Source organism: Pezoporus flaviventris, unplaced genomic scaffold (genome assembly GCF_033815535.1).
Source record: "Pezoporus flaviventris isolate CSIRO_AGI_PZ_B2104156 unplaced genomic scaffold, CSIRO_AGI_Pfla_v1 ptg000097l, whole genome shotgun sequence".
In the NCBI taxonomy this organism is placed as follows: domain Eukaryota; kingdom Metazoa; phylum Chordata; class Aves; order Psittaciformes; family Psittacidae; genus Pezoporus; species Pezoporus flaviventris.
This window is the reverse complement of record NW_026892645.1, coordinates 3,794,947-3,866,787: the sequence shown is the minus strand read 5'-3', so window position 1 is coordinate 3,866,787 and position 71,841 is coordinate 3,794,947. Positions and strand designations below refer to the sequence as shown.

The window sequence follows — 71,841 nt, the reverse complement described above, 5'->3', positions numbered from 1 at the left end:
GTGCCTCCATAAGCTGCTACCTTGAAACCACAATTCCCCTTTTCTCTGCTGCTGCCTACTTTATACAGCATCTGCAAACATCTTTGCTGGACCAGACACAGCTCGCAGGGGCTGGAGCTTGGGGCTTCTCCTGGTGATGGCTTAGTCCTCTCCCCGCTGGGAAGGGAGCATTTAAAGTGTCATCTGTTGCAGGAGCTGACATGGATATGTATTGTTTGTAGAAGCACAGCCTCACCAGGCGAGCTTGAGAGATGCCATCCACAGAAATCCAAACATTAAACATGGCACTGATAGGAAAGACACTTGAATAGGCAGCAGGAAGGATTTGCTTTAAAGCATGCAATCATCTGGTATTTGGGCACTGGAGCTGTTACAAAAACCTTTTCTGTGCCTAAGTAATTGGCACATGAGAAGCAAAGAGCATGCTGCTTTGGGACTGCCCACCCTGCATCCACAGCAGCACTGTACCAAACGCCAGCAGGGAGCTTCCCTGTTTTCCATTACAACTATTTAACAAACAATAACTATTTCTTTGTAAACAAGTCCTTAAGTGTTTATTACTATGTCACTATCAAAACCATGTAGCTTTGTGCTGTGTTCAATGGAACAAAATTAACAGAGTGTTTTAAAACCCACTCCACTAAGAAATGCTAAAGTGGCAAATGGATTTCCCAGGGGCTGGCAGGTTGGGGTTGTCCCTGGGAGCACAGTGGTGCCTCTGCTGACATTGCCAGTGATACAACATCCCCCTTGCCGTGCACGTAAGCAGTAAAGGACCAGCAGCCTTTGCACAAGATGCTTATTGGCAAACCAAGTGTCATTCTTTGCAGGGGGAACAGAGCCCAGTCCCACACTATTTATGTTAATTGAAAATCTTGCATTAACCTTAGTGAGAGCAGAGGCAGACTCATAAATACAAGACCTAAATTAAATGATTGTCATCTAAGACTAGTAGCTTACAGGTCCTTTTTGCAGTGGATGAGCTAGCAACTGCCAATAAAAGGTGTAGCTGGGTTGCGGAGCTGGGAGCAGCAATATTCATTTGGTCAATATCACTGTCAAGATTATCCTTAAAATGCTTTTCCAAAGAGTGAGCAACTGTGTCCATCCACCACGGCAAAGCATCGCCCTCACTGCAGGGAACGGGGCTGCTCAGGGCTGAGCCACGCCAGCGCCAGCATCTGATGACAACGGCCCTGTCGGGCTGCAGGGGCAGCAGCAGCTATTTCATGGTGCACACGCAGCGTGGAGGGAAGTTATCCTTCAGCTCCGAATTTGGAATGGGGAGGGAGGGGGGGAAACCCCTATTCAAGTGAAAAGCGGCTTTGGATCTTTAATTAAAAATCAGGGTTCACAGCACCAGGGCATTGACTTCCACTAGTTAATCTCCATCACTTCATTTCACCACCAACTTCCATACTCTACAAAACTGCTGGAGACAATTTTTATTGATTGCTCTTCAAGCCGTCAAAAGCGTCCCTGGCTGATCATATGTTACCCCCAGACACCTTGTGCATTTCAGATAATAACTTGGTGCTCTAGAGAAGAAATGAATTGGATGTGCAGTCAGTAACTGTCCAAGTGAATCATGTTACTATATGTCAGCAGCCCAGGCTCTGACTATCATTTTAACAGAGAGAAATCCGCTATTTTCATGGCTGTTTGAAATTATTTTCCAGATGAATAAGATATAACAACAACTACTTACAGTAAAGAATAATATGGGGAATCCATTTGCTACTTGGAAGCAAATCTTTCAAGTGTAATCCTGTTAAATATTATTTAATCTGTAACTGCAAACATGAAATTTGGAAACTGGCTTTCATGTAGTACAGAGATCTCGTGATGGGAGAGAGTGGGAAGCTGAAGCTGCTGTGGGTGCTGGGTGGTATTTTGTAGCTCCTAATTGCAAATATAGTAATTCATACAGAAAATGGAACATTACTAAATACTGTCGGCATAGATGTACGCTAATGCCAAACAGCGTCAGTGACAGTTTATTTTGCATAAACAATTACCATGTACCAAGACTATTCCCTTGTATCAGGTGTGTTTGTCAGTGTATGATTTGCTTAGAACTGCTATAAACAGCTGCAAATGGATTTTGTGATGTTAAAAGGAGCAAATAATGTAGAGGCTGTTATCAAACCAGTAACTTTAACTATATAAGCCTTACATTTGTAATAGAGCTGTATTAATGCTGTCTGTTTGGGTTTCAAGCTGCATGGGTGGCTTCCCTTTGTGCCCTGCTGCAGACACTGCTGTGCCCAACTTCTAAAGGATGTTGAAATCAAACCATGAACATCTTCAAGGATGCCATTTGCAAGTGGCCAGGACGTGTAAGGATGTGCCCATGTGCCTGCATCACCACGGGGTACTGCATCTGCATCTGAAGGTGCTGTAAGCATCGACCCTCGCTTGGTGGTGTCTCTTTCAAAGCACTTTTAAGAAAGATGGGAAGAACACATAAAATACCTGCATTAAACAAATGCAGCCTCTAACTGCAGCTCACCCTTGCCCAGTGTTGGCAGGTTGGCTTGTGGGGTTTTCAATGCTCTCCAGGCAGTGCCGGGTGTTAGCACAGAGATGCTGGGCAGGAGCAACTCTCAGCTCATGGGTGTTTGAGCTGCTGGGCATCAGAAGCAGGAGCCAGCACAGGCACTGCCTATGGGGCTGGACTCCAAGCACCCGCTGGCAGCCCGAGTCTCTCCCCGGGGCTCCCTTGGGCCGAACACAGGGTCCTGGGTGCCCTGGTGCAGATGGATGAGCGGTGGGAGCCCTGGGCTCTCACTGCTGCCAATGGAGCTGTACCTGTGCCTGCTGCCAGCACCCTTCCCATGGGAAAGTCCTCTGGCACTGACAAATCTGCTGCAGGAAACCCCCACCCACCGCACAGCCCAAGGAGCAGCTGTCCCTTTCACTGCCTTATCTCCTGCTTTACACAAGACTAATGAGAGGGATTATTTGACTGATACCGGCCTGCTTTCCCCGTCCATCACTTGTGGCTTCCTCTCCAAGGGCTGCAGGCTCTGTGAATGGCTTTACAGCCCCCTTGCAGGCAGCTGCCTGCAGGCTCCTGACTGCCCCATCCCACCCTGGCTTTTTGCAGGAAAAGGGCACAAAAAAAGGATGTTCCCTTCTTTATTATAAGGGTGCTGAGGCGCTGGCACAGGGTGCACAGAGAGGCTGTGGCTGCCCCATCCCTGGCAGTGCTCAAGGCCAGGTTGGACACAGGGGCTTGGAGCAAGCTGCTCTAGTGGAAGGGGTCCCTGCCTGTGGCAAGAGGTTGGAATGGGATGAGCTTTAAGGTCCCTTCCAGCCCAAACTCTCCGTCCACTTCTACAGAGCCCTGAGGGGCTGAGCCCATGGGACCCCATGGATGCTCAACCCCACAGCATCCCATAACCCTGCTTAGCCCCAGGGAAAGCCATCAGACTATCCCTGATCTGGTGTGGCACCATCCTGGGACACGGTGACCGGCTGGAGCTGAGCAACTCTTCATGCACAGATGTTCTCAGAGATGTGTCATACCTGTGTGTCAGAGCAGCAGAAATAAAGCAAAGGATGTTTGGTGACGTGGAGGAGGTCTAGCGATGACTGCAGCTCTGCTATCAGCAGGGACAGAGGTCACAGCCGCTTCGGGTATTAGCTCATCATCTCTATTACTGTTGAGTTATTATACTGAAATGGTTAAGTACGTCATGGGACATAACTGTTGAAAAAGAGCAATTTAGTCCTTTGGTGGATGAAAAATAAGTTGAGGAAAACCATATTTAATCTGAGGAATTCTGGGGGTTTTATGAATCCAGAGACCAGGATTTATTTACATGCAGATTCGCACCCATTACATGAAAGCAGCCATTCCAACTGGATACTGGGAGCAGTTTGACATCCCTTCTTGGGGTAGTCCAAGAGCAGTTCAAGAGATTCAAACCTGGACTGGTTACACCCCCCTGAGCAGCCACGTGGCTGCAGGGTGCTGCCAAAGCGATGAGCTTTCCCAATAAGCCTTCCTTTTCCTTCACTGCCCATCCAGCACACTCTGGGATACACGGCACAGCCCTGCCCAGTGCCAGGGAGGGAGGTGTGGGACCGGCCAGGCATGCACCAGAAGTGCTTTGGATTTGGCATGACGGAATGCCACCACCTTCCCTCCCTCCCTCCCTCCCTCCCTCAATCTGTTCCCTGGCTTCTCAGCTTCCTGCGCCGGTCCCTGATGTTCTGTCACAGGCTCCCAGTGGGAGCTGGAAGCAGTAATGCTGCTGCCACTCGCGACGGCTAAGCCTGCTCGTGTTCCAGCTGGTAAGTCATAAAGAAATGGTAAAACACAACCCCCTCAGGGCTGCTGGGAGCTGGATCGAGTTTTTCCATCTCTCCCCAGGGACGGCTCTTTATGCTCACACTGACAAAACTAATGGCCTCACTGGGTCCGACAGTGACAAAGCAGCCGATGGCATTGGCCCCACCAGTGCGGTATCACACGCGATGGGGCTGGACCCCCATCCTGGCCTGGGGTTGCTTCTCTGCCCGAGTCCCACTTGTGCTGATTGAGGCCCAGGCTTCTCACAGCTAAAGATCATGTTTCCAGATAAATATTTAATTTTAAAGAATTAAATCTTAATTACTACACCAGGTTTCACAGCGAGGCTGTAACACAGGCATCCTCCCCATGCTTGGGCATGCAGTTGGGTGCCCTGCACTCACCACAGCATCCCCACACCGCTCAGTGCTGTGTGTTTGGGGTCTGCAGCGTGGAGGTCCAAGAAGAGCCAAGCATGTGCCTGTTGCTGCTAAGGGAGGCACTGCCACCACCATAACCATTGCCATCGCCACCACCACTGCCTTGCGTGTCACCTCTTGAGGTTTCCTGCACCCATCAGGTTCATGCCAGTGGCACTCAGTGAAGCCGGGCAGGTGGATGCCTGCACACGGAGGCTCCTCCATCATTTAATCTGGAGTGATGCATATAGAAATTTAGATCAGGCAGCTTGACATTCCTGACTGCTGAGGCTGTGAATCGATGGCCTCTCTACTCCCTGCAGGGGAGATCGATTCCCCAAGCACAATGGATTGGTTTCATCACTTTGGTTTCACCTTGTCAAAGTCATGTCTGATTTACTTTAGTCTGGAGGGCAGATTTTAAGTATTTCATTGCATTTTGTAATCTCGCTGCGTGTCTTGCTAATTGCCCTGTCCTCTGTCTGGCCAGAGTGTGCCTGGCACCAGGGATGGACAACAAACACCCCCCAGATGGTGCTTCCAGAGGGTGCTTCCCCCTTTCCCACACAGCACACGCTTTCCCTGCACCTCTGTGATGCTCCTGGCTTTGAGCACTTGGCTGGGCCAGCGCTGTGGCTGCAGGACCTGCCTTACCTGTGGGCAGTGCTGGGGGTGCCCCACAGCTGCCCTACAGCACAGACCCCACTGCTCAGCTGTGAGGGCAGTGTTTGGTCCATGCATGGGTTCTGGCTGTGGTGGGCAGATGCTCTGCTGCAAACTGGGCTTGATCTCAGAGTGCACTTCCCGCACGGATGAGCAAGGAGCAAACATCTCGGTCCAGGTCAGAGCATCCCTGGAAGTCAGAAACGTTACCAGGACTCAGAAGCAGCTGGGAAATGTCCCTGGAACTGGCATGAGGAGTCCTGGGGCTGTCCCGAATGGGAGGATGCTCAGTCCAGCCAGAGTGTTCAATCTGGTCAGAAACCCAAAGGTTCAGATCCTTCACCAGGAGGAATGACAATAAAAGCATTACTGCAGCGAGCGCGGCTGTAAGCTCACCTGGGATGGATGGTGCCAGTCCTGCGAGCTTCCTGATGGCTTGTTGTTAGCAAAATTATTTTCCCAGTGCTCGGTTTGGCCCAAATTCTGCTTTGTCCAATTATACTCCTGGGTGAGTTTCCTGAATGTAAGTATTGATCACTCTTCAGACAGGTTTTCTGCCTGTTCTGTACATTACCTCTGCTCTTCTTCAGGTAATCAATTATATTTTTATAGCTACGGGTATTAGTCAATATACAGTAGCTGTCTTAATTGATTTGTCTAAGGCCTTCAATCTGCAGCCCATCCGTTACCCAGGGCTGCCTGTGCAAGCAGAGTGGGGTGATGTGAAGCGGGTGCAGGAGAGCGCCGGCCCCAGGCCCCTTCCAAACGCCTCCATCACATTCCTCCCGTGGTCCCTGCCGGCCATTGACGCTCTGACTCCTTCCCTGCTGCTCATTATCATTATTTATCTGTTACAGCTGTATCTGGAGGCCACAGGAAGGGTCAGGGAACATCCGTACGGAGAATTAGCAGTAATATTTCAGGGGGGAAATATATATCTCCTGCTTTAAACGGAGCAAGGAGGGGAAAGTGGGCTGGGAGCGGAGCCTGAGCATCCTGATCCTCCCTCCACCTGGTCCATCTGTCACCCTGCGGCTGTCCCTGCACCATGCACTCCAGGTGACATGCACCTCATGCTGCTGGCGCTTGTATTGATGCCAGTGAAATGGATGGCTTAAAGTTTTGGTGCCCACATGGACAGCAGTGAATATTTGTGCTGGGGAATGAGCCTCGTGGTGCTTCCATGTCCCAGGGTGACGGGAGAAGGCACCTTTTGGAAGCGCAGTAGTCCCGGCGCTCTGCCCACAGGGACCCCAGCCCCTAGAGCTGGGCATGAGCCCCATGGCACCGGCCTGGGCAAGCGGTGGGGCTGGACCCCACGGGCATGCGAGGGTTAATTTGGGAAGATCTGTGTTGATAATAAAGCTGCTTTTTTCCTGGCGATGATATGATCGGAGAGGGGTTGCTATGGCAACGGTGGCTCTAGAAACCCCCGACCGATGGCGGCGGCTGCCGGGTGCTCCCAGGCCGGGATGTGCCCATCCCACCATCCCCTGTCCACACCAACATCCCCTGCCTGTCTCACCCAGCCCCTGCCCACTGCTCCATCCTCTGGGTGCTTCCCCATGTCACACCTACCCCCCCATCCTGCACCACTGACCCATCCCCTGCCCACCACCCTGGCCCATACTCACCACCCCAGGCCCATGGGATGGGCTCTGGGACCAAGCCCCGGGATGCTGCCTGGCTGCTCTGGGACAGGCAGCTCTACCCTGCCCCTGTCCCCCAGACTGCTGTCAGGGCATGGCCATTCCCCATCCCCAGAGCATCCGCGTCACTGCGTCACCCACCCCACAGACACTGCAGGCAGGGAGTCCACCGGGTCAGCCCTGGTTACCCTTTGCTTGGCAGATGGGAGCTGGCCATGACCCCTGATGCCACCACAACACGATGCTCCTGCATGTGGATGGTGGCAGTGCCAAACCGCAGGACACCGTGGGCCAGGCTGTCCCCGTGGGGTCTGTGCCCCACTCCTGCCTCAGTGGCTGTGCCCACCCCCGGGTACGGCTGTTGCTGGTGCTGACACGGCACGTGATGCGCTGCTCACTAAATCACTCACCCTCCTCCCTCCCTCCTCTTCCTCCCTCCCTCCCTCGCCCATTAATGAAATGAAATAAATTTTCCGTTTTTAAACATGAAGTTTTATCAAAAGAAAAAAAAAAGCTGCAGTTCTGCGCACAAGCAATTCCCACCGGGAGGGGAGAGCGAGGAGCGCGGGGCCCGTGTGCTAAATACAGAACAAAGCCTTCTGTCTGAAAATACCTACGAGGAGCTAACAAATGCTAATGACAAAATAATGTATGGGGGGTTTAACGCTGGATGCTTTTTATCAGCAAATTAGCGCAGTTATTATGCTGTAAATGCATTTAACAATAATTTGTTTCAATAACTGTAGAACTGGTATTTTAAAAAATATACACCATATTTAGAGCACTTCATCCATGAAGGACCATTATTGTTTTTTTCCTCCCAAGAGAGTTATAAAGGTCTCTCTTACAAGTGAAAGAAATACAATCATCACCCTTCACAGTTCAGTTATTCTCCTTTATTTTATTCAGAGCCATTTAAAGTTTGTGTTTTTAAAGGAAAAAGAGAGAATGTCTTTAAAGGGTCAAGGCTGGAGAGGGCCTGGGGACCCGTGCACTGTGCTTGGGTTTAAATGGCATTGCTGGGGCCAGTGAATGGGGTGAGCCAGCAGTACTGCATGAGCAGGATGCTGGCACAGGGTCTGGGTCAGCCAAACCTCACCAGGTCTCCAGGGCCCTGGAGCAGGACTGGAGCATGCAGAGGTTTCTGAGCAGGGCATATAGATACACACTGCTGCCCACACTTTGACATGCCGGGACTCACTGGCCATGGATTCAAGGCAGGGCTCTAGCAGGACGTGTGGCCAGGTCCCCATTGAGGGGACATGTGCCTGAGGTCACCTCCTGCAGCCCCCAAAGGCAGGAGGCACATCCCCCAGAAGGAGTGCATGGAGGAGCAGAGCAGCTTGACTGAAGACATGAGGTTTTATGAACTCTTTGCTATAAAGAGCACTAAATCACAAAGTCAGCCCCTAGATCCCTTATTCCAGGGGTTGTGCAGGTAGGCAAGTCACCGGGATGATGCATATGGGATGCTGGGATGTTCCCTCTGCCAGCAGAAGAGCAGGATATCCCAGCTAATACAGCCCCTTACAGATCACTGAGGATGAAGAAGTGCCTTTTGTTATTGAGCCAGTGCCGATGGCCCAGCAGCCCTCACCTCAATCAGTGTGTCCCAACACCAGCCCTATCCCAGCGTGGATGCACTCAGCAGTCAGCCGGCCCTGGTACCCTGATGTGCCCTCTGCCCGCAGGGTGGTCCAGCAGTGCTGCTCTGCACTGGAGCTGCTTGTTTACAGCCCAGCTCTTCAGTCACAAGCCATTAAGGAAGAGAAACAGCTACATAGACACTCACGAGAAATAGATTCCTGTGTAAATTAGCTGCTTTTAAAATTTCACTGAGCATGAAAGTTCACCTTTAAAATCTACATAAACCACAGCTGTTCCCAGGGCATCCGAGGCGTAACCCCGCGCGGGAGAGGAAGCATTTACATGCTTAACACAAGAACAGGGTTGTCAGAAAGCTGAGCCTGCATCCACATCTTTAAAACCTTTTCTTGCACCAGGTAGGTCAAGAGCCAGGGCTGGTCACAGCACCCAGCACCCAGCACTGGGCAGCCACTGCTCCACTGCGCTGGCTGGCAGAGCATGGGGAGACTGAACCGTGATATGGAAGCAGGTCAGAAAAGGATGCAGAGTTTGGTTTTGGGGGAGATATGAGCAGCACCCTTGTCTCCGTTGCTGGCACCACTGGCAGAATGAATGCTCATTGAGGCTGTGCTGGGAATTCCCAAGAAACATGACCCTAGATATACATGGCACTTTCTGAGGCCTTGGGCTGAGCTTTGGCTGTGTTTTGGCTGCAGAGCCAGCTCACCCTCACAAACACTGCTGATTTACAAAACCAAACAATAACTTTTAGGACAGTCTACTCACACCATAAACATCTGAAAGAAAATCCATCTCTTCTCCATGCAAAACCACTGATGAGTTCACGAACTGCACTGTGCAATAAATCACTTTTGCTTGTGCAGGAGAGCTGAGGTTTTTTAGGTTCCTAATAGGCACTCTGACAATGTGATTGCTCCATATTTCTTTGTAGCTGTCACCTTTGCAGGCCTGTCAATGCTCCTAATCTTTTTTCATTGCGATGTCAAGTTTTGGTAAGTGAAGAGGTGGGAGGTGGGATGGGATGTGTGATACTGGGACCACTTCCCAGAGTCGCTCCTGAAGCCCTGTCCCTTCTGTCAGGAGCCCATCCATGTGGAAGGGCCTTGGGGCAGCTGTAGCACCCAGACAAAGTGTCATCATGGGTCTGACATGTTGGGATGGACACCGGCTCCAAGCTCCCTTCTGGCTTCCCATCATCTTTCCTTCCTCCCTGTCCTTATCAAACCCATCCTCCTTCTTCTCCCCCTCCCACCAAACCCACAGAAGTGCTGTTCCCGTGATGAGACAGCCAGCACTGAGCTACTAATGCATACAAGAAAACATACTTTTAATATTCAGCATCTGGATAGACAATAAAAACTGGGACAAATAATCTAGTTGAGGCAATTACCTTAGCATAAATGTATATATTATTTATAAATGGCTTTGAATATATAAATAATATTGATCAAATTTGCATGAGTAAAAAAGAGACATAATTACCAAATGACGCCTCAGAGCAGTGGATCCTGCTGGCTGTTTTCTGCCCTGATTCTCACTGTGGGGGACTCTGCCCAACCCTCAGTACACAACATACACATCAAACTGAGCTAAAAAACCAGATCCTAATCCAAGTAAACCAGTTTAGAGGGCTGGGCAGCAGCAGCTATGGGCTCCTACCACTTCCCAGCCTTTGCCAAGACCCACGAGGAGCTTTAGTAAAGTTAAATCCACCAGCAAAGGGAGCACAGGCACGAGCCCAGCCCTTGGCTGCTCTGCGAGCCGCCGCTAGATGAAGTTGTCTGCGCCTGGCGCGTCCCACACACCACACGCAGCTCTTTAATAAAACTGGCTGAGATTTGTTGATAAGCCTGAAGCAAAGTCAATGTGAAGTGTCAATCCCGCGTTCGCGGGAGCCTTCGGGGGTCAAGCTGCTTCCTCGGTATGATCGCCGTATCAAAGATATGTCAGCCGCGTGTTAACTGCTTTCTTATGAATCGCGCGCGGGATCAGACACGAGGCGCAGATAAACCAAAGCAAAGGGGCTGCAGATGAGTTGTGCTTTGCCAGCCAAAGCTCATGGTGGCCTATGGGGTCTCTGCAGTCCCCAGCCTGCACCCACACCGGACAGGCCAGGGCAGCAAGGGGCAGCTGGTGGCACAGGGGCATGCGGGGATGATGAAGCGTGGGGACACAGCCGCTACATCCCATTTAGCCCCATGGGTGCCACTGTGTGTGCCAGGCTGCTCTTTGTGGGATGAGCACCTAATGGCTGTGCAGTCCGCACTAAGTGAAGCTGAAAGACAAGAAATCAAAAGAAGTGGGGTTTAATTAAGTATCAACCAAGATTTATGCAACTTTCTCTCCCCGCCATAAATATTAATAAGGACCAAGCAGTGGCTCCGTGTGGCAGGCACTGTCGAGCCATGAAGGGATGTTAATTCCAAGCTCTTTGAGATGGACTAAGCATGACACAGAGCCTCTTTGATTTGGAATATTCCTTGGGTTTAAAAGTTAAATAACATGAAGGGGGATTTAGTGGGTACTAAACCATTAGTGAGCCCGGGATTTAAACTCCAGCACGCATGTAGTGTATTTCACGAGTGCCAAACTGATTAATGGAAGTGTTGCCGGAGCTCCCTCGCCGATGCCAGGCACATGCTGGTGGCAGGGCCTTCATTTCCAGGCTGGTGGCAGTGGGATATGAGCCACAGGGGTGCCTGTGCCGTGGGGTCAATGGATGGGATGGGGAGCAGGAGCTGAGGCACCCAGGGCCATCCCCATCCTTGTATGCCCTGCAGGCAGGCAGTTATTAAAGGTGACACAGCCAGCCGAAGTGAGGACTCGCAGAGCCCACTAAATCTCTAGCCATCCCTTAAATAAAACTTTATGCTGGCTAATAAATTTTAATGCCACTTGTCAGCACTTGATAACTGCAATCATTTAACGGAGGAGGAGAAACCCCAGTGCTGGAATGAAGCGGCTGTGCCGTGCGCAGTGCCCGTGGTGCTGCCCCTCTGTGCTGCTGCTTGCCGTGTCCATCCTGCCAATCCATCCATCCCAGCAGCATCTCCATTCCTGGTGAGCACTGAGCAACAGGCATCTTCTAGGGCTGGAAAACAGCCACGGCCCGAGGAGAGGAGCGAAGGAGCAGGTGACGTTCACACTGAAGCTTAATGACAGCAACGCCAGTGTGACACAGCTCAGTGTTCCTCAATGCACCGCGTCTGCTCAGTTGATGTCTTGATTTCCTCATCCTCTGAATGTACTGCCTGGTTATGAAGCCTGCTGGCAGCCCTGACCATCACACAGCACAAACCCATGATTTCAACACCAGCTGAGATTAAGAAGTGTAAGAAGTGTGTCTGTGAGGGTGAAGTCTGTCCCCTGGCATAACATGCACAGTGGGGCTCTGGCCCTTGGCTGCAGCTGCTCAGCTACACTGCAATAATCAATAATGATAATAATTATTACAGGAGCAGCATGAATTTCCTATCAAATTAAATCACACAATGAATAATTTTCATGTTTTATTAAACAAAAGCCTCTCTCTGGAGAGGTTTGATGGTGCCGCAGTGTCTTGGGTTTGCTGCAGCAGGGTATCATGACAGAGCTGAACACAAGACTGCTCTGAAGGGATGAGGGCAAGTGCAATCCAGGTCTCAGCATGGCTTTAACCCGGTCAGAATTAGCACGGCTTTAATCCACTCATCCTCTGGCCATCTATTCTTAGGAAATATATAAAGCTTGGAATACAAATACCCCTATGTGGCCTCCAAGCTGAGCCACCAACATGGGAGCGCCAGCTCCTCTCTGTGAAGGTCTCACAGCATGTGGCTGTGGGACAGGGGGAATAAAGATCATGGATGGGTGGCTGGCAGTGACTTGCCCTGGTCCTGAGCTGTGCTAAATTGGTGCTTGAGCCCAGCCATTGACCTGGGCAAATAATTGTGCTATTTTCTAATTTGATGGTTGAACAGGGAGTAAAGAGAGTGAAAAGCAGTTTATGCCACCTCAAACTGGGAATTTTCAGTGTGTTTGGGGATAGAAAATAAAAGCATTTCTTTTTGGAAGAATGGAATTTCATGTTTGGGATTTGGGGGGAAATTTAAAGAATAATCAAAAAAGTTTTCAATTTTCAGAAGACCACTTTTGAGGCCAACAAATCTGTTGGATTCCACAGAAAAATGCACCAGTCCCAGAACTGTGTTTTTAATCACTAATTCAAAACACTCTCCCAGCTTTACTCAGGACCCTGGGCCTGGGTTAACGCTAGAGTTTATCCAACTGCAGCATCTTCCAGCTTCCTGCCATGGGGGCCAGAGGCCGCCAGGACCTGGCTGCTTGGCCAAGGTGGCAACTGCTCCTGGGAATGGCAAGTCTGACCCCATCCCCATTCTAGATGGGTATTCTTGCTCACGGGGTATTTGATTTTTCTGTCCTTATGGTACAATACAGCAATGGTTATGGCTGCCCAGCAAAACCCAGTGAGAGGAATCACCTTGGAAGGTGGCATGTGTGAACAGATTAGATTTAACTTGCTGGACAGAGAAGCATCACACAGGCAGCAGATACATGTGGAAAGGATCAGCTCGCTTTGCATAATAGCATTTCCTTCCTCCGCTCGCCTCGCATGCTGCCTTGCAGCACGGCTGCACACTGAGATTTCATGTAATTTTGTTTTAGTGCAGAATTTAATGTTAAGTTTAAATATGTAATTATCTTTAATTGAAATTACATCCATGCTTTTCATTAACAAGATGCAAAGAGTGAGCAGTATAACGCAGAGAGATGTGAGATCCAGGCTGCACGGCGCACCCGGACCCGGCTGAGGAGAAGACATGGGTGAAGTCCCATTAACTCTCCTAAGAAGTTCCTCAGATGGGTCCTGGTGCAGGGGGCTGGTGGAGCCCCTCTCCCTGGCCACAGCCTTAGATATACCCCAGCACTAATCCCTGTGTGTGCAGCGGCTTGTGCCCCCCTCCTGCTGCACCCCAAGGTGCCCCTGGCCAGTCCCTGTGGGTGCTCCTGCTGCTGCCCACTGCAGCCACAGGGATCCCAGCTCGGTCTCTCCCTTTGCCCCACCAGAGGATGAAGCACAAGGACACACACTGCAGCTGCTCTGGGGGCTGGTGGGACACTGGTCCTTCCAGTGAACCCATTGGTCATGGCAAGGAAAAGCCCATGGGGACATTGCTTAGTGTTACTCTGCATGTGTACCCACACATCTCCAGTGCCTAAAGGGGCCAACAAGAAACCTGGAGAGGGGCTTTTGACAAGGGCCTGTAAGGATAGAATGAGGGGAAATGGCTTTAAACTGAAAGAGGGGAGATTGAGATGAGCTCTTAGGCAGAAGCTCTTCCCTGTGAGGGTGCTGAGGTGCTGGCACAGGGTGCCCAGAGAAGCTGTGGCTGCCCCATCCCTGGCAGTGTTCAAGGCCAGGTTGGACACAGGGGCTTGGAGCAAGCTGCTCTAGTGGAAGGGGTCCCTGCCCGTGGCAGGGGTTGGGACTGGATGAGCTTTAAGGTCTGTTCCAACCCAAACTATTCCATGGTTCTATGAAATGTCACAACTGAAAAGGAAATGCATTGCAGGATGTATTGCATTTATTACACCTGCTCACCTGTAATCGCTATCCTCAAAATCCACCACAGAATCAGAGAATGGTTTGGGCTAGAAAGGACCTGAAAGCTCATCCAGTTCCAATCCATCTTCTCACGTGTAAGAGATTAAACCAAACCCAAACCCAAACCCTGGTTGCAGAAGCTGCTTTGCCACCCTCATCCACGCCATGTAAACCTCCTCGAGAAAAAAGCCCTGCCGAATGAAGGGCTCCTCTGTGCCTATGGAGTTTGTTCACAAGTTCCTCGCAGAGGAACGGGGTGCGTGATTTGAGCGGCAGGGCACAGCGAAGCCTGCTTCCCTTCGAGCTCTGCGACGGGCGCCGGGTCACCCCCCGGCTGCGAGCGAGCCTGCGGAGCGGCGCGGAGCAGCGCGGCGGCTGCGGTCACCAGGGGGTAGCATTGGTTCGGCGCTGCGCTCCTGCCGCGGCTGCGGCGGCTCCGGCAGCGCCCAGGGCCGGGCGGCCCCTCTGGGAGCGGTGCGTTTGCGGAGTCGGTCCTTCCCAGCCCTAGAGGTCAGCGATTCCAGCGGGCGCTAAACGAACCCAGCCCGACGGCGCTGTTTCAATCGTCTGGTGGCTCTTCTGCAAACCAGCCGGGTCCTTTCAGAGCCTCGTACTTCCTTCAGAGCTGCGCTCCTGGCGGCTTTGCTCCCCCGGGGCATGCACCAGCGCACCTAAACCCGAGAGTGGTCCATGTTGTATTTATTCTGCACTTTTACAGGTCCAGTGTGGTAATCCAGGTCCTCACCCTGGCGCTGGCTGAAGGGGGATGCAGGGGAACCAGTCTCTAGCCCAGTGCTGGCTGTTATCACTTGGGAGCCCTGGTTTCTGTGAAGAAAAGGCTTGTCAGAGCCGTATCTCAGCAGCCAGTGCTTGCCACAGACCTTGGTTCAGGCTGGGAAAAGCATTCTACATTTTTGATGTAATGTTTCCTAATGTTTCACCCAACAACCCATAAATTTCCCAAGAACAAGCTATAAAGGGTTTGTTTGAGGAGAAAAGGACAGATTGCTACAGGCTGTAACTGCAGAGTGAAAGAGAGGCCTTTAAAGAAGCTCTTGACAAACAGCAAAAGAAGTGATGCACACACAGAGAACTACTCATCCTCTCCCCACCCCTGCATCCAAACCTGCCCCCTCTCCCAGAGGCCATGGGGATTGACCCTGGGTCTGCACCAGTCCCTCTGACAGCGACAGCACTTGGACATATTCAAGGTACAAATCAGGGCATGAACACTTGAGAGTAGCTTCCTGAGCATAGAGCAGAGCACAGCACCTTGCTGGGGCAGTGGAGCCAAGGACACTTCTTACTCCACCTAAGCAGCTACATTTAAATTCCCCTAAACAATTACTTTAAAAGCAAGGAGAAGGACCTTGCTGTGTGCGAATGATTGCATTGCTCGCTGACCGTGCTCCGTGAACTCAGGCCTTTGTTGCCACCAAAGCAGTTTCTGTACCTTTTTGCACGCATAGTTCCTGTGGATTTATACTAAATGCTCTTCAGACTTGTTAGTAACAGTCAGCAAGACAATCAGCACATGCTAAAGTCCTGCTCTGACAGTGCAATCAATTAAATATCAATTAATCAGTTAATCAGTATAGAGGATACACAGAACAATGCTGGTGATGGCTAGTTTCTAACACTGAGTATTTCATGCTAGTTCCACACATGTAGCTGACAGGTACATTATTTTGGGGGGATGGACTTTCAGGCAGTGGGATTTCCAGTCTGCAGGGCAAATGCTTCCCCAGACATGCTCATTAGAACAGCTCAATAACTCCCTTCCTCCACATCCCCTGTGTTTGCATCTTCTGCCATGGTCATTTTCAGCCAATATCCTCACAAGGGAAATTTAGTAATGCTCCTGAAAAGCACTTCTGAAACTCAAATGCTCAAATATCCCCAATAACTGCATGAAAGATCATCAGTATAAAGCTGATATTCAGATGTATAATTACTATGCTCTCTCCTTGTTGCTACCTATATGAGACAGGAGGAATGAGAAACAAACCATGCATCCTGCATAACTCAACACTAGTCAGGAATTCCCACTGCTGACCTCAGGCTTTCCTGCCCTGTAGAGCCAAGGCTTTATCAGAGCAGAACATCACAGAGAGAAAAAATATGTTCAAGAATTTAGGGATTTGCTTCTAAATAGGAAGAAACTAAATTAGCCGTGGAAGCTGTCAGAAATTCCTTTTCCAGCTGTGGAGATAGGAAAGATGCCAGGATCCTGGCGTACCAGAGGTCGGCAATCTCCAGGACTCTGGCTGATACGTGTTTCCCACATGCTCTGCAGAGCTGAAGGGATCCAGCAACCTCCATCACAGCCACCCCAGCATCCCGCTGCCCTTTTCCTCTTGGAGATGCACTCTGGCCCTGGGAGAAGCTACCCCAGGGGTCAGTGCTGCATCTCCCTCTGCCCTTGGGACCCTGGTGCCAGCGGTTATGTGAAGCAGGTCCTTGGCACTGACATTTGCAGCACCGGTGCTTCGGCGCTGAGGAAGCTGCTTGAACAGTTCTATTTCTAGAGCACTCCTTACTGCTCCTCCTTCCTTTCTCCTCTGGTCTGTTGCCCCGTCTGCACCCTTTTGCCCTATGAATCCCCAGTACTTCTCAGGGTAAAGCCAGGATAGGTGGCCCCAGAGACCTTTTCACCTTGGGGACGTCCTGCCTATGCCTTAACCTGATTTGGATGTGTCTGTGATGTGAGTGATACACCTACCCAGAGCCTGAGACCTCCAGAAGCCACTGCTCGTTTCCATAGACCCCCATAAATGGATAACTGGCTCTTTTAATCTTGTTACTAAATTGTAATGGAATTATCCCTCTAATCCTTTGGAGCAAGAGCAGAACTCAGCCACCAATATAAAATTAAAAAAACCCCAACCCTGCAGTAAGCATAGATTTTAAAAGTATTTATTTTGTGCCGCTCTCAGATAGGCTGTGTATAAAATTTTATTTCAGAGGAATAATGCCATGTAGTGCACTTTGTGGCTGCTCTGTGATTAAGTCCTTTTTAATCTGCTGTGTAGGGTGAGGTGCAGCGCTTTCCCAGCACAGCTCCCTCCATGCCAGACTCTCTATTAATGGGGTTACCGGCTTATCGGAAAGAGGCGGAATTACCCAGCTACAGGAGGTTTTTACTCTGATCTGCTTAGAAACCCGGGCCATGTCAGGGCAGGGAGGGCTCAGGGGAGTTAAGCCTGTTTCTTCCTCGGGACCATGTGCCCCTCACTGCTCTATTTTTCTTGCAAGGAACTTTCTAGCTGGTAAATCTGTTTAGAACAATTGGTTCCTGCTGCTGCTCTGTCTGTCTGCCTCACAATGGGCAGCAATGGGATGCTGCCAGGACGAGCAGCTCACCCTGCTGACTCTGGGATAGGAAGGCAAAGACAGAGCCAGCAGACAGGTCAGCAAGTGCCCAGTACCTGAGGCTGACGGGACACAGTTGTAGTGAGCACAGAAAAAGCATCTTTGATGGAATTAATCACTGGCAATAGGATGGGCAAATGCAGTTGGCTCTGGAGCCCCGGGTACCTGGTGCCATCAGGAAAAGGCAGCTGGTGCTGCCACAGTGCAGTGCACGAAGCCATCCCTGCTTGTAACCCTGCTGCAGCATCCTCCTCCTAGCCAGCAGTTTGCAGTAACAGGTCCTGTTCCTTTCCAACCACAGCTCCCAACTCTTGACTCTCAGAGGTGGTGGCGTAGCAGGGATGGGGACTGGGGCAGCAGAGGCTGCGCCCAGGACAAGCAGAGCATGGCAAGATGGGCTTTTCTTCACACAGGACAAGCCCAAAGCTGTGGGGGCACAAGGAAAATAATTTGGCTGATGCAAAAGCAACCTCTGGAAACAGATGGCGTTATGGACAGAAACAGGTCCCTGCCTTTGCAGGGGCTCGTAGCAGCGTTTGTATGATGTAAAGGAAGAAACATCAGCACGAGGGACCTGAGGTCCTGGTTTGCTGTGCGCCTGGCGCGTGGGGTGAGGCAGGGAGCGGGTTAGGGATGCGCTAGCATCTTGTCACAAAGCATTTGCTGACCTTTCTGTAACTATTTCTCAGAAAAGGCTAAAAGCCCGGGTCAGTTCAGAGGGTGCTGTGCTGTGATCAGCACTTTGCCTGGGGCCGCGGCCACGGCTGCCGTTGACAAATAGCACTTGACCCGAGCCACTGCGGGCGCAGGCAGCCACACGGCGCGGGGCAAGCGCGGCCCCACAGCACATCGCCAGCTTCACCGAGCCTGCTGCTTAACGCCGTCCCTTCCTGCAGCAGGCAGATGATGGGTTAGGGAACAGAATGCAGTTTTCTCCTTAACAAAGTGAACGCTGCAGAGCACAAGGCATGTACAAAAGACTGCTTCTCACCTGATGACTTTGCCTGGAGTTTGTACCCCCAGATTAAAGAGGCTTCATGCATTCACTTCGCAAATAGCAAAAATGAAATGGAAAGAGCTTCGCGTAAGGTTGTATCATCTGACTTAAAGCAACATTACAGGTGGGCAAAAAGAAGAAGGGTTTCACAAGGATGTTTCTAAATGTGAAGTGTAGTCCTTTTGTTGTTTGATGGCAAAACCACTGCATGGAAATTAAAGCAGTGAAGTCTCACAGACCAGACCCCTGCAAATACTGTACCGCTAAATACAAAAAACACCCCACAAACACCATTTGCTGAAGGAGGCACTGTGACTGGCAAGCTGTTTTTATCAGTTCTACCAGTCCATGCCTGGTTTCTTACATTGATGTAATTCTGGATCACATTGGACCAGCTTGCACTGAGGAAAAGGAAACCGATGCGATGGAACCTGGTAGCAAATGTTCGCAACAGCATTTGAGCTGCACTAGACCAGTTGGGCCACGTCTGTGAGGGGGCAGTCCAGGGGCAAGGAGACGAGGGGAAGACTTGCTGCACAGCCAGCCTTCAACATGCTTCCCTTTGCATGCCAAGTACCTGGCATGCCAGTGCTTTCCTGAGCTATCTTCCGTTCCCACTCTGACCCAAATGCTGCCTGCACCGTGCATGACTGCTCCCTGCTCGCGCCCACCTCCGGCACAATCGCTGCCCGCTGACATCCTCCCCCTGCTTCCCAGAGACACAGAGAGGGAATCTGCTGAAGGTGATGTCAGACGTTCAACACCCCCGTGGCATCCAAAACGCTTGGGAAGGAAACACTTGGGAGGCTGGCATGAGCATCGAGGGCTCAGCATGCCTCCATGCACCGACACAGACAGCCCCGCGCGCGGTGCTTGTTCCATTACGCGTGTGCACAGGAATGTGTGTGCATGTGTGCGTGGGAATGCCTGAGGCCCCCAGCCTGCAAAGATTTATGTACATGCTTAACTCTTAGCAGATGAGAAATCCCACTGAGACTATACATGTGCTACAGGTTAAAGACAGGCATAAAGCTTTGAAGAGTCTAAATCTTAGATTATAAAGATTATAAATTTTAGGAGGACGAGGACAGCTGATGTCTGTGCAGCTTGTCCTGCAGTCAAGGGGTGAGCTTCTGCCTGCAGTTGCCCTACCTCACCTTAGTCCTGTTGGTTGGTATCAGCACAAAAGGAGTGGAATGGTGTGCAGCCCCTCTGAGTGCCAAGCATGGCTTGGGGAGGATCTGGCAGGTCAGTGGTCATGGTGTGGGCATCAGGGGAGCACATTTCTCAATGCACTAGCTCCAACAGTTCAAAAGAAGAGAATGCGATGAGAAACAGATGATACATCCATTCTTCTTTCGGCACCAGAGCTCCTACACTCATCAACAGCACCATGGAGTGAGTCACAGGCTGCTGGCAATGCTTGCACAAGGAAACCAGTGGATCCAGGGGCTCCTCATGAGCATCAGCCCCTCTTCTGCCTTAGCAAGACCTTGAGGAGCTGATGCAGGAAGAGCCAAGTACAGAAAATGGGGATGTCTGAGCCTTGTCAGGGCATCCACACTGGTGATGGGCAGCAGAGCCTCTGGTGCAGGTCTAGGGGTCCAGGGGTCCTTGCTTACCCCATCACAGGGAACAATGCAGCACGCAGGTGGCACCAGCCATCCAGCTTTACTTGGTGTAATTGCAAAGGGACAGGGCAAGAGGAAGCTACTTCCTGCTACTCTGTATTTTTAATTCATATTTTCACAGCTCTGCCTGCCCTAAATCCCAAGCAGATGGTGCAGCTCAGCCCATCTCCTACAGCAAGGATGATCCCCGGGGCCTCCCTGCAGAGAGTGTACATTTCAAAGGATAATTCCGTGAGCACTTCTTACCCTGATCCGGAGCCTTCTGAGCATCCATATAGTTCATCACTCTTCACACAGGTCTGCCCCTGCCGCGTGCCAGCTCCCACTGGTGTTTCCTTTTCCCTATTGAAAGGTGAGCAGAGTCACAAGGACTCAGATGTGGCCTTGGAAGCAAAGGGAGCTGTGAAATGCAAAAGGCACAAGTGAGAAACGGGAAGGAAAACAAAGAGAAAAGGAGGAAAATTTTGGTATTATTTCTTTGATTTACGCTACAAAAATAGGAACCATCCCCACACCTTCCACATGTGGAGGCGACCCCAACCTCGGCTGAAGCAGCAGCAAGGGAAACCCCTTTACAAAGCAGCCCCTTCCCTGCAGCACCTTTTTGTGCTCGGGAAGCATTTCTGCACTAACAAATCCCCTTTGATAATTGTGTTGCAAAAGCCTCACTCTGAATATTTAATAGAATTATTGCTAGTTATCAGCACAAGTAGGCGATAAATCACAGGCCGCCTTTACCCAACAGCAGGCAGAGCCATTAGGGGGTTTCGATCACAGTTCCCACCATGCCCCCTGTGTCAGAATGACCATGAATTAAAAGGGAAAACAAACAAACAACATCCCCCCCCCCTCAAAGGAAGGGTTCAATTCCTTCGACAGACACAGCAGCTCTTTCAAGCTGTGGCCTGAGCCCCACTGTCCCTATGTGCCACAAGCCCAACTTTCGGGTGCCACCGCCGCAGCAGAACCCTCTGGCTCTGCCCCCCCTTTGCCGTGTAGGAACGAGGTGATCTTTTAGCTGCCCTTTGTCTTGGAAAAAGAATTAATTCTCATTTGCATTACCTCAACTAAATGTCACCCACCGATATTTTGTTAGACATTAGCAGCGCTGGCAGAGAGGGGCACGGGATAATTGCGTTCTGCCTAGCGCTGGGATTTACATAATTTCAGACAGCAATTAAAGAATCCCTGGGAATTATTTTTTTCCCCCCCCTTCCTCCCTCTTCCAACCTCTCCTACAAAGAAAGTGTTCGTTTACATTAAGCACTCAGCTCCTCGCTGTTCATTTGCATAAAATTAAAGGTTTTTGTGCTCGGGAACAGCAGGGTAACATTTAAAATTCCCTTTCAAAAAGCTCACCTTAGAATAATAAAACGTTAATATCATTTCACGGGCTGGAGAAGGTTGCCAGCTGCCTTTCACTTCAAACTTTTACCCAATACTAACTGTTTGGGTGGGTGAAGTGAGGATGGTTTTGCTTGGTGGGGTTAAGATATAAACTTTGTTGAAGAAGTGCAGGGATGGAAATGTGCTCACCGATGGGTCTCTGCAGGGCTACTCCAGAGCAGAATGTTTGTTTACTCCATAGTTTTTTAATTAAAAAATCATGCAAAAGAGCAGCAGCGGAATATTACCGGCTTTAATGTGCCGTCATACTCCAGGCTGCGAGAGGAAATGCAATTTGGATCACACCCCTTTCATTTGCTTTCATGGAGATGGAAGCAACGCTCCAGCACAAGTCTGCAACGTGAGATAACTTCCACTCTGAGACTGCATTTCCATGCCCAGAGCAGGGCATGGTGCAGGCAGGGAGGCAGGAGGAACAGGCAGCAAAGGTGGCATCACCCAAGGCTGAATGAAGCTCTCCCAGCCATCAGCTGCCTTTATTCTGAGCTCTCTATCAGTACTGAATAATAAAAAATGACATTTCCATTTGAGGATGACACTGCTGAGGGTCCCTGAATGACCTTTCCTATATCACCAGGGTCCCTCGTGCCTGAGAAGAGTTGTCAGCAGCATTGTCCATCCCATGTGCTAAGGGCAGAGCCCCCAGGATGGGGAGGACAGGCTCTGCAGGTATCCAACACGACTGCAGCCAGGTGAGGAACAACCCTCCTGGGATCCAAGCATCCTCCAGGTCACCAGGATAGGGTCCTGCGTGGCACTGGGGGGAGGCAAACTAACCCAGGTTGAGATGCCCCCTGCTTGAAGGCAGGGTGTCCAAAGTACCCTCTTAGTCTCTACCCGGACCCCTGGGTGCCAGCCTGGGTGCAGGACCACAGCAGACAGAGGGTGAGAGGCATGGGGCTGCCCTGTCCTCTGGCTTTTGTGGGGTCCTCACAGCACCCACCCTCTCCCTTCCTCAGCTTTATGTTGCTCACCAGCACTGACACTGCTCCTCTGCAGCCGCCACCAGCCCTCACCCCATCCCACAGCATCCCTCCCCACTGCCCCTATCGCTATTCCACCTCACAGCCATGGTTAGGGGGCTCCCCTTACAGAGGGGTTCATGAAGCAGCCGAGGCAGGAGGAGCTCTTCCACCTGGCAGTCCTCTTATCTGCCACCATTTGGGGCTGCTGTAGGATTGTTGCAAAAAGTATTTCATTAAAAATGAATCTGGATCCCAGCCGTTGTGTTATCTGACTGGTTCACAGGCGGGAGAGCAGTGAGCACAGCCTACAGTCCCCAGTGCCCATGTCTGATCCCTGCTCTTGTCTCCAGGATACTGGAACCCCTACCTGCCAACAAGTGCCACGTTTCCCCAGTGATTCACCCAGGGAATCCACACCTTTGCTGCTACATTGGGCACACGCACAGGACAGAGTCAGGCTTATAAGCATTCAGATCTCCAGCAGCCTGTTATGTCTTCCAAACTGTATCCCTGTAAAAATGAATATAAATTAGGCTCAGCAGGCTGTATAGCTCCCATGAGAAGCTTGCAACTAAAACGTGCCAGTCTTGTGTCAGCCAGCGCCTTCATCACCCGCATCACCTCTTTTGCCAGGGTGCATCCCTGTTCTCCATCATTTTCTACATCCTCCTCTGAGAAGTTTTCAAATCCAACACAAAAGCTGCCTATTGTGGGCCAGCAAAGCCACAAGCAGGCAGCAAAGCCCGAAATAAGGAATAAAATACTTTATGTGGGGGAAAAGTGGAGTAACCCACCCCCTTCATGAATGCCTGGAGCAGGCAGCAGCAGAGCCGACAAGCACCAAGCAGATGCCCCCTAATAGGAGAGCACTGCACCCCAGAGATGGGACCATGCACTCACTTCTCATTTAACGCCCCAACCCCTGTGACTGCAAGGACCAGATGCTTTAATTTATAAAGCAAAACCCATATTTTCTTTCCTTGTGTTTTTGATACTCGGTGAATATTTGATCTTTCACATCTGCTCCATTGGGGCCAGCAGGACTGACATTTTCCTGCTCTGAATGACCCGCTGTGGTTGCCATCCCACAGCACAGATGTGCCAGCACCCATCACACAACCCCTGCTCATGGGAGCCCAAAGCATCGCACATAAACGCAGTGCACGTGCAGAAGCAGACATGCCACCACATGCCAGGCTCACGGAGGCAGAGATCACAAGGGATGCTGAGGAGTGAGCTGTGTGTTCACAACCTGATGGAAACCCAGGGCTCCATCCTCATGGGAAGCACTAGCTCTTCAGAAGCCATTTGCCTTCCGGGTGAAAACAAAACAAACTTTGAAAAATGGAAATGAAGAGGATTTGCTTGGGAATTTCTCTCTGGGAAAGTCATTAATTCATTTCAAAATTTTTCATTTCAAAATTTGTTTTCATTATTTCCCATTATTTTATGACATCAGTAGTAGCGCATAATGTGACCTGTCATATCATGTCAAGTCATGTCATAATATGCATAATAGTAGTAGAAGTGCATAATATTACATGTCATATTGACATAATCAGAATATTCTATTATTATTGACTTTGTCAAACTAATTACAACACAGACAGGAAATACTTTGCTCTAGAAAATAAGATTAAAAAGGCACAAACTATAAAAAAAGTCAGTTCTTTCCCCTTGCAGCCACATTCTCAATGTATTTGTATAAAAACATTTAGACTAGTGTAGTACATCATGCTATGAATTGTTACATATAATTCCATGAAATAATGGAGTAAGAAAAATTGAGTCCAAGTAAAATTACCTGTTTGAAAGTATTTCAGTTTTTCGAAATAAACAATTCTCAACACAAAATTAGCAAATCCTCCTGTATATGAAACCTAAAAGTTCCCCCTATGAAACACCTACATGGAAACAGTCATAGAAACAAAACTTCATGTGCCCAAAGGCAATGAAGCTGGTGAAGGCTCTGAAGCACAAGTCCTGTGAGGAGCTGCTGAGGGAACTGGGGGTGTTCAATCTCTCCTCTTAGGGGAGACCTTCTCATACATTACATTACCTGGAAGGTGGGATTGGTCTCTTCTCCCAAATAACAAAAGAGGAAATGGCCTCATGTTGTGCCATGGGAGGTTTAGATTGGACATTAGGAATAATTTCTCCTGAGAAAGGCGCTGGAACAGGATGCCCAGGGGAGTGATGGAATCACCATCCCTGGAGGCATTTAAAAGATGTGTAGATGTGACACTTAAGAACATGGTTTAGTGGTGGACTTGGCAGTACGGGGTTAATGGTTGGACTCAATCTTAAAGCTTTTTTCCAACCTAACTGTTTCTGTACAGAACAATATTTCAGAGAAGATCCCCCGACAGCTCTGCAGTGTTTGCAGAAGTGCTGTCCCACAGGGTTTGAGGTGCTGCATCACATCCGTGCTGCACCGGCATGCTCATACCCATACCCTGCACACACATGGCCATATCCACCTCTTCAGAACCATCCCCCTCCATGCCTGGGCTCACATTGAGCCCACTGGGATTTCTAATTGACTTGACATGTTATAAATTGCCTAACTTGGCTGTGATTGCTGTGAAGAATGGTACTTTAAAGGACTCAATATCTGTATATCTGCCTTTGATAAACATTGGCTTGCTGAGCTTAGATCTTATTTATTTACCCTTGGAGCAGGTTCATTACTATGTATTAGGTAGATATGACATATTTATGGAAATATGGGGACTCTTTGTGGAATATATTAAGATTAAATAAATCATTGACTAGGTGGTCAAGAACTACAGCAATCCTGATGAATGATTCCCTGATTTTTTTTTGATCCTTGTATAATTTTAAAAGCCATCCCCCTTTGTCTTCCTGGCCTGCAGAATTTCCCACACCATCATTAATGCACACAAATGCAAGGTGTGCACCTTTGCTTGGGAAGAAAACTCCAGGTCCTGTGTGGCCTACACCCTGTATGAAGGAAAAGCACCCGGGTACCAAACCCCATTCCCTGGGAACCTGCTTAGCAAGGTGAGAAATGCTTCCAATTCCTTTATCCCTCATCATCCCATGCACTGTAAGCTGCCACGTGCATCCATTAGCCAATGGATTTACATATCTAATGGCACACAAATTAGTGGTAATTACATTTAAAACAGCTATTTTGATACAAATCAATGAGAGCCACAGCTAATGACATAAATGCTATTTCACATGTCCCTTGGCCTCATTGCAAACACTGGAGGATGCACACACACGCAGCACATACCGCAGTGTAGCAGTGCAATGCCACCAGCAGACTCAAAGCAAAGTAGTTTTCCTGGTGGGATGAAACCAGACTTAAACAGAACAGAGCTACTACAAAAGCTTCACAGCCACTCTCTGACCTGTGGTATTTGAGTTCTTTCCTCCTCTTTCTTCCCAGTCCTGCTCACGTTTTAATATTTGGTATTTGGTAATGGCAATGCTAGCTGCAAAATGAACATGGCATCAGCACATGCAACTATGTGACCCAAAGCATCCCCATCTCTGAGCAGGCAGGGTACCACATCAGCACCAACAGAGGCTGCATCCCAGCACAAACACTTACCCTCATTAGCATCCACGCAGAGCTCACCAGGGCTGGTCCCTCATAATGTGGAGCACTGTGCCCATGCATGGCAGAACCTCAGACTCTTCCTCTTGCATCCCTTTCCTGGCATCTTTATTCCCATTCCATACCACTCCCCATGATGCCCTTGGTCCCACAGAGGTTCCAGGCAGCAAACACAGGACTGAACACAGCAGCAACCAGAGGACCTCTGTAAAGTGTGCATCATGTTTTCCTTTTGGCTCAGGACAGCAAGTAAAAGTCCATAAATATTGAGGAATTCTTAAGGATAGTTAAATAGCAAACTATCTGTTGATAATAAAATTTGCTTGCTTCTCACAAATATCCAATTTTCCTACTATCCAAAGAAAGGAATTGGATGTCTGCTTCCTAAATTGTTTTAATCTCTGGCAAAGAGTGCTTCTGGCAGAGTCCCTCAGCTGGAAAATAGGAAATGAGTCTGAAACAATAGACAAAGTGAGTAATACAGAGCTTAAGATGTCTGATCTTGATCTTGAGAAGTGAAGTTTAAAGAGATTCCTCAATCCACCTGTATGTGGTCACCCTGGGAAGGAAAGTGCCCTTCCTGGGGAGGGCCAGGGATGCTGTGTCAGGTCTGGCAGTGATACACACTCCCACCTGGCTGCCCAGTACAGTGGCAACCTGGAACATGTCTCCCCAGTGAGAGGAATGCAGTGCCTCCTTGTCAGGATGCCTGTGCCACTGGGGACTGACACAGTACCATCAGCTTTAGCAGCTTGCCCAGGCTTTAATACAAGTGATCTCTTTAATTCATCTTCCCACCCCTTATGTGCTGCTCTGACCCTTCAAATACAGACCCTACGTGCCACTGCCAGCAATGGTCAGTGGGTGCTGCTGTACCTGTAACAAACCAACCTGGGTGCTGTGCACCTGCAGCCCTCACCTTCCCTCTGCACCTTCCTCCCCACCTGCACGTCCGTCAAACTGCATCTTTGCTTTACCTTTGTAAAGAGGTTTTCAAACATTTTTCCTCAATAGTCTTAAAGAACCAAGAAACCTTAAAAACCTGGAGGTGAAAATAGTAACCTTCTGCTCATCCCCCTGCAGAGAGACTTTTTGTAACCCTGTTAACAACATCCATGTCACTGTGACACTAATTGAACTTTTCCATGCAAAGAGGCCCCTGTACAAATGTCAGCCCCACACATGGGGATAAATCCTGCAGCAGTCTTCTTCTGAGGCTGGTTTGTATAGAGCAAGGGTCCATAGAGAGACCCACTGGCGAACCACCCTGTGTCACAGGGCAGAGGGATCCTCTGGAGCCTGCATGTGAGTTTTAGACTGGAAAATGCATTTCCAATGGATACCCATTGGATTTTTTCCAATGGATGCGGTATTTATCATCCAAATCTTTCCTGCCAGGACAGTGCTCTCAGCATCGCACACCAGTGCCGTGCTGAGCACTGAAGGAAACGCTCTTTTCCATCGCACTAAGTGAAACAATTCAGACCAGGAAAATCTTGATAAAAGTTTAATTAGGAAAACGGTCTCCATCTGTAACATATCCCCATTCTCCCCATGTATTAACCCTTTTGCCATAAATCTGCCACCCTTGAAGAAACCTGCCTTCCTCACAAAACCTACTCAGGGTTCACATTATTTTAATCAGTTAGAGGGGTTTAATACATTATTGATTTTTAGGAGAATTGAAAAAGCTCCCGTATTAAGTCCAGGTTGCTTATTCTTTCTGTATATGACATTCAGGTACTTGTGAAAAATTATACCAATTATGAAATCAGCCATTTACTGCTTCAAAGTGCAATCAGTTGTCACACTGGAAAGCACTTGCTCCTGAATATTATTAGTTGGGCTATGTGCACAGGAAAGTGCTGAGAGGAAAGACTTTAACCAAAGGGCAATTGCATGAAATTTACTTAGAAATAGCTATTTATCACCCTTGGATTTCCTACTGTTCAAATCCACTGCAGACACTTTATGGAATGAAACAGCCATCTCACCAACGTAACTCAGCCAACTGAGGGGGCTTTTTCCTCACTGACATTAAATGAAAAATTTAGAAGTCATTGTAACAGCTTAAAGATGCATTATCCTTTTTGATGTGCAATTTTAGCTTCATATCAAAAGCCATATAAAATAACCCCCGCACAAACACAAAAAAGGAACTTTAAAAAGTTTTATGACATGTAGTTCATCTTACCTTTTATGCATCTAACAGGCACCGCTTCTCCTGCTGTTCTCAGAGACCATTGCATGATTACCACTATGGGGGAGAAAATATTGCCATAGCAGCAGCAAAACCAGCCGAAGGAAGGATTGGTCTCTGGAGCTTGGGAAATGGAGGGGGAGAAGCTGAGCACCACAACGCCAAGCAAATTCCTCTGAAGCCAGAGCACAGTGGGATTGCGGGAGAGCTGCCCATTAGAGAAGCCTTCAGTTGTGTCACAAACTGCACCATTAATGGGTTTTGCTGCAGGCAGTGAAGTGAGAGGGAACATAAATTAAAGAGGGTACACTCAAAAGGGATTTCTAGCTCGGTGAGGATGTCTTGTCCACTTGGTTTCCAGAGCAGGCATGAACTTTAGAAGGCAAGGTCAGCTTCTCAAAGTAGGAATGGAACTGGTCAGCCTGGGAGCACTGGCGCAGCACCATTAATACGCAGGGCTAACATATTTGATTACTGATAGATGTGACCACCTGGGCAACAGGGGGTATCACAGGGCTAGCACAGCCACCTCACACACCTTGTACACAAGGTGCCGCTTCTTCCTCTTCTAGTTTCTCCAGGTAGAATCCACAATGAGAATGGAAGGTTGTGATTTACACGTTGGAAGCATGGTCAGGTGGACAGTAGGGAGTGTCAATACAGAGCCAGTCACCATGGGAATACAAACAGTGTTCCCACAGGAAAATGGGAAAGCAGCTCTTAACCCACCAGGTCTTGAAGACCTGAGTCAGGAGCACACTGAAAATCCCCATACCTTTGAGTATGCTTGGCTTGTACACAGCAAGAACGCCCAAACCAGCCCAATGGTTAGCAGACAATACAAGATGCTTCCCCACTGCAGGCCTGTCCCAGCTCCTCTCTAGAGAGGGTCAAATCCAGGGATGAAGGAAATACCAAGCCAGAAATAGGCTCCTCTTCCTTCACCTTGCTCCTGCCATGTGGGTTAGAGACCTGCTGGTCCCACCAGTGAGGGCTGGGCATCCACCATTTGTTATCTGAGCTGTGCTGGATGAGCCAAGGGACCACAGGGATCACTTCAGCACACACATCACCGTGCTGCAGCTCACCAAGACAAATCCGAACACACTTCCCACAAGCATGCACACTCCTGGCTGGGGAATTCTCACTCTGTGCATTTCAAAAGCAGCTGAACCTGGTCCCCAAGCATTCAACCCCACTCCCTATGGGGCCTGGGCATGTACTGCCTTCAGTTAAGCAGCCAAACACAGCCACAGACAAGGCTTATGTTACTTGCCAGAGCCAAAATCTGTGCTTCAGAAAACAGGCAACTTCAAAATCATCTTATTCTAGAATTCCAGGTCCCGATGAAGAAAGGAGGTGCTGAAACGAGATACCTCTCCAATATCCTTCAGCATGGCATGGGTGCCTCAGGTGTCTCATAAGCACGTTACAAAATGCACCAATAGTAGTCTTAACAAGTAACAGCAACTGAGATCTAAACAGCCTGCTTTATAGCACAGAAACAGAACACTTGGTGTATTTTAACATAGCAAAAGGGTTGTTATACCACCATTTAATTTAATAAATAGTAAAGTATTTATAAATGAACCATTTCATAAAGTGTTACCAATTTCTCCAGACACAATAATATGATTTGCACAAACGTTTGTCCTTGAGGCAATAGGAATTTTCTTTGCAAATCAATCCTTACAAGGATTGTAATTAGTATCCGTTAAGGCAGCTCACAGTACCTGTAGCTGTATTTCTCCCATAAAAGCCCTGATTGCTGCAAGCTCTCACACAAAGCTAATGACACAGAAGGAAAATGCACACATCGTCTAGACTATTCATTTTAATCAGGCAAGAGTGATTTTTTGTGGCCCATTTGATATGACTTTTACACAAGATACAACCTCGCTCCACAGGGGCTGGCGGAAAAGGTCAACACTGCTGTATAAAAATACATTTAAAGGAGTTTAAGAAAGCAAAAACTCCAGATAAGGACCAGCATTGTGCGGGCAGAGCTGCAGATGTTACGTGCAGCCAGTGATTTCTGAGAAATGTGTAGATCTAGTTTTAGATGCTCAAAAATTAAAAAGGGGCTTATTTTGTCAGCGTCTCGCCTTAGCAATGGGCTGCAGATGAGAATGTGTGATGGCACATGTGCGAGTTAAGGTGGGTTAGAGCAGATACCACTCCTTTAGGAAAGGTTTTACACCCAAAAGCGAGCACCCAGCTGGAAACCAAGAACTGGCTTTGCCCAATACCCTGCGTTGAAGCACAACCACATTTATGAACAGCTTGTGGTGCCCAGAGGATCCGGATTGTGATGAGGACCAGGACACAGGGCTCACCACACTTGGGGCTGCCAGCAGAAGAGCAACCCCAGCCCAGTGCTGCCTGCCCATTGGCACACAGCACACAGCCACACCAGCTCCCTTGTGCTTAAATCAGTGTTTTCCAGACTCAGTCATTATTACACACTGCTCCAAAGTGGTGCTTTGCTGGGTGCAGTTTAGCTAATACCGCTCTTGATGATGCATGCTAGTGCAAAACACAATTAGAGACCCTCCCGTGGCCAGCAGGAATAACACAAGCCATCCCCATGGAGCCAGAGCTGCTCTGAACAGCAGCACACAAAGGCAGCCGTACAGTCTCCTGCTTCTCCTGGTTATCACACTCCTATGCCAGGGAATCCCGCACACACAGCACCGAGAGACACAAAAGCCACCATCCAGGGGTGTCTACTCTGGGGCATCCCACCCATGGATGCTCCACACCTCTGCTGGTGGCTATCACAGGACACTGGCACTCCTCAGCACAGCCACATCCTCCTGATAGCAGCTCTGATCCAAGCCACATATGGAACAGGAGCCTTTGGACCCCTTGAACACAGGCCTGAATCAGGGGGTTCACCTGGAGCACCCCAGTGCTTTCTGCTGCACTCTAAGTGCCACCAAACAACACAGCAGGACCAGGATTTTTCTGTGAACAGGGTCTAAAATTCCAGGTCTAGGTCCAAGTTCCTGCATTAACCATCCCATTCATCGTCATTACCCACAGGCACTTCACCTGCTGCCCCAAAGACAGCGGCAGGGGAAGGGACTGATGCACTTTGTTCCTTCCTCCTTCCAAAGGAGGGGAGGCCAGGCATCAGTAAGATCATTGATCTGGAGCACTTGCCTGTCCTCCTGAACAAGAAGGAAGTTAATTCATCACAGGATGGAGAAAACCCATATTTAAATTCCTTGGTTCCTTAATTAACGGGAACTTCACAATGTTTGGCTAAACCTTGCTCCAAGGACCCAACTGCAGTGGTTCAAACACCCAGCTCAGCTGTTCAGGGTTCAGAGCAACCCCTGACACAATGGTGCTGACGACAGATCACTCTGGCATCCTTGTGCAGCCCCTTTGGGAGCTGGACCTAACACCCACCATGGGGTGGAGAACCAGCCCCTGCACCCACATCCCACATCTGCAGATGCTGCTGTGCCGGGGAGCCCAGAGAGCAAGAACAGCCAAGTCCATCACAAACCTGGCTGCAAGGAGAGCTCCTTGGCACTCTCCAAGAGGCGCAAGGGGAAGATTAATCTTAATAATCACTGTTCTCAGCTTGGCCCATGCTCAGGCCTCCCCTGCACAGGTCTCCCACATCCCCATCTCCTCCCATGCAGGGCTGCACTGAGCCCAGCCTGCAGGGGAAACCCTGCATCCTGGCTGCCAGGCTCAGCAGCGCCTTGAGGCTTTTCCCCTCCTGTCCACAAAGTAAATGAAGTGGGGAGAGTAATACAGTGTGCTCTCAGCACGGCTGACAAGCCTGTGCCTCTCCCGGAGCCGCTGCGCTGGTATTAAACAGACAAGACAAGCTTGCAGTCAGTTATCGGCCAAAAATATAATGAAGGAACAGGGCGGCAGAGCAAAGCCGAGTCACCCCGACCAGCCAAGTGGAGAATTGAATTTCTCACCAGCAGCAAAGCATCTCCGCGCTGCGGCCTCGCACCGCACCAACAGCTCTGACCCAGCGGCCACAGCAGCTCACTCCATCGCCACAGGGCTGGGAAGGGGATGCCCCAGTCTCATTTACTAGAGCAGGGTTTGGTCACCACAGCAAAGTGCTCAGCACAGCACAGGGCGTCAGAGGGGTGACATTTACCCATCGCTGCACAGCAGCAGCCTGGGCGAAGCACAAAGCAGTGTGCAGGAGACAGGGGCTTGGGAAGTGCTTTCGACCCAGCAGCAAAGCAGCCAAGGGTAGAGAGATCCCAGCCCTGGCAGCATGGGTCCAGCCAGAGCAGCCATGCAGCTACTGGGGTGCACCAGGGAGCTGGGGACCCTGTGCCCCCAGCGAGAAGTAGGCATCTTGGCCCTCAAGCCTCAGGCACTCCTTAAGTTTTCCAAGAGGGGGAGAGTTTACAGGAAACTAAACTGTAAAGAGATCTTGATGCCAGCAGAGCTGCCTGGACCCATTTTGGGCTCCTTCCATTTGAGTCCTTTTCCATCCCTTTGTTTCCAAAAGAACACTTCTGGAACTCTTCCCTGGTGTTAGTGCTCTGCACTCAGTGTCACAGGCAACTCTGGAAGAACAGTCAGTGGTTTGGGACAGCCCCAAACACAAAACACACACAGAAGCAGCGGGAATAAATCAGCTGCCAGAGAGAGCAAACATGGTGCAGGTTAACGTAAAGGTACCCAGCTCTTTAGCTACTCATCCTGGGGCAGAAATAGGGGCTGAGCTGTAAAGCAGGCTTCAATCTCAGCCCCTGTTCCAGCATGTGCTACGGAACTTATTCTCTGAGGGTTTTTTTCATTCACATTATCACAACTGAGAAAACCTACAAAACCCCTTATCACACAGTGACCCTGGGGTACCACAGCTTGGCCGAATACACGTATTTCTGGGCTGATACAAAAATTTCAGACCCTTTTTGGGAAGCATTTTGAAGTTCATGTCAGTGAAAGAGGAAGAGGCAGGACACTCCGAGCATGATAGATCCTTTAAAAGATATAGCTGGAGTCCATAACTTTAGCTAGCTAAGATTTGCATGGCCAGCAGCTCATCAGGACCGGGTCCCACTGCATCCACAGCAGCAGCCCAAGAGCTGCAGCCAACCTAGGGGTCTTCCTCCTTGCAGACCACAGAGCAATCCCCATGCTGACTGCCCGGGGTGCTGACACCAGGACACTGCTCCCCACACCACAGAGGAGCTTTGCTCCTTGCAGCGCTGTGACAGCACCTGGGCAAAGCGACACGGTAACAAATGGGCTGAACCAGCCAGTTTTTGCCTGCGAGAAATCATGCAACGATTTTCGGCTCCGCACAAACCTTTACAGCCAAGTTATAAACTCCTGTAAAGTGCTGACAGACCCTTCGCTCCAGCAGTGCTAGCAGGTGCCCCGTAATGAATGTGCTGAATGACCTACCAAGCAAAGTTATTGAGGCAAAAAGCACCACGGTCATTCAACAAACAATTAGAGAGTGTCCTGGTGGGGACAGCATACTAACAAGGGAAGGAGCCCAGAAAAGCTGAGTAAGCATCCTGCCTGTCCCCCCCAAATTCCTCCTCTTTTCCATCCTGGGCTCTGATCTATAGCATGACTCACCAGAGCTCCAATAAAGCTTTAGAGATTGTTATGCTAAATGAGAAAAAAAAGGAAGTAATTGCCTTTCCCCCATCTAGAACTCCCAATATATAACTTGGAGAAATATAATTAGCTGCTAAATTCAAAGATGCATTGGAGTTTTTTTGCAATGGGCATTGAGACCCTGTATTAAAGAAAGCTAAAAGAAAAATGATACACTCCTCCTTGTAAATGGAATAAGACTTAAAGGTTTTAATTAGGATTCACTATGCATCTGCAGCCAGGAAAAGGGGAAAAACACCCTCATAGTATCTTACTGTTTGAAAAACACATATTGGGGAAGAAGCTTTCTGCAAAAATAATTAAGGAGAGTGACACATTTTTGTCTTTGAGCAGTAATTATCTATTATTAAAAATAAGCTGCTCTTTTTACTCCATTTAAAATTAAATTACTTCAAACAAAGAAAGATCTGTGCAAGGAGGACCAGAGGCGCACGCTTCTTTGGGGTGGGGGAATCAGTCACACAGGAAAGTTCTGAGGAAAATCTGGAACACATCCTGCACAAAGGGGAAGAGCACCTGCCTGCAGTGGTCCTTGGAGTCCCTGCAGGGTGGGTACTGGGGTTCTCAGAGCCTCTTGCTTAGCAATGGGGCTCCCACAATGTCTTCCCATGGGAATAGCCTTCTTTCCCTAGACAATTACCTGCGTGTCAAAACCAGGCAGAGGAAGAGCTACAAGAGGCAGAGGAAGAGCTACAAGACAGTGCTATTTCAGCCAACTGGGACAAGAGGACAGAGACTCATTTTCCTTTGTAAGAAACCAGAATAAGCCTCATGCAGGGCTGCCCACATCCCAGGGCATGGCTCAACTGCTCATCAACAAGAGCAGAGCTGCAGGCTCAGCCCACACTTCCCTTGGTCTAGCACACCAGACATCCCTACTGGTTGGGTTACCTGCACCCTCCTCAAGGCCATAGCTAAGAGAAGACTTGTAATCTTTCGGGGTACACCACAGCAGAGTAAGGTGAAACCCATGCTAGAGAACTACCAGACAGAAACAAGATTAAGTATTGCTTAGTATTTAAGCCTCCAGTCACCAGAAAGCATCCTATACCTGGTTCAAAGCAGTCCCTCCACATCCAGAAAGTTTCATAACTGGAAAAAGGGCTTCCCAAAACAACAGACAACATTTAAGAAGCTGATTTCCAACTTACCTTTTCCTAGTGCTACAGACACTGAGCAGGAACCCAAAGCAAGGAGCCCAACAACTCCAATCCCACACCCAGCATCCCACCCAAAGGTGAGATATACTCATCATTAACTTCAGGTGAGGGTGTCCTGGGGCCTCTTATCTCAGAGGCCCCGCCCCATTGCAGGGGTGGAGGGGAACCTGCTGCCCATAAATGTGGGGCTCAGAGCATCTTATGTTTTCTTTGTGCAGTTGGGACTGTGCTGGAGGCTGCTCTGCACTGGTATGTAATGCAGGAAGCCTGCAGTGTCTCCTGGGTTTGTGTTTTGTTTCTGGGGGGTGTGATGTCTATCTGATGCTTTGTAGATGGTCTTTTTGCCTTTCTGTTCTCTGTGCTGTGTGGAAAAAGCTCAATTAATCTCCTGTAGAGCATCAAAGTTTGTCTAACCTGGATTTTTTGACTGCTCTGTGGATCTGAGTGAAGTTGTTGAAAAACATTCCTATAAAAGGTGGATGTATTCCTATAAAAGGTGGATGTATTCCTATAAAAGGTGGATGTGGTTGGGATTTCAGGAGTTGTGTTCAGAGCAATTTTCAGGAGAGCTCAAACACACCTGTGTTTAGGAGGGAAAAGACTCGGGGTTTTGTATGGGAATTATTCACTCTCTGAGCTCCTGTACTACTGTAGTCTTGCTCCTCCTTGCACTGTGCACAGACAAAGCTATAGAGCAAAACTTGTTTTCTTCCTGCTGCCTGGCTTTTAATAAATCCTTTCCCTTTTAGACTCTGTGTAGGCTAATTCTTGATTTACTGCCTAGGCTTTAATAGCTGGAGCACATCAGTCATCTGAGCACTAGCAGGCTTGACTCAAGGAGCAGAGAAGCACTGATGCTTTCCCTGAGCCAGGCATGATGCTTTGAACCACTGACTTGCAGAGGTTTTCTGTGTCTACATCAGGAGAAGCAGAAAATGCTTCTGTTGCTTGGCTTCCTCATGACTAAGCTGGGAGTGCTGAAGTGTTACTTATGGTTTCTATTCAGACCTGGAAAAGGGACTCAATTTTAGGGAGCAGCTAAGCTTGTTTGCTGGGGAGGGAGAGGGTGCTTGTGAGAACTCACCTGTGTGTGGCCAATGACAAAGCTGCCAGCTCAATAATGAATTGGTATTGGGAAGCCTAAGCCAAAGTGTCCTCAATGTGAGGAGCTTGCAAGAGGTGGGCAGGCTCTCCCTGTGTCCTCCTGCCCTGGGACAGCCCCAGTGTCCCTATGGAAGAGGCTGAGCTGTGTTGGGCAGGGTCACAGGAGTTCTGGTGCTAATGGATGGCTTATTCTTGGATGCTGTGGATTATAATTTGTTGTGTGTTTGGCCACTTGTTGGACTGGGCCTTGATGAGTTGTTGATAAATTGCGATACAGGATGTTCCCTGTGATGAATTTCTGTGGTGCAAACTGACCATCTGAGCCCCTGCAGGCAGGGGTGAGGCCATGCAGGGAGAAAGAAGGGCTGGGAATATTTGTGGGGAGGAGGAAAGTTGCTGGCTTTTAGCAATCCTTTTCAAAGAGAATTCCAGGTACGCATTTTCGACTGTGGGATAATGAATTCCTGCTTGATGTGTTCATTGTGTAATGCTAACCACGAGCTCATCTCTAATCTGAGCTACGCAGGAGCTCATCACCGCATAGCTTGAGAAATCCTTTATTGTATATGCATGGGCAAGCACATTATAAATACAGGACTTGGCAATAACTCCCAGCCTGCCTGACAGCCTGCAGAGGGGCTGGGTGTGCTGTGCTGCGTGAAGGCAGCTCCTCACCATGGGGTGGAGTTGTGGGAGCTGGTGGGGGGGAGCTTCTGATGGCTTTACCTATCCTAATGCAGCACAGACCGTTTTCTGCACAAGCCTGGTTTTGTTCGGGGTTCTGTTACAGAGCAAAATGAAGAGGAGGGTTTATTTAATAAGAAATCCTCGTATTAGCTTTTAAATGCTATTCTCCTGCTTGTCCTTGTGCATCTCAAACTTGAGATTTCTCTGGTCTGGCTCCTTGGCTGTGGTTCTATGGAGCGGTGCTGTTTGGAGCACCTTTACCTCAGGCTGCTTTGCTCTTTGTGCTGCTCACCCCTGGGGAGCAATGTGTTGTCACAACTCAGCACTGCCTATGAAAGACCTTCAGACATCCCAAATCCACTCTGGTTCCCACTGTTTCCAGCAGAACTGTTCAGAGCCATTTAGCACTGTGGAATGAGCTGCTGGAAACACAGGGGCTGACTGCTGAGTGCTTGTAGAATCAAGCTTAATTGCGAGCCCAAATGCATTCATTAGGCTTGCTCTCCACCACCACAATGCCTGTGCAAGGTGTCAAGCTTGTGTTAGCTGTTGGAGATGCAGTGGGGTTGTGGAGGTGTGCAGGGCCTGTGTGTGGTGGTGTGACAGGCTCTCAGAAGTGCTCTGTGCATCTGCTTTATCCCCACTAACCAGGGTATGACAACACAAGCAGATGCTGAAGTGCAAGGGGGTGGTTAGGAGGGACAGACTGGCACAAGGGCTCTGCTACCCAGCTCTAGCAGAGCTTCCCATGCCAGCCTCTGCTTTTAACACTTCTATGGCTCTGCTTGGTGTTAAGTGATTTTATTTGTTTCTCTTAACTGCCCTTGATTAACACCATGACCTCTTTTCTCATGATTCCTATCTCATTACCTGTGTGGAGATGGGGTGGAGCAAGGCAGGAGTCAGTGGCTGCAGTGCTCATGTGTCTGATACTCTTCTAGTGGCTGTTAGGCCCCTTTGATCAACATGAAAAGAAGAGCAGGAGAAATGCTCAGGTTGTTCCACCTTGTCCACATCACGTCCTATAGCTGACCCTGAAACTGGAATGGTGGATCCATACCAGATCTGGGTGAGGCAAGTAACAGCATGCAAGGGTGGCTGGGGATGCTGCAGGGCAGCAGTGCCTCAGGCTGGTCCTTGGCTGGTAGATGGGCACCAGCCCCATCAGCCATGGCTTGGGATCCTTTCACAGCACCTCCAGAAATAACTCGTGGACACGGCAGTGTGGCTGAGTGGCTCCCTGAAGGAGACCTTGCACCCATGCAGTGGGAAACTGGTCCCCAGCAGCACTGGTGAGGAGCTGTGGCCCATTTACGTGCCTGGTGTGGAGGACACAACGCTGAGCACTGGTAACACAATTTATTTCCACTAGTGAGTGAATTGCCCATAATTCATGACAAGCAGAGCCTCGAGTGATGATGAAGGTCAGCCCATCAGATCTGGAAATAAATTGTATCCTATTACAGCCTCCTATTAGGGCTCTATTTATAGCAGGGCTTGCAAACTCCTGGAAGTTTGGAGGGTTTTTTTGGTGGGGTTTTTGCTTTTAGGTTGGCTGGTGAGGGTATAAGGACATGAAAAATTTGGATGCAGAACAAACACTTATGCTGCTGATATAAACCAGTTCTACTGCAGAGAGATGCTGGGTCTTGGGCTGACAGGGGGGATTTCTGGGGTCTCAGGGCTGGAGGCAGTGCTTGGGCAGCCAAGGGACAGGGGTAAGTGGACAGAAACCTGGCTGTTTTGGTGAGGTTTGCTATCTGTTCTAAGGAATACTTTTATGCTTTTACACTGTCAGCACAGTTATTTCTGCAGACAGAAAAGCAGTGCCTTTCTCCTGTATTTACCCCTTCTATTTACCATGCCACTGTAATCCCCAATTGATAGATAATGTGCAGGATGTGGTTTGCCATGGAAACGGAGCCCTAGTTCTTTACATTTTTTAAAAAGATTAATATTTCTTAGCTTGGTTTCATTATTCTGATATTAAAAATCATTAGTTATGTACCATTTTATGGCCTTCCCAGGCCATAATATGCCCTTTTGTGCACAAGCTTTCCCATAGGCGAAATAAAGCAACCCACCTGGGACTGGCAGAGCACAGTGGTGGTACCTTGGCTGCAAAGTCTTTGCTTTCCAGCATCTCTGGCTATCACATCAGATCACTATCTGCCACGTTGGTGATTCTGATAACACTCTGGATGAATTAAAAATGGAGCTGCTTCTAAAACCCTGTGTATGTGTATGCAAGTTCCCTTGCCTCCCAATTTGAATCCCAGTTCTAGAGGCAGTAAGATCTTCTTTCAAAGCCCATCAGATACGAGGGAACCTCACCACTGGCAAATGGGTGAAGTTACAGATTTTCATGTCCTCTATTTCCTTGAAAAAATAGTTGAACTTCCAAAGGATTTGGGACAGAGGGAAACTGCTGTGAATTAAATTGCCTTCTTCTATTGAAGAGCATGGGTTTAGGTGAAGTGCGGCTGCTTGCTAGGAAGTGAAGCTGTTGCTTTCAACAAATGACTGCTCTAATCTGGATGCCTATGGAGGGGAAGTGTGCTTAATTGTGCAAGAGTCCCAGCTCTGTGCTCAGGGGTAGGTGCAGAGCTGGATGTAATTGCTTGCTCAGGTTAAGAGGGGTGATTCACTCATGGTGGAAGCTTAGTTCCTTATAGGTGAAATAAGAAAAACAGCTGTCTTTTAAAAGTCATAAATCTGTACAGTAAAAGGGTTGGGCAAACCCCATATTTTACTGGTTTTGCTGTCAGAAACACAAAGAATTAAGGGCCATGTGACTTGGTAATTGCTGTGGACTTTTTTCTGACAATAAACATTAAACTTAAAACTGTATTAAAATCATTTGACAATTTTTATGCTTTAACAGCTGAGAGTGAATAATGTTTTTTGCATATAAAATACTTTCTCTTGTCAGCCTATAAAACTGTCAGAAATAAATTCATCAAAAAAAGGTTCTATAATTAAAAGTCACTTCTTTTCTATCTCTAGTTTAGTTGGAATTATTTGTTTGTCACTTTTCCAGGGCTAAATTACTGCATTCAGAGACAACTTTCTTCAAGACTATTATGAACTGTATGATTCTTACAAAAGGAGCCCAACTTTCTCTTCTAATGTATCAACTCAATATCGCTTTTCAGCACGTACTTTTAGATGGTACTGTTTCTAAAGAGCTATTTTCCTCTGAAGATGAACAGGAGCGGTAATGGAAAGTATCCAAATGTAGAAATGGTATTTTTATTATTGAGCTGCAGATAATTTATGGAAAACTGCTGAATTAATTTTTTAGCAAAGTAAATTGTTAGCACTTCAGATTGTAAATTCTCTCAAAGTCGGAGCTGTACAGGTGTGTTAAAGCTAAAGGAGCAATATTGATCTTTATAGTAATCAAAGGAGGGTGTCAGCCTCCTGAGGGAGAGCTGAGGATGATTTGGTCCTGACCCCTGCCAGGTGGCAATGGCGGAGGAGCCCCATTGCCTTTGGGGTGGGGAAAAGGGTAACTTGTGGGCACAGGGCTTCGTGGAGCGATGTCTTTGTCATCCCGTTCCTATTGAGTGTAGGGAATGCTTTTACCTGGCCCATCATCTTGGGAGACTTGTCTCTTGGGGGGATGCTGGTGTCGGTGGGGAGAGCCCCTTTTCCACCCTCCACTGCAGGAAGGGGTGTTTTGACAGCACAGACTCTTCTAACAAATGGCCTTGGCTCTTTAGTGATGAGAAACTGTGAACTCATCAGAGCTGGGTGGATTTGGGGGTGACTGGATTTTCAAGGCTGGAGGGTGATAATGGTTTATTGATCTGTTGTTAAGTTATTGGAGCCTTAATGGAGGCAATAAACCAATAGAGCACATAGCTGTCACATGGCTGCATAAGCTGGGAGAGTAATTAAGCAAGCCTGCCTTGGCATGCAGAGGAGGAGGCTTGTGGTGGCTGCTTCTACAGTGAACCCTGGGGTGATGGAGCTTTTTTCCTTGCTGGCCCTGTGCCTGTGCAGGGATGCTTCATGAGGGTTGCAGTATAAACATCAGGATCCCTTTTCCCTGGGGCTCTGCTGATGGCACCTGGGTACCAATGGGTGCAGAGGTGCATGTGCATGGGGGTCCTGTCTTGCACTGCAGTGATGCTCCCTGCTGGGAATTGTGGCTCATTAGGTGTGAAATACCATGCTGCTGGTCGGACGTGTTCTGCCGGCCCTGTTACTGCCTCCTAAAGGGTATTTGGCTGCAGTTTGTAAGGTTTTGGAGCTCAGTAAATAAAATGGGCCCTTGCTCAGAAGTCCTTGGTAAGTGCAAGCAGATGTGAGGGTGCAGATCTGAGTGGGACCAGAAGGTTAAAGGGATACAGCATTGTGTAAGGCTGAGGATTTGCTGGCTTGGTGCTGTGTTTCTGATCTGATACATCATGTAATCTGGATTCACTGATTTAACAAATGGTGGGGGGTTCATGCTAAGATGAACTGCTGCTTCCCCTGGTTTCCATAGGTCCCCTTTGCCTGGGAGCTAGGAGGCAAGGCTGATCTGCTGGAAGCATTATCTCTTGGTATGGCAATTATTATCTGTGATTAATCCTGCTCCTGCTGGAGGGTTCATCTTCCTGTTTGCTTCTGTTGTTCATGTGTAATACAAGTTGATGTGAGCTGTTGTTGAAAGGAGATAGATGGAGATGTCTGTACAAAAGAAGTTTTTAATGACAGGATGGATAGAGACGTCCTGGCAGAAGCGGCTGTGGGTCAGGGTGTGTTAAGGCTGGGTGATTCAGCTGCTCCTCAGGGTGCCTGCGCCACCACTTGTGGCAAGTTTGGGGTCCTGGCTCCAGCACAGCCAAGATGCTGGAAGCATCTACCTGCAACCCTCAATGATCAGCCAGGAAATCCTTCTTGTGGCAAGACATGAATATTCACTTGTGAAAAGCCAGAAATACCTATGAAATCCTCCTGACCCTCAACAGCTCCACAGTCGTTATTTAAGCAAGCTCATGCTCCATTAAAAACAGTTATTTAATACAATAATCATTCAATTAAAAACCTCTTGAAGCGGCTGCCAGAGCCTATTTGTATCAATACAATATTTTAATTGTAAATAGCAAAGTACGGACCTGCCAACTGTGATTGTCAAGAGAATGTTACTGAAATGAGTGTTCTGTCTCAGTCAATGGAGCAGGAGCTGGGGGCACTGCACTGGACAAGGAGCATCCTTCCAGCCCTGCAAGCTGGGGCCGTGCTGGCCGTGGCAGATCCTGCCCCCAGGGACCAGAGGACTGGGCAGAGCATCTCATGGGGGTTAAACACAGGGCTTTATGTGGAGGCTGCATTATGCTGGAACAGCCTGGGACGGTGATGGGTGGGAGAAGCAAGTCGGGTTAACAGTGTTGTCACCATACAGTCAAATCATGGTGGAGCTGGGGTGTTTGGTGAATATGTCTCCAAACACTTGATGCCCAGAGAAGCGAAAGGGTATTCTCCAGTATCCCTGCTGTGAGGGCATTTAAAGGGAAGAAACAAAGCCCTTGAGCAGAGCATGGCTGTGGCCAGCTCTGTGCTTGGTCCAAAGAAGCAGTGATGCTGTTTCCAGGTGTGGAATCAGCTCCATGATTCAAAATAACTATGCTGTGATAAAGACTTAGCAAAGGGGAAGAAGGAAAGGAGGGAGAATCTGTCCAAATGTCTGCTGTAGAGCTCTCTGGGCTTGATAGGCTTTGGTAAAGCTCCCTCATGATGAAGACCACAGCCTCAGCTGGTCAGGGATCTCAGTGCAGTGGGGGCAGAAAGCTGGAAATCTCTGCCTGGAATTCCTGCTGGCACATACATAGTCCCACACTCTGCCTTTTGCCTCACTGCATAGGTGCCATCACATAAATATTCCAGTCACTATTGCTTACTGTCAGACCCAATTTAGAAAAGTACCTGTCTGTTACAAATATTTTATAGTACTTGAATATGCAATTTATGTAACATGCCCAACGAAAGAAATCCATTATCTGGGTTTGTCTGATTGAAATTCTGGCATCGTAACAGTAGGAAAAAAATTAAATTATTCTAAGAAGTTGCAGTCCATTATGAAGGCCTAACTGCTCCTCTCTGAAAAAGAGCCAGGGCTCCCTCAGCGGTGCCATGGAAAACTGGGCTTCCCCTGTTCCAAGCAGTTGGAATTAAGGGCAGCTAAGTGTTCTGCTGCTCTTACAGGCTGCCATTGAATTCCCATTACTTGTATCTCTGGCTTCAAGTTCATTTACATTTTGCAAAGTTGCCTCTCTCTTACCTTGCTCTGATTAGGTTGGTCTGAAGTAAATTACTGAGCTCATTGATCTGAGCAGTTCTGTTTCAATTGGGATGCAGCACACCCAGCATGGGGCCTTGGCAGTAACTATATACCCAGTGCCCTCACCAGGGATGTACCCACCAAGCCCTGATTCTGAGCTGCTGATGGAAGGTGGCTGAGCAGCATCCTCTGCGTTGCTGTCAGATGCTGTGGTGTTGGGTTGCTCAGGAACATGGTGTGGCTTATGTGCCTGGCTTACCAACACCCATACCAGCTCAGAAAGGGTCTTTAGGTCTCGTCTCTGAGCTGAGAGCAAGCTGCTTAAATTGAGTGAGGCTTAAACCTTTCCATAACACCAGAATAACTTGTGTGGTAAGAAGAGGTTGACTTTGTTTAGGAGGGACTTTGGGAGATCTCTAGTCCAATCTTCTGCTGAGAGCAGGGCTGGTGTGGGGCAGAGCAAGTTGTTCAGGTCTTTGTCCTGGCCCAAGGATGCTGTAAGAACAAGGCACCACCAAGGGAACCTGATAGCAGGCACACATCAGTGCTCTGTTGTTGGCCTGGGAGCACTTCTGGGGTGGGCAGCTGCAAGGGTTAGCTGTCAGAAACCTTTGTTTTCATCTGAGCTAAAAAGCTGTGGGTCTCCTGCAGAATGGGGCTTAATGATGGGAATGCATTCCCACTGGGAACTACAGCCTTGCAGCTTTAGGCTGGGAGCGTCTCCTCAGCAGTGAGAAGGTGCAGTGCTGCAGGAAGGTATTTGCGATTTGGAATTGATGTCCATGCCTGCACTGAAACTTGTCCTCCGGTGTGTTTTGGGAGGAAAAACCGGGTCGGGGTATGGCAGAGAGTATTTATTTCCTCTGGGACTTTGTGTGTTACTTGTGGTATATTTTATGGATGGAGTCGGTCCCATATGTCTTGGGGAAGGCGTTTGGCTAAGCAATGTGTTAACAGTTAGTGTGCTAAGGAGCTGTTGTTTGGGTACTTTAGTTTTGACATTTAAATGCATTTTTCAAATACAGTGAGATGAATGTGATGTCACCGGGGAGTCACGAAGGACTCTCAAGCATAAAAGCAGACGGCTGGGTTTTAATCTTTAACAGTGCACTGGCTTCCTGTCCCGGAAGGTCCCTTCAGTAGAAGCTGTATTGTGCTTTAGGTACCCAGAGCATCGGGGGTTTATCCACTTCTGACACTCTACGTGAAAAAAAATGTGTGCAGTGCAGAAGTGATATTTAATGCCACTCAGACCTCGTCTTGTTTGACCATGGGAAATCTGGAGGCTGAAGTCTTTGTGAGCTTTGGCAACAGGCTGTGGCTCAAACAGAAAATGGGTCTGGACTCAAATCTTTATTTTCACTGATGTATGACCTCTATAGAACATGAGGGGTTTATGGCCTGACTCTGCAAAACATGAACTAGTAGAAGGTGAGTACCCTAGGAGGAAACCTGTGAGGAAGCAGTGTGTTAAGAGTGCAGGGATGGAGATTCCACATTTGGAAATAACATGGAACAGTCCTAAAGGTATTTGTCTAATTGCACAAACACTAGAGCATGCTTCCCTTTCAACAAGAACAAAGTGACTGCTGGATCCAAATGACTCCATTCATTATACTGTGCCTTTGGAATACATTTCTTAAAGCTAAGGCAGACCATTTTTAATCTTAGCTCCACCTTTTTAGATTCATGACACATCATTCAGTTTATAAGAACTGGAGTGAGCAATCTCATGTGTTTAAGAGCTGGAGAGAGCACTGCCCTGATTTTCCTTATGGGTTCGATAATACCCTCTGAGCCTTTGCCCCCTTGGTGGTGGTTGCCCATACAGTGAGGTCTCAAAGACATTTGTGAGCCAAGGGTAACTTGTACCTGAGGAAAAGCAGAGGAACCCCCCCCCCCCCCAAGGGCTTTTTCACAGGTATGCAAATGCATAAGAGCAGAGTAACACGTCTAAGTATATAAAAAAAACATAGGATTAGATTTATAAATAGATAGGAAGTATTTGCTGCTAACATTTAAACACATTGGAGTTTTCATTCACACACTTCAGTGTCAGACTTCAGTGGGGGTTTCTCTGGCTGTCCCCAGCTTGCAGAGATGGGAACTGGGGCTAAGGGGATGGACAGGAGGATGGTCACAGGTCCTTTACCTGCTAAGGGCTGGCGTTTATTCTCCAATAGGTAAATAAGACCCCTACAACGGGCCCAGGCTTGACGGCAGATCAGAGACTGACCCCCCTGCTGGGCAGAGAGAGCAGGCATGCTGGCCTAATACTTGTGAGCTAGCAAGAGATCCCTTGGGGAGTCCCAGGTGAGGAAAATGCCAGGGACGGGCTCATAAGTCTGGTCTTTACCCTCACTTTTAATCAGCGGAAGAAGCCTCAGAATCATGTCTTTGGTGTAACTCAGCGGAGTTCAATGACTACCCCAGAGACCAATTTGTCCTCATGTCTCATATTCTTCCGAGAATTCCCAGTGCTTTCCTTTTTAACTATTAATGAAGATCAGGAATTTTTCCACTGGGGGAAATTCACTGTAGAAATGTAGAAGGATCTCCTAAAGTTTACCCTTTGAAAGCTGTGAGTGCAGCTGTTTGTATACTCAGTAGGGCACGGATGTATTTGCAAATGTTCAGGGATTTACCTGCATGAACAGAGCTTGTGATAACATTGTGCTGGATGTGTACCCAAGAGGGAGTGAGCATTCACTGGGGAGACCCATTCCTGGGCAGGCTGGGAGCAATAAAGTCACTGCAGTGTATGAGGTATCTGCAGCATGTACCTCCAGTAACCTGCCCAATACCAACACTTGCTCCTCTCAGTCTGCATCCCAAAGGCTTAAAGATGAGCATGAGGTTAGTTGGATTGTTCTGGCGCATCGCATACCTGATGACAGTGTTTTACTTATTTCAATGAGTTTCTTTACACTGACATTTTCCCATTTTGGAATCATCTGTAAACTGGTTTTCAGAGGGCTTTATCTTCGGGGAAAGATTACAGATAAACATGAACAGGCTTTTAATTACAAGATACTGATTGTTGGTTTACACAGCAATATTTATTCAGTAAATTGCTAATTAATGCAAAGAAAGCACCATGTGACTTCAAATATTTGCTTCCATTTAGACTACAAAAGTAGTTTTTCACAATGATGACAAGAAATGAGGTATGTGAGGACAGTCATTAAATCTTTCAGGTTGGAGAAGGCTCTTTAAGATAGAGTCCAACCGTTAACTCAGCACTGCCAAGTTCCCTGCTAACCCATGTTCCAAGTGCTGCATGTACCTGTCTTTTAAACACCCCCAGGGATGGTGATTCCAACACTTCCCTGGGCAGCCTGTTCCAGTGCTTGATGACTCTTTGGGTGAAGAGATATTCCCTACTCTCCAAGTTTTTCTGCTTTCCTTTAGTTTTCTTGAGATGCTTCTGTGGGGAAAAATGGGATAATCCTGGTGGCATCACGGCAGCAATAACCTGTCTTCTGTGTGTGCAGGCAACTGCTGCCTCTGTTTTGAGAGAACAGAATTAACAGATCGGATTCCACAAGTGCTTTTTAAAGCTCCAAGTAACCCATTGTCACCTTTGTCCCAAATAGCAGCACATGGCTGTGGCAGACCCGATTTCCATGCAGGCTGCCACCAGTTAGCTAAAAAGCACTGGTAAATAATCAGAAGTAAGAAAACTTCCTAATGACTATAGAGATGTGTTTGCCTGTGAGGACAGACAACAAAGTGGTCCCAGAGTGTGTGAGAAGTTTATGGTAAGGATAGCCACAGCAAGAAGTTATAAGAGGTTTATGTGGCTTTGCTTAGTTGACCTGCAGCTGCCCTGTTGGTACAGAGTAATTTATAGACATGCTGAAAAAGCTGGATTTATGCCCTGATCATAGGAGAGAAATGCTAGTACATAAAATTGGTTGTACCTTTTGTAGGTTATACCTAAATCTTTAATTTTTATAGCAGCTAAGAGAAAAATAAGCTTGCATACGGTACACGTGGCATAAACTGACTGTAAATCCTTGCCCTGCAGAGAGGAGCCTGTTGATCCTGTCCAGGCTGTTTGCAAACGTGCTATAGCTGACGGCTCTCAGTGTGGCAGAGCTGCAGTCACTGGGTTTCTCCCCATTCCCTTGACAAAACTGGAAATACTGGGGTTGGTTGTGCAAATACGGGAAACAAACCTCTGGCTTGGGATCAACCCATTAATGTCGTATTCGGCTGAGCAGGAACCTTTGGGTCTCTGAGGATTTACAGAGTGCTTTTGTCTCATCCTTTTGTAGGAGAAACTGTAAATGAAAATAGCCATTTCCAAAGAAAGTCCCATTTAATTCTCAAGATGAATTTAACTTTTTCAGTGCCTTAGCTTCTTAAGGCAGAAGTCATTCACTGAGTTCAGGTCCTCCTGACCAGCATCGATCCCTCTGATTCATCAGTAAATTCCTTGTTTGTTGAAGAAATTAATGAAATTGATTCTCTGAAAATCAAGTAAATTTCCAGGCCATCTGGCTGGCTCCTCATCCTCATGGCATCTTGAGCCTGGCAGCACAATATGATCTCACTGCTCTTTCAAGAGGCTTCAGAATTGGGGATGGGGCAGTAGTGACTTGTACAGATTGCGTCAGACCTTAAGCACTTCCAAACCCCCCAAAGAGTAAAAATAACTCTTCAAGGTCCCCAAAGAGCTGATGAATGAATGTGAGGAATTGGATGAGGAATGGGAAAGATGGGAATTAATTCAAAATATGGCAAATGTGTCAAAGAGATTTGGGTTCTTTTCTCTTTCCTGCAATTTCTCCTATTTCCCAGCTATTGCAAGGAGCTGCTGCCAGGCTAAATTACCTCCAAGACATGTGGTAGATGTGGCTCTTAGTGCTCTCAGAGTGGTGCTGCAATGGAGCCACCTCCCTGTGCGGGGTGTGAACCAGACCAGCGCTGAGCCCTTGGCTTCAGGAAAGCACTTTCCAAGGAAATTTGAGAAACACTTGGAATGCCTCTGTCTATTAAAGAATGACATTTAGTGTTGTACTTTGAAATATGTTTAAAGTACCACACAGCATAAAGACCCTAAGGGGACCCATGAGCCAAATGAGATTTCCATGTCAGCACCAGTCACGACCTTTCCTTTACTGCATCTGCTTAAATACAGAAAACATGGTTTTGTTATAAAGTCAAGTCAAAACAGGGATTCAGAGTAAAATATAATATATACTTAGGGCTGCCCTCGGGGACCTTTTTAATGGTTTCATATAAAACAATATTCTGTTTACTGTTAGATATTTCTCTGCTGAGTGCACCCTGCCCTCTCCTCGATGCTCTGAGGTTCCCGAGGTCTCTGGCAGCCCCTCCACCCCTGCAGTGGGCTCAATGTGCAGGAAGCCACCTTGGCCGCATCTGGTGGCAGCCCTGGGTCTGTGCCTCTTGTCTTTAAATTTCTATCAGTCACGGGGTGAGCAGGACGTGCCATGGTGGAAGGATGGTAGCTTGCTACCAGCAGGTTGTGATGGCCTCCATGCAATTCCCACCCTGGCAGAAGCATGGGAATGGGTGTGATTCCAGCCCTGGCTCATGGAAAACGTCTGCAAACCTAATGTGGGAAGCTGCCTGATGCACAAGCTGCTGCCCTGAGGGTCCTGCAGGTGGTTTCCTGATGTTTTAGGAGCAAAGAGGCTTAGCAGCAGCCTCAGGTGTGATGCAACCTCTGCCCTCGGGTCTCTTCCCTGCCTAAGGGGAGGATTTGCCACCCCCCTGCACCTGCAGCAATTTCCTCTGCTCAGATCCAGCTTGCTCCCCAGGGTTAATACAGGGAAAAACATTTTTGGGAGAAAGGCAGGTTTTCTGGAGCTGAAGTTTAGTTTAGTCACTGTGGGAGAGGTAAGGCCCTGCCTTTTACAAACTAAGGCAAACAAAGTGCTAGCAGTAAAATGCTTGAGCTTGGTATCCATAAAATTACTTAGTAAGCACTTTGCCTCAGGCATGAAAGACTGGCACAAAGTCTGTTCCAGGCCATTGAATTCCTGTCAAAAGAAATCCCACACCCATTAATTACCATATGACAGGTACAGGGCTTAAAACCAGAAGCACCAGGGCGCTGAGGCTCCTCTGTGACTAACGCCACTGTGGCTGTCGCATCCTGGGTACCACGGGATGGAGGCAAACCCTCCTGTGCAGCATTCCCTGCCAGCCTGTGTGGGAATCTTGACAGAACTTGTGCTGTTGGGAGGTGAGACCCCAGAGCGTGGAGGCTTTGGTCAGTGAAGGCTGTCTAATGGCTCTAGGCCCCTGCATAGCAGCAGAGCTGCGTCTTTGCCTCCCGAACACCTGCATCCTCCTCCTGGATTGTGTATCTGAGCAGCAGCGCTGAACCCATCCTTAGCTGTCCATGTGTGAAGCTTGCTTGTGAGCATGGTAGCGGAAGTCTTTTGTATTTCTAGTGCTGGCAAGTCAACACAAGGTATAGAAAGAAAAGCCGTGTGTTAAAAGACAGGCAAACTAGATTTTCTGATGTTGCAGGGGTTGCTGCTGCCTACCCCAGCATTAGGTATTCCAGCAGCTCCTGGGCACTTGGAAATATCTGTGATGCTTCCCAATTAAAAAACACTTTAGTGGAATGACTCTTTGTCAAAAAGTATGTACCTGCTATGCATTATTCAGCATTATCTCGTTTAAAAACAGACATGCAGCTAGGGAGAAGTGACACTGTGTCAGAGGAGAGCACAGGAGATGGCTGCGCATCATGCATAATGAAGGGTGAGCCCCTCCATGGGTGCAGCTGCAAGGCAGCAGATACCCTCTTCAGAGGCAGCACAGCTCATGGTCTTCAGCAGGGAAGCCTTAATTCAGACTTTTAAACTCAACCACTTCTGTAAGAATCATCTGTCCCTGGACTTGACACCTCTTGCTGGTCTTTGCTGATGGGCTGAGGGTGGCTCTGCCCTGCCCGGAGCCTGGGTTGCTCCTGTTGAGTGCAGGGGTGCCAGCTCCTTCAGGTCCAGTCCCCTCTCAGGAACTGCCTGGAAAATCAGGGGCTGCTGCCCCATGGGGTTTTACAAAGATGCTAATACTGAAAATTGCCATAGATGTGCTGCTTCTGTTGTTGATGCTGCAGTGACTGAGTCTTGCCAATCTCTGTAATACACGGATCAACTGATCTTTCCATGAAGATGCGTGCCTGCTCTAAAAACCAGCTAGTTAGAGGTGGGTATGTTGTGAAATGCATTGGAGTTTAGTAAATGATGCATTTAGCTACATGAAGTTTATAAATCATGAATGATTTATTCATTTATAAATAGTCCAAACTCCATGTACATATTCTTCTGGTTGTTTAGCTCCTTGTAATTTATTGGTTCATTATTATTTCATATGGAAGTTATGTCATCCAAGAAGTAAGAAAAATATTTGCTCCATGTGCTTTGTTCACACTCCTTAAAGAGCAGAGGAAGCAGAGATTTGAGGTGCATCCTCCCCTGCCTCTGCCCAGGCTGACAGAGCTGACTTTAGCTGAGATGGAGCCAGAGGCACTCATCCTCCTTAGGGGTGAAATTCACCCTTTGGAGCTGGGTGGGAGAACGGGAATTCTTTGCGAGAGGATTTATTCTTATGCTTCCTTTTCCTAATAAACCTCGGCTTTATGTCCACTTAGAAATAGTCAGGAGCACCCAGAACCATCTCAGCACAACGTAGGTGGTAAAAGCACCATGAAAAGTGCTCTCGATAGGAAGGGTGGAAGGGATAAGGCAGAAGTTGGACCTTGTGCCCCCTGGACCAGGCTGTGCTGCTGGGAGGGGACTGTGCTGCTGTTGCTGTTGCAGCCAAGTGGAGGGGAACTGACACTGGCAATTCTTTCATGTACTGTTAGTGAACAGCCATCAGAAGACATTGACACTAACTGTGGGCCTTTTAAGAGTGTAATGTATTAGCAACTTGTCTCCTTGAAAGCTAATGACAAATGCCTTGTTTAAAAGGAAGATCAAAACATCAAGAAAAATTAGATTAAATGGTTATGAAACTCCCAGTGGAGGACGCATTTCTCAGAAGTATTCCCTGTTGAACCTTGGAAATCTGTAATTATTTCCCCTGCTTACTGCATTAGGGCTGGGGAAGTGTTTGCATTGCTTCAGTATGTAGCTGCAACCGTGCTCTGTATGGCACAGCAAGCCTTGCTTGAATGGTACCTTGGTGATGGTGGGGTCTTGGTTGTTTGTAGAAGCCAAGAGCAGTGCCCATGGTGGGAGGGTTGGCAGAATGGAGGCCAAAGCTGCAGTGGAGGCACAGGCTGCTGCAGGACAGTGATGCACAGCCACAGAGGGGCATGGTCCCTGCTACATCTCAGCTGCTCCTATGGGAGCAAAACCCTAAGTCTCTTGAGTAGCCCATCCATGAAAACTGTTTTATGTCCAACTCTGTGTGAAGGGACCTTTGAGCAGCACTGGTGCTGCTCCATCAGCAGAAGTTGCTGTGGCTGCTGCTGAGCAGAGACTGCATTGCCCTGTAGCATTGGGTAAGGGGTTTTCAATAAGTAGCGAGAGAGCAAGGGCCTGTTTGGACCGGGTTTGTGGGATTTGCAGAGGTTTAGGTTGCTCCTCACTGGAGTTGCCTGGGTTTCTGCTCACTGTGGTGCAGCACTTGAATCCACAGTAATGTCTGTGGATATAAACGTGGTCAGGGCTGCAAAAGCCTCTATCTCAAAATAGAGCCCAATCAAAGCTTGTCAGATTCTCCCCTTTGCTGGAGCAATGGCAGTTAAAATGGAACATTCCAGACCTCAGCCAAAGAAGAAAATGTACATCTTTTTAATGAATTTCACTACTAATGTGCAGACACTGGATCTCATTTCTTGTAGCATGCAGTAGAGTCCCCAGCCAAACCTCAGAGGACTGCCCTATCATCTTTCCCAGGTACAAATTGGTTTAATAGCAAAGAAAATGTCACAACTTTCCTTCTATTCTTTGTTAAATATCCAGTTTTGTAGTTGTCTGCTGTAAGTAACTGCTGTGGCTGTGTAGTTTGATGCTGAGGTTTTGCACAGAAGTTTGGTGGTGTAACATGATGGCAAAGTCCTTTCCATTGTAGAGGACAGTGGGATGAGGGATGAATCTGTCCTGCTGAGCACTATCAGTCCGCTCTGGGCAAAGGATGGAGATCCACACTAGCTCTGTTATGTTTATAATCAAAGGCAGCTGAATTAGGCTCTTTCTCTCCTATTTCTATGTACCAGTTTGAAGGGCTCAGATGAAAAGTGTTGCATTACACCAGCACCAATAAGTCACACTATCTATGTTGTGACACACAGAATGTTATTAATTGTCAATCACAAACCACCAGGCTTGTCAAGATGTTCTCTTCTGAACAGGCTGCTTTAGACCTGAAGTGATTTTTAATCAAATGTTAATAACACAGCATCTGTCAGTGGACCATTGGCATCATACAATAATAAAAAGTTAACATATGACATGGCAAATTCTAATGTTTTCATTTTTACTTCTTTCCAATTATCTGTGGAATTTCTGCCAGAATGAGAAGTGTGCTGACATTATTACATGCAAAACACACTGCTGAAAGATGAACATGTCTATTAAAGTCTGCGTTCCCCATCACGTGAGCTCCCAAAAGCACCTTTTAATCTCCGCTCTCGAGGCCTTGCTGCCAGAGTTATCCTGTGCCCAGGAATCACCAGTTGCTGCTCCTCTGGTCCTTGCCTTGCCAGAGCCATGGAGAGGACTCCTTACATCCTTTCCCCTGTCTGCTTTGCCACCTCTGAACATGATCAGCCTTCACTGGTCATAAAGCCAGAGATCTTGGCTATGGGAGCATCCTGGCAAGCCCACAGGGAGCAGGGAAGAGCCTTCTCTATCTCTTTGCTGTGGCTAGGGATGCTCTGAGATGTCATGGCAGCACCTCTGCCTCCCCTTGCCATGCTCCCCACCCATGTACACCCCAGTCCACGGGGTGGGTATTTGGGCAGGACTGTTGGGGGGGGGGCATGGGCAGCCTCCCCCTGCCCTCAGACACAGAACGAGATGGGGCAGGAATGTCTGTGTTCTAGTGCCTGTGCTCACTTCTTACAGGGTGTTATTAGCACTAATAACCCTCAGTAGCGTGTTAATGCAGCTCGAGAAGGGCTGTACTTCTATCAAATATCTATAAGACATTGTGGCTTATAGTGTTCTGGCTGTGCTTGTTAGTGTGCTCCCTCTGGGATGGAGGATGGAGGCACAAAGTGTCTGGCATTTGGGAAAGTTTGGCTGCAGGAAAGCAAGGGAGGAAAAAGCTACTCCAGAGAGCTGAGATGCAGGTAGAGAAAGGAGATCACAGAATCATAAAATGATGCTGGAGTGCAGGGCTGAGAGCGCACACAGAGCCACGGACCTGTATGGGGATGGTGACAGTGTGTGTCCCCAGGGCTGGGCTGGCCCTCATGGTCCTTGCCTGCAGCAGCATCCTTCTGGGGTGTGTGGAGTTGCAAAAGCTTTGAAACCCTAACGAGAGAGCTCGGTACAGTGGGGAGTGTGATTATTATTAATGGTTTGTGTTACAGGATAAGCGGTGCATAACAGATCTGCTGCAATATCAAGTCTTCCATCAGAAATTCATCATTTTGAGGACTTTGTCAAAAGTAGGCTGTGTATGCAGTGTATACAAATCTGTATGAACATAATGCTATATGGAAGTTCCAAGCACCTGTATATTTAAAATATACTCAATTTCCTTTTCTAAATGCATTGTTTTCACTTGAATACTTCATAACATTCAATGGATTGCAGTTGCTTCGTCTATAGATTCAATTTGTGTCTCTGGACAGAGTTTGAATGGATTTATTATATTGAAATGCAATTTTGCAGACATAACCTTATATCTGACCCGTCATTACTTATAATGCTAAACTTTGATATGTTAATTCTGCCTTATGTTTTTATATATTTTACGACACTTGGCTTAAACATTTTTAATCTACATATTGGTTTATGTCCACCTAAATTATTGTTGCTTCCGGGGACAATGTGCACACAAGATCTGGCAATTCATTACGCTAGCCCCGCTTAAATGAATTTCAAAAATTTAATAAAGTTCTCCCCCTCCTTCCATTGTGTTCAAAAGCTTCAGCATAAACACCAGTCCAGTGTTATCAAATCACAGAAGAAGAATAAGGTTAACCTCAAACAGCCCAGCCATACCGCAGACCTAGAGGAACGTCGCCTTTGATTAACGCTCCCCTCTAAAGCGCCACGTGCCTTGCTGCCGCTGCCGCTGCTCCTGCTCGCAGGGGTATTGATTTCCTCCAAACCATCCCTTCTGCCAGCATCTTCCCTCCACTGGTTCATCCCCAGGGTGTCGGTGCTGGGCTGATGCTGAGGGCTGAGTCAGCCCAGGGGGGATGCCGGGATGCACCGATCCCCCTGTGAGGGTTATCCCTATGGTGGCACTGCCGGTAATGATCCTATGCCATGACTCGGTCCAAGAGTGGAGGGAGGATGCTGCTGCCTTTGCTGCCTGCAGACTGTTGCTGATGGAGGCAACCCCTTGCCTACCTCCAGCTCTGAATATTCAGCAGTTTTGAAAGAGGAGCCAGGGAGCACCTGTGAGAGCTGGATGTGGGAGAGCATCTGATCATGGGCTCAGCCTTAGGATGTCCCACAGCCTATGGAAAGGCCATCTCCTGTCCCGCTGCTGTGCCCAGTCGCATCCCTCCATCCTTTGGCCTTTTCCCTGCAACAATGTCATGAATTTTTCATCCTTGATGAACTTCAAAGTCTTTTAATGACTCTTCATGAAAAAACAGAGGGGCCAAAAGTTGAGCAAAGGGAGATGATTAAAGGACCTTATTAAAAGCAACCTTGTAGAATTCTCCACATGAAAGAGAGCGCCATTATGAGGGCTTATCCTTATAAATGACACTTCGCTTTTGCGAACATGCCGAAACCTGATTAGAGTGACAAGCACTGAGTGATACTGCAAACCTGTTAATAACATGAAAATTAGAAGAGGCTCATGCAAAGAAGGGAGATTAATTTAGCCCGAGTACATCTCGCGCAAATTGCAAAGTTGTGAATATGTTCTCAGATAATGAGCCTTCGCAGTCATCAGCTCACTTGTCATTTTCTGTAATTAATGTTAAGGAAGACTCCTTCCTGATGGTTCGTATTACTCATATACCAAGAAAATTTCTTCAGAGAAATAATTTACATTTATTATCATCGGTCTGTTTGTGTGGTTTATTTCGCTGTGGAGTAATTTATTGCAGCACCGTTTCACTTGCCTTGATTAGTCGCTCGTCAGCCTGAAATGTAATTTTTTTTTCCTGATGGCAATGTCTGAAAATTGACAGTGGTGCAATACTCTTTTTTAATCTGAGGATGTGTTTTCTTAACTTGAATAAACTTCTGGGCTGGAAACAGAAGCTGCTTCACAAGTTGAATTACTGTTAGAAACTCAAGGCACTTGGCTAATTCAGGTTCTCAGCCTGCATGCTAGACTCACCAGCGCTCTCCTGTGTGCTTGTCTGTGTGTATGCACCGTATACAAAGTAGTTTATTCCAGGAGCAAGCTAGTTATTGGTTTATTGCTTCAACAAGCCTGAAGTCATGTGTAACATGCTTATTACCCGTACTCTCAGACTTCAGTTAGCATCTGAAGCCAGCGAAAGCAGTATCAGATCTTATTGTTGTTTTCCTTGGATTTCAGCTCTTATGTTTTATTTGGTTTATTACCAGTATCTTAGTTTTTCTTATCTTTAAAGAAACAGTTTAGTTTTCTGACAGATGCAGCAGTTCTTGTTCTTGGTGCCTTCGCAGTGCAGATGCTTCTGTCAGAGCCCCTGTTCCTTATAAACCTAGGACTGGCTGAGCACACATGATGCTGAGCAGCAAGCACACCTCTTCCAGAAGCTTCCTGCCACTGCTGGGACACTCGGGGAGCTGGAGGAGCTCTGCTGCCATCTCGGGTGCCAGAGGATGTCCCTTCATTGATGCTGCATCCGCTGCCATTCTTGTCACAGGCTGCCCATGTTTCCCATGGAAGGGACCTGGATCCTCCTGGCACATATGGTTCGCTCACCTTGCTAACCACAGCTTGCGAGACCCCGCAGAGCACCACATAGAGGAGGTTTTTGGCACATTCCAGGTGAATATCAAGCATTTCACTGAATTCAAGCCACTGCCGATGGTCTTCCCCATGCCTGCCGGAAGCAGGAGCAGCTTCTAGGTCTGAGGAGCAAAACTACAAACTCCTTTTCCTCCCACACGACACAAACACATAAGCAGTTAAAGTGAATTACTGACCTCTGAGCTGCAAATGAACCAAATGTTACTGATTAGGGTTTTTAGGCAGAGATAATGATTTCTTTTTATTGGAGGCCTTCATTCCGAACAAGCCTCACAGAACACTATCTGTAGGCAGCGACTGCCTGTGCCAGTTAATGGTAATCCATATTTATAAAACTATAGTCCATCAAAGTGGTATGAATATTTTAAAAGCCATGGACAAATCAAATTGTCTTTGTCAAATTGCACACTCTCCACATTGAATATGTTTTATGATTCTTCCTAGAACAAGGAGCAATGGGCTTCCTGAACTAGCTGAAAGCTGCTTGCCTAATTTTTGCTTCTGTAAACAGGCAAGTCTCTCTGCTGTTTTAAAGAACTCAATGAGCTGTGGAGATTGACATTTAAGCCATAAAATTGTACTTTATTTGATGAAGTTAACAAATAATGTATGAAGTAGATTTATTTGATGTCTCTGCGAGAACTAGTTGGCTCATCCTTATAGAAACAAATTGACTGGTTTTGAAGGACTTTTTAAAGATGCAGGCAACACACTGCAGAGGAAAGCCAGGGTTGCTTGGGAAGCACCATGTGGTGCCAGCACAATGCATGGAAGGGAGCAAGACCAGACAAGTGAAAGAGGACATTAGCTGGGTTGTAATTCATAGTGAGCATCCACCAAGCTCCTCTCATCCTCCATGTGGTCCATACCTTGTATGACAACAGTAGATGCAAGCTGTTCCAGCCCAGAAGCCCCAGCCAAGGGGGAGCATCGTGAGCATCCCTGAGATCAGTCCCAGAATCTGGTGAGGGTCTCTGAGCAGCTCCTTCTCCTACCAACAGCCAGTGAAATCAGAAGCCTGCTCTGAAACTTGTCACATGTGCATTTTAACCTAGGTCAGCTCTAATACAGGTGACCCTAAAACATTCATGACCATGAAAAACTTAAGGTCCTTTCCAACCCTAACTATTCTATGATTCTAAAACCTGGGATAACTGAGGGCTACAGCTATGTGGTTTGTGGCCAGCAGGACATGCGCTTCCCCACTGTCCCCAGCCCTTCAAGAGGAGATGAAGGGTAGGGTAGGCAGATGCCATGGACCATGCCGAGGGATCCAGCACTGCTCCTCACTGGTAGTTCAGGACCACACCATCACCTCTTACCGGAGAAACACTCCAAGCTGTATATCTCTAAGAAGAATGTGCACAGTACTACCTGGGACTTGTACCTTCAGATATGTGTTTTAAATGCTACTAGATGGGGAACATTTAAAAACTCAAAAACATTTCTAAACCACTTCACTGATATTGATGCTCATGGCAGCCTTGCAGATGTGCAAGATGGACAGATCCCTTCTCGTGAACAAATAAAGACCTTTGCAGGCTTGGGGCTGGCAGCATATGTGAGGTGGGGAGGTTGCTCCCCAACCCCTCTGCCTTAATATGCATCAGAGCAGCAACGCCGATGGCAGCCACAAATCACGCTGCAGACAGAAGCAAGTGTCGCACGCGGTGCACAGTAACAAATCAAGCAGGGAGCAGCAAGGTAAAGCAGGAGTGCACGAGTGGGGACCCGACAATGAAATCCTGGTAGTGATCGCATTGCAAGTGTCATCCCAGGAAATAAAATGCTGGCGTCGAGGCAGGCCTCACCTCTTCTGTCTGAATATAACGGCAAAAAAAGTTTTGCCACATCTATCTTGTGATGTCAGCGAGACGGGCTGATAGCACAGAGACAGCTGAGACAGCACGAGGTTTAGCAGACAAATAAATTTGAGAATCATCTGCATAGAAATGGAAAGCTACTCCATGCTGATGAATAATACAACCCAGTGGCAGCATATAAACACAAAATAACAACGGGCCCAATATAGAGCCCTGGGGAACCTTGGAAACAACTTTACTAATGGAAGATGAAAAATCACCCATCGAAACAAAATGCTGTCTATTTGATAAATAAGATTTGAGCCGACTGAGAGCTCTATCAGATAAGCCAAGCGAGCTGCTCGTGTGGCGATCTAAGGGGATACCTTGAATAGCAGCATCAAGTGACAAAGACCTAACATGTGAGAACAGATCCCAAATTAAGGCTAAAATATGGCTCTGTTGGGGTTCCTCATGCTGAAGGAGGCTTGGCCAATTCCCACTCTGGTTGCCCTGCTGAGTGTGTGTGCAGGGCTGGGTGGCTGCCTGTGCTGGGAGCACCATGGCCATGGGAGCTCTGCTGACTTTTGGCTTCAAGAGGTGAGGAGGAAGCCCTGGACTGTGACCAGACCATCACTGCCTGTCCAAACAGCAGACAGGAACTCTTGTGCTGAGAAAGATAAACTTCTTCTTATCAAAGATACCTCTGCTTTTCTATAGTTTGGCTGCTCCTATGTTATAGGTAAAAATATGGTGCTGGATGGTGGAGTCTCTCCTTTACTTATTTCTCTTTGAATTTGTTCTCTCCAATTTTGTGGCAATAATGTGAAACACAGCTGAGAGCCCTGGAACTGCAAAAGCAGCAAACAAAAAGCCCTGGGAAGCCTTCACTGGCATGTTTTACGCAGCGATGCGAAGTATGTCACTGCAAGAATGAAGCATTCAGGTGAACAGTTAAGGAGAAAAGAAAATGAGTCACTCTGAGCTCCCCCAGTTCCTGCTGTCATGAGGGGTTGAAAGCTCCCTGCTTGCAGGTGCTGTCCCACTTGATGCCTTGCTGCTGCTCTGTTCTGCTTACACCACCCTTGCAGCATGTGTCATCCAGTCTATCCTAAGCCAGGACTGGTCCCAGTGTTGACTTTCATGGTCTACAATGGAAATTATTCTGTCATAATTCCTGCAGAAAAGAAAACATATGTAAATAAAAAAAGGAATTTACAAGAGGACAATTCTGTCTGTTCGCATGCAAACCAGTGGCTGTGGTTGGTGATCTGGCTCACCAGCGCAACAACACAGGTAACATCCTCACACCACTGTGGTGTTTCCTGAACCTCCAGACCCTACTCTGTACAGCACCCCATCACACCCATCGTGGCTTTGGGATTACTTTTAGTGTTTGCTGTAAAAAACAAGAGTCACCAATTCAAAGCAGAAAGTCTCTTGGATAAGTCAAGCCCTTGGTGTTTTCCATAGCATCCCCACCACCATGGTCCCTGGCCCAGCGAGGTGGACTGCTTATAAACAATTACATTGTTTGAAAACATATTAATAATTCTGCCAGATGCATTAACATCGCCCATTGGTTTCTAACAAATTGACACCTTTTTAGCTGAAAGGATTCCTCATTAGTTTTCATTTTGATGGCTTTTCCTGGAATAACTATAAATTGTGTTTATTTCACATAATTCCTCCTGTCAGTAGTTATAAATAACTAGTTCATATGGAAATTATGATTCTGGCTTGTATAGGCATGTACCTTAAACATAGCATGCAGCAGGGTAATAAATTGCCAGAGTTTTCACTGATGGACTTTTCTAATTTTAAGTGCGACTAAAAATGTATTTGCCGACAGTCTTCCTATCTTGCTTTTTGCCACCTTAAATATCAACAGCTCTATTGTATCAGTCTTTTTCATGTAGCATTTTTCATACAGTGTATCTCAAAGCACTTTACAGGGCAATTAATTACCTGGATGAGAGTGACAGGATGCAGGCAGCGATGACGGCCATTATGCAGTCAGCAGCATTCCCCACGCCGCGCTCCGCATTTGCATTGCTGTCATTTAATTTGTGGTGGTATTAATGGGAAGAGAGAAAGGGAGTGGGGTTGTGGAAGTGCTCCTGTCTCCACTCCTCCATGATGGGCTGCACAACGCAGCTTGGCACAAGGAAGGACCATCCCAGCACAGGATGGAGTCAGAGGAGGAGGATGCTCAGTGCTGTGGTCCTACCCCATCCCTGACACCTCAGGGCAAAGCCACCAAAAGGATGCTGCCCGTCATCAGGACTCAGATTCCTCCATTGCTGGAGGAAATTCGGATGGTTCCCATTTTTATTCTCAAAATCAGAACAAAGCAAAACATTTTAAACCTCCTGTACAATGAAAATGCCTCTTTGGTTTTGCTGGAATCGTAGAATAGTTTGGTTGGAAGGAACCTTCAGTGCTGAAACTCTTCCATTTTTCTTTCAGAGTATAGCTTTCCCATTATTATTATAAGCATATAAAATATAAATCTGTTTTTTTTTATGGTAGTAGAGAAGCATTAACATCAAGATCCGTAATTTCAATGTAAATACATTTGTTTTCAGTCTTAGTGAACTCATTTTCAATGACTTTCCTTCAGGGTTTCAAAACTAAAACAAAGAAAAAGAGTATTTGAACAACAAATTAAATCTTTGCAGGAACACTGCATAGTGGCATTTAAGTACAGGCATAATAGAACTAAAAATCATGTTTTAAGAATAATTCTTTACATTCTCAACCACCTTCAGAACAAGTATTTCACTTAAAAGCAATAAGTCAATAACTTTGCGTTCTCACAAACATAAGCTCAATCAAAACTGTTTCTGGTATGTAAAAAACACACACTGAAATTTGTGCATCCCCAGTTCTTTCAAGTGCCCTTTCCTGCCACCGAAGCACCATTTAGCCGAGCTGTGTAAAATACACCCAATCAATAGCAACATCACTCATATTTTAAAACAGTGGAGGAGTTTCTTGAGACTTTTGTCCATATGTTTTCATTACAGTTGACTGGATAATTCATAACAAATTATTTAGACAACACGATTCATCTGGTTCCTTCCCCCACCACATCTCCTGTCTACAAGTAGGCAATGTGATCCTTCACTGGCTTTTTTAACTCCAGGATTTCTCCACAAAATAATTCCCTCTGAACTAAAAATGTCATTGTCCTGCTGATCAAGGCAAAGGATAACCTATCTTTTATTAACTAGCTGGCTAGTCATTAAAAGTGAACTTGCTTTTGGCCACATATTGACCTGACAAAGACACCTCATCTCTGGAGTTTATTTGCTTTGTGAACAAATCATTTGGTTTACGACTTTTCCCTTCAGGCTTCCCTTTTTAGGATTAAAAATGGCATTTTTTTGCAAAGAAGTTCATAATTCAACATTTAATTTCAATAAATATTTCATCGGTCAAGCTTAAATTATTCTTTTTGAGCAAAGAGAACTCAAGCGGTATCAAAGCAAACTTTTGGGTTGAGCCCAAGAAACTTTTCGTACTGCGTTTGTCCAGGGGCCTTCTGTCCTCTGAACTTTGCTGACTTCTCCAGGCTGGTTGTGGTGAGGCGCTGAGATCTTTCCAAGCATAAAAACACCAGCAACTGACTGGTGGAGGGCAAATCTGATTGTCTGCTGAGTCCAGAAATGAGTTCATACCATGACAAGGCTTCTGCTATTGTAGGTGCAAAAGATGCTGATTGCCCAGGAAAGCTAAAGACAGAAGGAAGGGGAGACGTGCCATGCTGAAGGTCACTGGTGACCTGGCTTACAGCAGCAGTCAATCAGGGTAGGGTGGTTGGGAGCTCTGTGGAGAGCCTGGCACCGTGGAGTCTCCAGCACTGGCTCAAATGGATGAGTTAATAGTAGCTTGCTGGTACGGATGATTAGGCAAAGGGTCTAATGCCATGCTGCAGCAGTTAATTAAGTACTCATAATGATGGGAGAGCAGTGGGGCACCCCAGCCATGCTTGGATGCCTGAGCAGAGGTTGGTGTGTCTGTGGGATCCCAGCAAAGTGAGCACCCAGAGCTCTTGGGTTTGCTGAGCTCCTGTATGCAAGTTGGCCGCTGACAACTGAGGTTGTGGGCTCAGCACGCAGCCGCTATGCCACTGTCCTGATCTCTCTCAGAAGCACCAGCTGTTGCTTCATCTCTCTTTGTGGCCAGCAATCTGCTACCTGATTTGATAGATATCACCCTTCTCAAAACTGCAGCAGCAATTTCAACCTGTCCATGGGAAGAAAATGGTAGGGGTAATGAAAGTGTCCCACCTGCCTGAAGAGCGGGAGCACAGACCCCATTGCTCACACCCCAGGGCAGCAGTGACCATCCCATCACCTCTCTGCTGTGAGAGGAGCCCTAAAACAATCCCCTTGTTTGCTTGGGATTCATCTGGGCCCTTGGCTGATATAGACCTGCCCATCTTCAGCCTCCATTTCCCTGGTGCTCCCCAGCCAGTGTGCTGTGCTGGTAATGCATCAGAAAGCATAAGTGGAAAGAGCTCAGAGTTTGGAAAGCTGTCACTGTTCAGCTTGTGCAGATCAGGGGTCTGCATGGAAATCCAGCAGGGATGGATGGGCTAACTCAGTGCAATCGATACCCTTCACACACGCAGTAGTCCCTGTCACACACACCAGCCTGGCTTCTCACAGCCATTTAAGCAGTGGGAGATGTGTGAGAAATGCTCCAAATACAAGTTTGGGCAGTCCCAATGTGCCTCTAGGGACCTGCCTTCCCTTGCCCACGTCACAAACTGCTCTCTCAAAGCAATGGTTTATTTAGCAGCCAGCAAAGCCCAGGTCAGACAGAAACTCAACCCTGCTCTCAACAGGCTATGCCACCCTCTGTGCCCCCACAAGCACCCGTGCCCTCGGGACAGGCTCCTGCAGGTTACATGATCTCAACCTACTCCCCCCCCACCCCAGCTTTGCATGGAGAATGCACAAGGAAATCTGCAGCGGGTGGAAAACAAAGAGATCCTGCACTTGGAGCCATATGGATCACACATATATACAATACACAATAAACAACACATCTTTCAGTCTGGGTCTGTTTGAAACCTTCCGACATATGTTCTGCTAACAGTTTAACAAATTGATTGCTAATGTTATCCTCCTCTGAAATCTGGCATAATGTGCAGGAGGGGGAAAGAAAAGCCCAAACAAAAGCGTTCCTACCTCAACTGAAATTCACAAGAAAAGCTATTAGAAAAGGGCTCAGGATGCCTGACAGGAGAGAATTTCATGCCAGTTTGTGTGCTCGTTGGAAAAATCATTTGTTAAAAAGAAGATACACCTTCATGTTAGTGAGATGAGGGTGTAAAACTGAGCTGGGTCTCCCACTGCTTCAGCTCTATAACTCAAGTTATATTCATCAGAGGCATATATTTAAATCATAGCTTACTTTGCTTTGTGTTCTGAAATTTATTAGCCTACTACTTAAATGTTTTATTCATTAGGCCATGTAAATAATGCATGGTTGTTTCCATGGCAATTTAACCCCTTCTCTCCGGGACGCCCGCAAATTTCCCATCTCATGAGCCTGCTTAATTGCCACGATCAGATTTGCCATTTTCTCCGCATTGAGACCATGTCCGTTTTTCTCCTTTTTGTGGCAAATTCATTAGCAGGAAACTTTTCCGTTGACAAATAAGATGTGTTTAGGGATGAAGAGGGGAGGGGAAGGGAAGGAACCGTTTGCCAGGCCATTTAGCAGAGTTTGGGCATAGCTAATGTTTCCAGTTTCTGCTCTTTGCGGGGGTCCTGCTGCAGCATCAATCCCTGTGCTGTGGCAGTGGTGGGTCCAGGTGTGATGCAGGTCCTCCTCCTCCTCCATCCCCTGGACACCCTGGAAGTCATGGTCCTGCATGGACTCCCAGGGGCCTCCTCCTGCAGTGATGAGGCATCACTCTGTTCCAAGTGCACACAGAGAGGGCAGTGCTGATGATGAGGTTCTTTGGCAGTGCCCAGAACCTGGCTCACTGGGGCTGTCGGCATGGGTCTCCCTGGGAATGTTTCCCACTGGGTAAGGCAAATGGCAACACTCAGCACTGCAGGATACAGCTCTCAGGCCCTGGATCTCTGGCCATGTGGATGCCCGCAATGGAGATGCTGGTAGTTGGTGGGAGAGTTTGGTGGCCACTTACCAGCTCACAGCCGCAGGGCAGGCAGGACCCCTCCTTCATTGTGTTCTGCCCATTAAATAGTCATAGTCTCTGATGCATGTTAAACAGCTGGTTGGGATGCAGGAGTCTAATTTATGTACCATTTAAAACTGTTGTACACACACCACTCTGAGAGCAAGGCTCACAATCCTGTCTTATTCCCTCTCGCTTAGTAGCAGGTAACACTCCCCAACACATACTTTAAAAGCCAAAAAAGAGACCTGCTATCCACTTAGCAGGAGGGATGGACATAAACTGCTTTGTTTCTGTATCCTTTGGCTTTCATTACCTGGCTGTAACCTATCCTCTAAAACCTCTTGCACTAAACAGGATATCCTCTGGTTCACAGTGATAAAAACTCCCTGTGGTTGTCTCTGGAGTGGTGCACCTGCACTTACACTCCTCTTTATAGGCAGCAGTAACAGGCTGATTAAATTTACACCAGCAGTATGCTTGGAGCCTATCCTTCCCCTTCCCTCCACCTTTCCCTGGCTGGGCTTACCCCAGGTATGACCCAGGAAACTTCTCCAGGGGTGGGGGATGCTGCATCCCTGCATTCGCTGCATCTGCTGCATCCCTGCTGCTCCTGCATCCCGGACTGCCGCCACTCCGCAGGCAGCATCTCTGATCCACTGGCCCTGTGCTTAAGGAATAGTTGTCATCTCCCTGGTGTCACCCTAAGGTCCTCCCCTGGGAGCAGGCATTCCCACTTCACAGCCTCTCATCTGCACCAGAACCTGCAGTGACAGAGTGAAGAGGTCTGAGAGCATTTCAGAAGCAGTAGACTTTGGAATAATCTGCATGTGTTTGGCTATAGTCTGAAACCAATTAGGTGCAATCCAGTAAAGACAAGCACAGAGTAGTTCTACATGGAAGAGGAAAAATCAGAACAAATGCAGCATGTGGAATGCTGCTTGAGTCAGCAGAAGCTGGGGAGGATCCAGGGTTTGCAATAACCACTGCATCTGTCAGGAATGTGATGCTCTGCTACAGATCCCATGCTAGGATGTAAGAGGAATGTATCCCACATTTCTATCTTGAGAGAAAATTCAGCTTTACTCCTTATAGGGGAGGGTGGAATCAGCTTTCCCTTTTAAGGGGAAACAGAAAGTGGAAGAGAATCCAGAGGCAACGCAAAGCTGGAAGGTTTTGAAAACTCAATGCATGATGAAAAGCTGGTGGGGCTGGAATTACTTAGTGCAGAGCAAAGAACTCTGTCCATTGAAGCCCCTGAGTACACAAAAGTTTGAGACAAAAAGCACAGTTTTTGTTCAAAAGAGAAAGTTTGTCCTTTTTTTCTTGTATAATGGGAAGGACAGAAATATTGTGCTGACCTTGGAGGAAGGAAAATCTAGGTGGGATAAGTCAGCAACTTCCAAACCATAGGTGAGTTATACTCAGTAGCAGATAACAGGCTGTGGATGGTCACTGCAGGGTTTTACACTGGTTAGAGAAACATCTGCAAGGAATAATCCAGGAATAAGTGATCCTGCCTCACCACAGAGATGGATTAGGTGATCTTTGGAGGTCAGTTCCAGTCATACAAGTCTATAATTGTTTGCATAAGATTATAACGAATGCCCTCAATTCAGGAAGACAGCTAGATAGTGTCCTACAAATGTGGAGGTGCACAAAGTAGAGGCCTTTCAGCCAGCAGCTCAACTAGGACTTCTTCAGACAGTCCTTGCTCCACAGGTCAGCATCAGAAGGGGTAGGGTTACTATTGCTGCTCAGCTGGAATAGCATCTGGAGGGAAGCCAGGATGTGATCCCCAACTCCATCATTTCTGTTGCTCATTGCAGTGCCTGGTGACACAGCAATCTTCCTTCCCAGAAATTGAGTGCCCAGAATCACCCTTTGTGTTTCTGCCAAAATGCAAAGTAAGCCCATGAAGCACACTTCCCCAGAGCATGGGATAACTACAGGCAGCTTTGACATGCACGTTCCAGCTACAGGCAGCAAATGGATTCAGTCCCATTATTTCACATCTGATTAAGTTTATTTTTAAAACGTAACCTTCCTACGAGAATCTTTTCTATGTAAAATACAGCCAGGAACCAGGTAGAAGTTAGGAGAGAGAAATCATTGAGCTCCACAGATCTGAATAGCTGAGATCAATCACCATGAGCCATGGAGATGAGATTTGGGACAACATCTCCACACAGGTCTTCAGAGGCTTGTAGATCTGCCCAGCCATGCTCTCGTCCGTGATGGATGGTAGGAGAGATCTGCCTTTCCTCAGAATTGGCTTTGACTTAATTCACTCTCGGCATGGAAGGAGGGAAACAAAGGATGAACAATCAGATTTCCCATTTAACATCTGGCTCTTCCATTGCTGAGCTCCTCCCTAGCACCGTGGCTCTTCTATGGCCATGCTGCTGCACAGACATAACCTCTGCGTTACCAGTACCAACAGCAAGGCCTCCACAGCCCCCTGCCAGCTCCTGGGCGGGCAGGCAGGCAGGCAGGCATGCGAGCCCACACCACAGCAGTGGGAGGGCAACAGGCTGCTGGGTAATGGGAGCTGCACCCACATCCATCCGGCTGCATGGGGCACGCTGAGCTCTACAGCCAGCCTCGTCTTGGCAAGGTCCCAGCCTGTGAGGCCTCACCCATGTCCCCTGAGGTACCACAGGGCAATCGCCATCCCTCTTCTCCAACATCCAATGTGTTTTCTCTCCTGACAGTTCCAGGAAGGGTCCACACTTTGCAACCCCTTGCAGTGCACTCATGCACCGTGGTGTCAGCCAGAGCTAACAGCCCGGCTGCTCCCTTGCCCCAGTGCTTGCTTTCTTCCTCACATGGCTTGCCCAGAAACTCATTTATCTCTGTCTCTGTTTCCTTCCAATTGTTGCTATCAGTGCACCCCATCGGTGCCTGGGTGCTGGGGTGAGCTGGTCCCATGGCACCCGAGGGTGCGAGTGCCTGTAGGTACAGATGCAGCACCATCCAAGTCCCATCAATGGGAGCAGAGCGGTGACGCAGTGGCTGTCACTGGTGCTGAGAGGGAGGCAAGCTGTGTGTCATCAGAAAGCCCAGCAAATCCATTGATCTCCCCGAGAGCATCAATCTGACACCGCAATCAGGTGTCTCACAGAACAATTTGCTGAGTGACAACACTCACAAAACCATGTTCTCTTCCCTCCTGGCTCCCCACAACCAGAAATGTCCCCTACAGCATTCGCTGGGTGCTCAGTGCTAGGAACCCTCCGTCTGCCTGGTTTCAAAGCTGCTCAGAGCATGAAGGTTTAATACCGGGGGTGAGTCCCTGGCCTCTGCCCTATGTAGAATGGATTCTGCAAAGAGGAACCATCATGACAGCAGCCAGTGCCACCTGCAAACAGCCTGAGGGTCTCACTGCTGCTCGTGCAAGTGTTGGGCACGTCCACGTGCACTAATGCTTGCACATGCTGGCCCACAGCCAGGCTTCCATGGAACATGGTAGGCTAAATACAAGGCAGGAAACGTGCCAACTGAGTTTATTATATTGCAACGTCTGCTCCTGCAGTCTGTCATTTACTTTCTTACCAGCTATTTTCTGTAGAAGTAAGCATGTATTAAGTTTACAGGACATAACAAACCTCGTGATGCCAGCCTGCCAAGGCTGCTATTAGCCGGAGAACTCCAGCAGCACACAGCATAATTCATGTGATTCAAATGGATGTATTTTATTAACAAGGCCATGCTGATTGCCTGTTAAGCAGCTCTATGTTAATAACCCACTGCAGATGCCCTTCTCAGGGAGCCATGTCATACTTTCACAGCTGCTTCTCCAAGGTTCAGCATCCAAAGACACCATCTCCCCACCTTGGAAAGCCCTGCAATGAGCCATCATTGCAATGGATTGAGTGTCCATCACCTTTGGATCTGTTAGGATCCAAGGTGCTCTTTCCTGCACTGTGCCAGGCACAAGCACAGAGCAGCAGTATTGTTGCTTCTTCTCTTCGGAGGCATCCATCCTGAATCCTCTGCCCAAAATGTGTGACAACAGCATCCCTTTATCCTGCCCCTCTGTATGCGACAATGGCACCGGAATCCCACAGCAGGAGATCGGAGCTGGTGTCCTTGCAGGAGCTGTGCTTGGTTCTTGCCCTTCACATCAGAAGCCGAAACCGTCCCGTGGGATTTCAATGCTCCTGCTAGAGCAGAGCATCCGCTGTCCTGCTTCGCTAAGCAGTTCACACCCACAGCGCCCTTCAAACGCTGCTGACAGGTTTGCGATCCTCCTGCTTTGTACTAAATCAGCCTCAGGGAGGACATGGGAAGTGCCGTGTCCTTGTCATGTGCTGCTGGTCCATGGAATTATTTTGGTGGAGGATATCCAGTGCTCCCGAAGGGAGATGGAGTCCTCAGTGCAGCCTGGGCTTGTTGTGCTGGTGGGCATTGGCAGTTAACTGGGCAATGCTGCCCGTGCCACTGCCTGCAAGTCTTGGCTCTGGAGCCAGCACACAGGGAGCATTCATGTCTGGGTGTCAGGCTTGAGGGAGAAGCAGGCAAAGCATCACCTTCCTCGTAGCCCTGACTAAAACATTGAGCTGAATAAGCTCTGTTTTGCAATAAGCAATAACTAGCCTGCACAGCAACCCCCACGAGGCCTCAGCCATGTTCTCCCATGGGAAAGATGTCAAAGTCCATGAGAGCTGTAGAGCCCCATCCGCTCTGGTGAGCCAGCACTGCTCTCCCATCACCGCGCGTGCACCGGTCCCTCTGCCATAGCCATTGTGTTGTTCCCCAGCCCTGGATAGGGAGAAGGGACGGGAATTCCACCCCCTGCAGCATAGCCAAGGCAGGCAGTGGCAGGTTTTCCTCTCTATCCATGCACCCCAGGGAGCAACTTATTGCTGAACAATTCTTCACGGGTTTTGCAAAACAAGCAGCTGCAGAAAGGGTTAACAGTTTATTATATTTTTTCTGAGTGATTTTATCACTGTCGTTAGAACATTCATTGAACTAAGTGAGAAATCCATCAAGATGTGACAGCAATGTGCAGACTAATGGCTGTTAGATGGTAATAATTTTTAATATGATTTTTATTTCACTTAATTTCATATGTGCTTGACAAAAGGTCCCGTGTCACTAGGGAGCTATGTGGAACTGGGAATACGCTGATGTGAAGGTCTATTAAACCAAGTGTTCGAAGTATTTTTCAAGTCCCAACTTCAGAATTCCAGAGAAAACTCTGGCATTTTAACCTTTTTTGGCAAGAAGTCAATGAGACAGCAGGAAAACACAGAGCGCCAGCTCCAAGGGGCGGATCATCCTTATGCGTATGCTGTGTGTTTCTCAGCTCAAACTCATTTCTCCAGGGCTTCTCAGAAATGCCTGATACAAAGACCAGCTGAGTGCTGTGCCCTGGTAGCTCCTCATGTCTGGACATCTGCATTTGCTTGTCCATGTTTCAGGACATCAGCCCCATGAAGGAAGATTCCCTAATACCTTAGGAGGCAGCTCTGCCCAGTGGTCACCCCTGTGTCCTGCTGCAGTCATTGGTAGAATATGATGTTTGTAAAGAAGTTTGTGATCAGCTGTTGACAGACAATGCTGTACATTAATAATTAATGACTAATATTACTGACAGTAAGTCCTGCCATAGTCTCAAGGAGCAGAAATAGGGAAGGCCACTACTGAAGCACCACAGCATTATCCTCTAAAACTGCATATTGGAGCTACAGCATGGCTCTTCTCTGAAAGGAAAGATCAGAGGAGACTCTAGTGCAGAGGGGAAAGAGCAGAATCATAGGCTTATAGAATACTTTGGGTTGGAAGGGACCTTAAAGCTCATCCAGTGCCAGTGGGCAGGGACACCTTCCACTAGAGCAGGTTGCTCCAAGCCTTTTCCAGCCTGGCCTTGGACACTGCCAGGGATGGGGCAGCCAGTGCCAAAAACAAAGTCAAACACTTTATTTCTATAATTAATACAAAAATAAAATTGGGGTAGTTAAGGGCTAAATCCCTGCGCGCTGAATCCCCAAAGGGTTTCAGATAATTCACTTTTGTACCTTGCTTATCACTTCTGAGGATGAAATCTCCCTTGGTCTCCCACGGATGCCTCTCCACACTGGCCGAGGGAGCTCCACTGGAGCACTGGCACCCATGGGAGGAGAACTTAATGTAGGTGATGTGTCTGAAAGGAACACAGCAGGACCAGCCCTAGTGTATGCACACAGGGAACCCCACAGTGCCACCCATGTGCCTGGGAAAAGCCAAGCCCATCATCTCAGAGCTCCAGAGGCTCTCAATTCATCTGCTGTTTGAAACACAATATTGCTCTGGTTGCTGTGAATTCAGCAAATCCTCTCATCCATCATCTTAATCCTGGACACTAGGATTCAAAACAGGGAGCGCAGACCCAGGAAGACTTTTCCCCACAGATCATGTTGTAATTAATGCTGGGAGACCTGTGAGCACCTTGCACAATGGCAGAGCCTCTCGGTATTAATTGCAAGAGCTCAGACATATTGCTGCGCCTTTAAAGCAAAGGGAAGGAGCGTGTGTACATGTGCATGCTTGCTTAAGTATATAATATATAATATTTGTAGTAAGAGTCAAGTATGGAAGCTATACATTTCCCTGATAAATGGGAGGCTTAATAGAAAAGCCTGGGATAGATAGATTTTACACAATATGACACTGGTTAAAGGAAGCAATATCAACCATTGTTTAATGTAATAAAAAGTCAGAGGTGTAAGAAATGATGGTAATTCTATTGTAACTGAACTTGAAGATCCCTGTCAAATATGAGTGTGAATGTGGCAGTTATTTTAGGTATGTTTGTAATCTTTGCAGGCGTTTTGTCAAGGAGGCACTGTGATATTAGTAAGAGTGCACAAAGGCTCGGCAATGGTGTCATGCACAATTAATGTCCCCAGGTAGCAACTCCATTAGTCTTATGAAGTGAGCTCACAAATGGGAATACTAATGGGGACGCGCCTTGGGGCATTTGCTGAGCTTACTGCTAGTTTATTTCATACCCTTTATGCTCAACACAAAATTTACCTAGCCTGGATTTAAAATGTGTCTCATTACACAGGCAGCATCCTTTTACTTCAGTGCTTCCCTTTTAACATGCAAGATTTGCAATTCTAATCATATCAAAACCTGACTACTCTTGCTAAAAGGGAAAAAAAAAAGGATAAATAAATGGAAAAAACAATCTTACGATAAAGACTGTCTGGGGTTTTAATCTTCCCTGACAGGCTTTTTTCATATGTACATACTGGTAGCACATGTGTTCCTGGTAGGGAATCAGAGCCACAGGCAGCACAGCCAGAGGTGGTGGATTCGGGGTGCGGGATGCAGAACTCACCTCCAGGTCATGTGTTTGCATCCCTGTGGAAGGAGGACACAGGGCTGGGATTCCACATCAATGGAAATGGGGCTGGGGCTGCCTGGAAAGATGCTGCACGTCAGCAGGAAGTGTCCAGGCAGCCCTGCCTGGGGCAAGGTCATTGCCACCATGAGATATGTGGCACAGGGAGTCTTTGCCATTACCTGTGAGAGCG

The 71,841-nt window shown here is 47.8% G+C and overlaps 2 long non-coding RNA genes across 3 annotated transcripts; one reads left to right on the top strand and one right to left on the bottom strand.

Annotated features, from left to right (window-relative positions):
* Window positions 1–17,144: 17,144 nt before the first annotated feature.
* LOC133281242 (uncharacterized) lies at window positions 17,145–35,272 on the bottom strand. 2 transcript variants are annotated; one of them, XR_009747436.1, is made up of 5 exons: window positions 35,182–35,272; window positions 28,400–28,669; window positions 22,984–23,126; window positions 20,491–20,586; window positions 17,145–18,042 (listed from the first exon to the last, which is right to left on the bottom strand). It is a non-coding gene; the product is annotated as an uncharacterized LOC133281242 (long non-coding RNA). The 2 variants fall into 2 exon arrangements; XR_009747437.1 differs by lacking the exons at window positions 28,400–28,669; window positions 35,182–35,272 and adding an exon at window positions 23,238–23,341.
* A 135-nt stretch (window positions 35,273–35,407) lies between these two features.
* On the top strand, window positions 35,408–51,266 carry LOC133281329 (uncharacterized). The gene is made up of 2 exons (XR_009747479.1): window positions 35,408–35,439; window positions 50,892–51,266. It is a non-coding gene; the product is annotated as an uncharacterized LOC133281329 (long non-coding RNA).
* Window positions 51,267–71,841: the final 20,575 nt, after the last annotated feature.